This window comes from Phaseolus vulgaris, chromosome 9, assembly GCF_000499845.2.
Source record: "Phaseolus vulgaris cultivar G19833 chromosome 9, P. vulgaris v2.0, whole genome shotgun sequence".
Taxonomy (NCBI): Eukaryota; Viridiplantae; Streptophyta; class Magnoliopsida; order Fabales; family Fabaceae; genus Phaseolus; species Phaseolus vulgaris.
The window spans coordinates 35,859,995-35,914,345 of NC_023751.2; the positions used below are offsets into that span (position 1 = coordinate 35,859,995).

At 31.2% G+C, this 54,351-nt stretch overlaps 5 protein-coding genes, 1 long non-coding RNA gene and 1 pseudogene across 8 annotated transcripts; 1 reads left to right on the forward strand and 6 right to left on the reverse strand.

Annotated features, from left to right (window-relative positions):
• Positions 1–2,388: 2,388 nt before the first annotated feature.
• On the forward strand, positions 2,389–4,928 carry LOC137821134 (LEAF RUST 10 DISEASE-RESISTANCE LOCUS RECEPTOR-LIKE PROTEIN KINASE-like 2.2). Its single transcript, XM_068625582.1, has 2 exons — positions 2,389–2,679; positions 3,445–4,928. Exons 1-2 carry the CDS (start codon positions 2,583–2,585, stop codon positions 4,737–4,739), a joined length of 1,392 nt encoding a protein of 463 aa, XP_068481683.1. The 5' UTR covers positions 2,389–2,582; the 3' UTR covers positions 4,740–4,928.
• Positions 4,929–5,923: 995 nt separating this feature from the next.
• On the reverse strand, positions 5,924–7,523 carry LOC137821136 (G-type lectin S-receptor-like serine/threonine-protein kinase At1g34300). Its single transcript, XM_068625583.1, has 2 exons — positions 7,243–7,523; positions 5,924–7,128 (listed from the first exon to the last, which is right to left on the reverse strand). The coding sequence occupies exons 1-2, from the start codon at positions 7,277–7,279 to the stop codon at positions 6,023–6,025; spliced, it is 1,143 nt and encodes a 380-aa protein (XP_068481684.1). The 5' UTR covers positions 7,280–7,523; the 3' UTR covers positions 5,924–6,022.
• A 2,438-nt stretch (positions 7,524–9,961) lies between these two features.
• On the reverse strand, positions 9,962–11,605 carry LOC137821137 (rust resistance kinase Lr10-like; annotated as a pseudogene).
• A 7,520-nt stretch (positions 11,606–19,125) lies between these two features.
• Positions 19,126–19,809, reverse strand: LOC137821674 (uncharacterized). The gene is made up of 2 exons (XR_011082860.1): positions 19,685–19,809; positions 19,126–19,576 (listed from the first exon to the last, which is right to left on the reverse strand). It is a non-coding gene; the product is annotated as an uncharacterized lncRNA (long non-coding RNA).
• Positions 19,810–24,214: 4,405 nt separating this feature from the next.
• On the reverse strand, positions 24,215–30,116 carry LOC137821441 (putative inactive cadmium/zinc-transporting ATPase HMA3). The gene is made up of 9 exons (XM_068626035.1): positions 29,798–30,116; positions 28,748–29,005; positions 28,469–28,566; positions 27,308–27,563; positions 27,084–27,221; positions 26,642–26,966; positions 26,338–26,540; positions 25,517–25,719; positions 24,215–25,372 (listed from the first exon to the last, which is right to left on the reverse strand). Exons 1-9 carry the CDS (start codon positions 29,976–29,978, stop codon positions 24,356–24,358), a joined length of 2,679 nt encoding a protein of 892 aa, XP_068482136.1. The 5' UTR covers positions 29,979–30,116; the 3' UTR covers positions 24,215–24,355.
• Positions 30,117–38,766: 8,650 nt separating this feature from the next.
• On the reverse strand, positions 38,767–42,564 carry LOC137821442 (probable receptor-like serine/threonine-protein kinase At5g57670). 2 transcript variants are annotated; one of them, XM_068626037.1, is made up of 7 exons: positions 42,131–42,564; positions 41,536–41,790; positions 41,293–41,450; positions 41,117–41,196; positions 40,865–41,000; positions 40,512–40,665; positions 38,767–39,043 (listed from the first exon to the last, which is right to left on the reverse strand). In XM_068626037.1, the coding sequence occupies exons 1-7, from the start codon at positions 42,306–42,308 to the stop codon at positions 38,889–38,891; spliced, it is 1,116 nt and encodes a 371-aa protein (XP_068482138.1). In that variant the 5' UTR covers positions 42,309–42,564; the 3' UTR covers positions 38,767–38,888. The 2 variants fall into 2 exon arrangements, with proteins under 2 accessions (XP_068482138.1, XP_068482137.1); XM_068626036.1 differs by having other exon boundaries at positions 38,767–39,047; positions 40,516–40,665; positions 42,131–42,551.
• Positions 42,565–51,149: 8,585 nt separating this feature from the next.
• LOC137820851 (UPF0047 protein C4A8.02c-like) lies at positions 51,150–54,086 on the reverse strand. Of its 2 annotated transcripts, XM_068625137.1 has the most exons (7): positions 53,777–54,086; positions 53,194–53,254; positions 52,534–52,628; positions 52,400–52,433; positions 51,718–51,772; positions 51,558–51,600; positions 51,150–51,483 (listed from the first exon to the last, which is right to left on the reverse strand). In XM_068625137.1, the coding sequence occupies exons 1-7, from the start codon at positions 54,035–54,037 to the stop codon at positions 51,412–51,414; spliced, it is 621 nt and encodes a 206-aa protein (XP_068481238.1). In that variant the 5' UTR covers positions 54,038–54,086; the 3' UTR covers positions 51,150–51,411. The 2 variants fall into 2 exon arrangements, with proteins under 2 accessions (XP_068481238.1, XP_068481236.1); XM_068625135.1 differs by lacking the exon at positions 51,558–51,600.
• Positions 54,087–54,351: the final 265 nt, after the last annotated feature.

A 54,351-nucleotide genomic window follows, 5' to 3' on the forward strand; every position in this document is an offset into this window, starting at 1 on the left:
GCAGACAATATTAATAACAAGGTATATGCCGGAGAAATTTTGAATATATAATACTATTTTAGAAAAAAAAAATTTCTAAATTAGTTTCTATTATTATTAAATGATTTTTAAATTGGTATATAATTAGTAACCTAGGTTTTAACTACCAGTTATCTAGTTTCTAAATTTGTTAGCAAAAACTTTGGTTATAATTAGATACCAATTTAGAAATCATTTAACAATAATAGAAACTAATTTAAAAACCAATTTTTTTAGTCTCTAATTTAGTTACTATAATAATTAATTATTTTTTGTCACTAAAGATTAGTTTTTATTTCATGATTTTCTTTTTAGTGTTAAGTTATATGTATGTATTAAATTAAGTTATATGTATATGTATGTAAGTGTTTCCTAAACATAAAATAAACAATCATTTATATAAATGTGATTTAATGATTACTAAAGACTATATATATAAAATTATTGATTATTTATACAACATTTTTAAAGTATTGTTAGGATGTGTTATAGAATTAAAATCTAAAAGTAGTTATAGACATATAAATGTGTTTTAAAAATATAAAAAATCACAGTTTTATAAATATAACTTATAAATCACGTTTTTGGATAATTGATGTTTAAACTGGCTCAATTCCCTATCTAGCACCATTTACATCTTTATTTTCCTATCTAGCACCCTTTTGTTTTTATTTCCCTATATAGCACCCTTTTGTTTTTATTTCCCTATCTAGCACTCTTTTATTTTTTATTTCCCTATCTAGCACCATTTTAAAAATAAATAAATAAATAATAAATTATTATTTTTTAATAATTTTAATTTTGAATGCATTAAAAATAAATATTTTTAATGTTTAAAATAATTAGAAATATAATTAATGAATAAATAAATGAGTTTTTACAAAATAAAAACAAAAAAGTAATAAATTAAAAATGTTTAGTTTAAAATTATTATTTTTAAAAATGAAGAAAATAAAAAATTAAACTCTACAAAGTCAATATGTCCTGTATTTTTTACTTGAAATTAACATGATTACATCATCAATAATAATAAAAATAAATACTAATGTATGTTTATAAATTCAACTGTTGTTGTAGAGTTTAATTTTTTATTTTCTTCATTTTTAAAAATAATAATTTTAAACTAAACATTTTTAATTTATTACTTTTTTGTTTTTATTTTGTAAAAACTCATTTATTTATTCATTAATTATATTTCTAATTATTTTAAACATTAAAAATATTTATTTTTAATGCATTCAAAATTAAAATTATTAAAAAATAATAATTTATTATTTATTTATTTATTTTTAAAATGGTGCTAGATAGGGAAATAAAAAATAAAAGAGTGCTAGATAGGGAAATAAAAACAAAAGGGTGCTATATAGGGAAATAAAAACAAAAGGGTGCTAGATAGGAAAATAAAGATGTAAATGGTGCTAGATAGGGAATTGAGCCAGTTTAAACATCAATTATCCAAAAACGTGATTTATAAGTTATATTTATAAAACTGTGATTTTTTATATTTTTAAAACACATTTATATGTCTATAACTACTTTTAGATTTTAATTCTATAACACATCCTAACAATACTTTAAAAATGTTGTATAAATAATCAATAATTTTATATATATAGTCTTTAGTAATCATTAAATCACATTTATATAAATGATTGTTTATTTTATGTTTAGGAAACACTTACATACATATACATATAACTTAATTTAATACATACATATAACTTAACACTAAAAAGAAAATCATGAAATAAAAACTAATCTTTAGTGACAAAAAATAATTAATTATTATAGTAACTAAATTAGAGACTAAAAAAATTGGTTTTTAAATTAGTTTCTATTATTGTTAAATGATTTCTAAATTGGTATCTAATTATAACCAAAGTTTTTGCTAACAAATTTAAAAACTAGATAACTGGTAGTTAAAACCTAGGTTACTAATTATATACCAATTTAAAAATCATTTAATAATAATAGAAACTAATTTAGAAATTTTTTTTTTCTAAAATAGTATTATATATTCAAAATTTCTCCGGCATATACCTTGTTATTAATATTGTCTGCCATGCATCCAATTAATAGTGTTAGTTGCGTGTCATTAAAATTGTGTCCCAAGCATCCAATTATTAGTGTTAGTTGGAAAATGCATGGTTTTACGAATCACACAAGTAAGTCAATTCAAACACACCAATACTTTCTATCAAAATTAAGACTTTTTCAATATTTCTTTTTAACTTCTATCCAATAAAATGTGACCAATCTGATTGTTATATGTTGCCTTGTTCTCACAGTGAAAGTCCCCGAAATTAATTATATAGAAGAAAAAAAAACGCGTTTTGTGGCATATAAGGTGAATTACTAGGGACATAACGTGTCGTAAACGAAATATGTACTGTGGTATTAGAAATGTCTTATGTACATTAGACTTGGTCTGAGAAACACTGTTTCTTCTTCTTTCTCTCTTTCTATCCTTCTTTTGTATTAAATTTGCATGGTGTTGGAGGCTTCTGCTGATCCAAATTTCATTGTTAAGTTTTGTCTCCAGGGTCATTACATAGAGAATAAACATGAGTTTTCGATTTTCTTCTCCTCCTGACGATTTTCAGACTCAGGCGCAGAACCAGTTTGACCATTTTATGGAATGGACAGTAATAGCCTCCATTGGTAAGCAAATCACATCACAATATCATCCAACTTGGTATATATGCATCTATCTCTTATCATCAGTCTTAAATTTACTTCTCTCCCAATTTGAAGTATAAGTTTAATTTTAGATTTAGCTAAAAGGCTTAAGCTTTAACAGGAATATGTATTTGGTAAAGTAGTAACAGTTTGAGTTTGGATTCTGTACAAAGGTTGGAGTATCTGAAATGATCCATTTTATTTATATAATTCTTTACTGATAAAATAAAAAGTGTCTGAAATCTAAATCAAGATATCAGTTTATGTTAATTGAAAAAGAACTGGTTTTGTTGTGCTTTTACAGATTTGGATTATGCACTCTAGGAATTATAAGTGCTTCACATGCATCCTTATTATCTTCAAATATCCTATCACATTTGTTCTACTCTCAAAGTACTCATTTTAATAACTAGAGATGTTGAAACGGATCATGATGGGTTGAGAAATTATTCTCTTTTGTTTTTGGCTGTGAAATGAGATTCAACCCACTAATAATTCTGTTCAAGTTCATCTCCATTAAATTCTTAGTGTGATATCTTCAATTTTTCTACTTTCAATCTTTAATTCTTGATAATGGAGTTTTAATTTCTGTATATAAAAAGAATCTAAAAAGTCAAATACTGTGGCAAATTGTGCAGGTAAAATGAAAAGTAGATAGCTTATACAGAAAGCATGTTATATATACCACTGAATCCACCTGTGGTTGATTAGAAGAGTAAACTTTTTGTGTTCTGTTTCAATTTTCAGCTTCTGGAGTGGTGGGACTGGTAGCTATTCTAGCAATAGTATATGCCATTGTTGAATGCTTAAAGAAGGCAGGAGAAGCAATTCCTGCATATGCCCAGCTTCCGAGCACAGAGAAGGGTCCTAATAAAGCATCAAATTCGTTTCCTTCAACTGGAGAAGTTGAAGTAGTAATAACACCAGCTTCCACAGTTCAAGGTTCCAAAACTGAGTTTGAAACAATGGAAAGATTCATAAGCAATATCAACAAGGAGAAACCCATCAGATTCTCTCCTGAGGAACTGGATATGATCACATGGAACTACTCAACCATATTGGGTTCAGGTGCTTTTGGGGTTGTCTACAAAGGAGAATTGTCCAATGGAGATGATGTGGCTGTCAAAGTTATCAACAGTTTAGACATGGGAATGGAAGAGCAACTAAAAGCAGAAGTTGGCACCCTTGGAAGAACTTACCATGTCAATCTAGTCAAATTATATGGCTTCTGCTTCCACCGTGAGAAGCGAGCTCTTGTTTATGAGTATGTGGAAAATGGGTCTTTGGACAAGCACTTGTTTGGCAGCCAGAACCAAGACATAGAGTTGGGGAAGCTTCTTGAGATTGCAATTGGAACAGCAAAAGGAATTGCTTATTTGCATGAAGGGTGTCAAAAGAGAATAATTCATTATGATATTAAACCAGAGAATGTTCTTCTTGACATGAACTTGGAACCCAAGGTGGCAGATTTTGGCCTTGCTAAGCTTTGCAGCAGAGAAAGTAACGTTTCAGTGAACACACACTTTAGAGGAACAAGGGGATATGCTGCACCTGAGATGTGGAAGCCTTTTCCAGTGACTCACAAGTGTGATGTTTATAGTTTTGGTATTCTCCTCTTTGAAATGGTTGGGAGGAGAAGGCATTTTGATGATAAGTACAGAGAATCTCAACAATGGCTTCCACAGTGGACATGGGATATGTATGAGAATAATGAGTTGTTGTTAATGCTTTCACTTTGTGGAATTGAAGAGAAAGACAAGGAGAAAGGTGAGAGAATGTCAAAGGTGGCTCTGTGGTGTGTTCAGTATTCACCTGATGATAGACCTCTTATGAGTACTGTGGTGAAGATGCTTGAGGGTGAGATTCAAATTTCTCCACCTCCATTTCCCTTCCAAAACCTGCACTCTGTTAAGCCAAACTTGACTCAGAAAGGAAGCAGTGCTGCAGATTCAGATGCTTCTGAGTCATGGGAAACAACATCAAACTCCAAATCTGGCTCCAAAATCAAGCGCAATGTATTTGAGATCGAAGAACGAACTTAGTTGTATCATATAACACTACAGATATTGTTGTGCATTCAATGAGTCGTTTTGAGCTTTGTTGAATCTACAATTACAGTGCACATTCTGCGGTACACCTTGGCAACAATTCTGCAACAAGAATTTTGTTTATTAAAGGATATATATAAGAGAGTTATAGAATGATGCTAATATTAATTGTATCTTTTTTAATTCTTAATTGTTTCTCTTTATAGAGGTGGATAATCTTTATTTTGTTTTTTTTATCTGTTATAATTCTAGTATTGATTGATTCTTTTTCTCTTTACCTAGATCTAGAATGAGTGTACTGATTGTATCATAACACTATAGATATTGTTTTGAGCTTTGTTGAATCTACAATTACAGGGCACATTCAGTGGTTTCTGCAACAAGAACTTTGTGAGTTCACTAAACCAGAGGAGGAAGGGAGTGAAAGCTTTCTACGTTTTTGGTAATCATAGGAATGACTATATTCTAATCATTACTAACCAGGAATTCATGTACCAAACAAAAATAGAAACATGAGTATAGCACTTTGATTTATACTCTTTCCATTTTAAATTATTTATGTGTCTTTTTTAAATTCAATTCTTCATGATATTATATTCTGTTTAATTTATATATTTTTAGAAGATGCAAATTTTATTCTTACCAAAAATTAAAAATAGAAATTATATGTTCTCCAATACCATCTTCATTATCAATAACCTTCTTACCTTTATTTTAATTATTACTAGAATATTTTTCCACTATACATCAAGTAAATGATCCACGTACACTCCACTCATAAGCTCCTTTCACATCTTCTACAAAAACGAGTACATCTTTAATACAATTTAGTCTCTTTCTAGACTGAGTTTAGATGCCTACCATAACATTCTCATGTGGACATCCAATACTATTATAACTTTTGTGATTTGAATATAGAACATCTCTTTCACATCCCACTCCTAATCCATCACACTTACTTCCCCTGTTATATGGATGCAAGAAAAAAAACACCATGTCATTCTATCATGGATGCAAGAAAACATTTCAAAACGACGTCGTTTTCTATGTTTCAAACAACAAAATTTGTCACCTAACCCACAAACACATAACCACTAACTCAAACACATAAACACATAATTATGCTTTTGATGCATGATGCTAACTCAGGAACAGAAAAGTAAAATTACTTGGTGGTGTTACAGAAATATATGAATGCTTTGTTATCATTCACAGAGGAAATAAGTACAGTTATGAACAGCTTGTAGTGATTGATCTTTGGTGTCATTGAATAAAATTTAGGTAGAAGGTTCAAGGCTGGATTCTGTTACCATCTCTGAAGTGTTGCCAGGTGATGGTGGCAGTGGAAGAATCTCATAAACAAGGTGCGGAAAAGGGTTTAGAGGTTTTGGAATTTCAACTGAACCTTCTAACATCTTCACCACAACACTCATTATAGGTCTTGATTCTTGCTTATACTGAACACATGACAGAGCTACCTTCACCATTCTTTCTGCACTCTCTTTTTCATCCTCTATCCCACATGCTACCATCAATTCTTCTGCTTCTTCACCCTCAAACTTTTTCCAAATCCACATTGGAAACCACTCCTGGCTTTCACCAAGCTCAATGTTAAAGTTTCTTCTCCTTCCAAGGATTTCAAATAACAGCATTCCAAAGCTGTAAACATCACACTTCTGAGTTACGGGAAAATTTGGCAACCAAAGCTCAGGTGCAGCATAACCAGGAGTTCCTCTACCCCTAGTCAAGGTAATATGAGTATTCTCTCTATTGCATAGTTTGGCTAAACCAAAATCAGCAACTTTAGCATTCAAGTTTCTGTCCAAGAGAATATTTCCTGGTTTTATGTCGTAGTGGATAATTCTTTGTTGACACTCTTCATGCAAGTAAGAAATGCCTTTGGCTGTTCCAACTGCAATCTCATAAAGCTTTTCAAAACCTATGGCCTTGTCTGAATTAAACAAAAACTTGTCAAGAGAACCATTCACCATGTACTCATAAACCAGTGCTGTGAAGTTTCTTTCCAAACAAAAACCATAGAGTCGAACCAGATTGAAATGATGAATTTTTCCAATTGTTCCCACTTCGGCCATAAACTGCTCCTCAATTCTCTCTTCAGAAAGGGCATGCAGAACTTTCACAGCTACAATGGTTCCATCACTAAAAATTCCCTTATAGACTTTTCCAAAACCTCCTGACCCCATCAAGTAAGAATAGTTATCAGTTGCAATTCTTAGGTGCTGTTCAGTGAACCTGATCACCTTCTCCTTTTCAATCTCGTTCAGAAATTTATCCATGGTGAGTGTCATAAATTGTGAGTCTTTACCATAATTAAATTTGGGTTGTAGCCATATAAAAGTACAAAATATCACAAAAAATACACCTGCAATACATTAGCATATGTCAGTCAAACTCAAATCTTGATCACTAAACCATAAAAACAACAAAATCATGACGGAAGATGAATTCAAACCAAAAGGGTTGGTTAAAATCATACCTGCGAAGATGATGATAATTATAGTAGTTTCTGACATTAGGCAATAGATAAGAATTGAATGTTATAGTAAGTGAAAAAGTGGAACAAAAGATAAACTTAGTAGACTACTGCAATTCCCAGTTTATTTGCTTAGTGAAACTGAGTACCTTCTAATATATATTAGTGATGCATCATATAGGTCAAAAGAAACACCGTTTTAGTGAATTTCGAAGAAATTTCGACAGAAAACTCCCATGCCAATTAACACTCTGAATAATGTGAATGCATTACATGGAAGAGTCAGTGAAGTGTTCTCTTTTGTCGTTTAATATGTAGAAGTTAATGTCTGGAATGGTGTGGGACTATATTAATTAATCATAAAATGATAATGATGTTGAAGATTTTGAAGTTGTGGTAGTACTCAACTCTTCCTTTTATGTGCCTTCACACTGCCGACAACGTAAACCTTTCTAGCTCTAACTCTCCCTTTTTTGTTTCTTAGTGTGTTGACTTCATAAACCAAACCTGCTCTTTCTGAATCTAACAGTATATAAAAGTAACAATTATGTCTCATCATTTTACTCAACAATTTTTTATATACTATTTTCCCTTAACCTCCATGTATTTCTGAAAAAAAAAAATATTAAATAAAAACTAATTTTAAAGATAAAAAATAATTAGTTACTATATTGACTAAATTAAAGGTGGCAGAGATATGGAGGCACATGAATCACTGTTTATTTAAAGATAGAGTGGTTGATCATACTGAAGTTTTCTCTCTGACACACATTGAGGTTTGGTCCTGGATCTCATCAAATATACTGTCAGGTAATTTCTCATTCTCTGATTGGTGTCTTCAACCCTTGGTATGTATACATGCAGTTTAGTTTTATGTAAAAGGTTGATTCTTAGGTTTCTTTTATTATTGGTAGAGATGAGATAGACAGTAAGAGGTCTTTTGGTTGATATGTAGATGGAAAAGTTCTTTGGGAGAATCATTTTGCTGTATAAGGGTTGGACCACTCCTGAAGTGGTCTCATTTAATTTCATTGCTATTTGCTGAAAAAAAAAAGACTAAATTAAAGACATTTTAGAGACTAAAACAAATTTTGGTTTCTAAATTAGTTTATTATTTTTAAGCGGTTTATAAATTTGTATCTAATTAGCTACGAAAATTTTTGCTACCAAATTTAGAATCTAAATAATCGGTAGGTAAAACTTTGGTATCTAATTAGATACCAATTTAGAAACTATTTAAAATTAATAAAAACTAATTTAAAAATCAAACATTTTTTTAGTCTCTAAAATAAAATGGTCTCTAATTTAGTCACTACACTAACTAATTATCTTTGTCTCTAGAATTAGTTTCTATTTCATAATTTTTCTTGTAGTGATTTAAAAAAATAAAAAATGAAGGATAAATTGTCAACCGACCTCCACACTACACTATTGTAAAATTTGAATGTCTTTCGACACATATAATTATCTAATTCCATTCATATTGAATATTTGAGGTTGAAGTTTGATGCTATTGTTGGTGATTCTTCCTATGTTCGTGTAATTTGTTTTGTATTATCAATTACTTGTTTACATATATCAGGTTTAAGTATTAAGGATCATAAAACATTCATATTTGAAGAAGATACATCATATGAACAATTTTAATCGAGGAGTTTGAAACACATTTTTATTCTTATCAACGTTAATATTTTGACCTTAAGTTCATAAGTTCATTGAGATAATATTTCTAGGATCAATCACCACATCTGAATTATTATTCTCTTTTGAGTTTGAAACTCCATCACGATTTTATTATTAAAAAACGTCTGATTGGATTAACGGAGGAAAGTGAATAGGATTTCCCCACTTCATTAGAAAAAGTGAATGACATCAATGTGTTTCCGAAAAATGAAAAGAGGAACTATGATAGACATATAGAAAAAGAAATCCATATTTTTTTTCATATTAGTCAATGTTACATGTGAAATACTATTTTAGATGCAATACAAATGGAGTAAAATATATGTGATCACTTGATCGGAACACTTCTAAATACCAAAGGAAAAATGAAGGATGGTGTGAATGTTTACTTTTAAAAGGAAGTAAATGAAGAGTTGGCACCAGGGGAAGTAGGCACATATTTGCCCATGTTACACTTTTTCAAAAATAAAATGAGATAACAAATTTCTGTCAATATATGTCTTGGAGGTGTGAAAATAATACAAGTTTACTTTGAAACTAGCTATCCTAAAGTCTCATGATTGATATATAAGAATTACTGTCATTGGCTATTCTTAAAGTTTTTAACAAAAAACTTACACATACTATAACTCAATTGTGTGATAGTAAAGTCATTGAGACTTTGAAAGTGGGATGAACTCGAAAAATGTATTATTATTATTTTCTGTCAATTGAAGATGTTTTTCCATTTTTTTTTACGTCAGGTTGTGCTTGTTAATTAATTTGTTAAGAGAAATTAGATTGTACGGGTCAGTTTATCAAAGATAAGATACATACAAGATATCAAATTTCTTCCTCACCTTCATAACAACAAATCTAATGGTCACCTTGCCATGACCCTTATGAACACCATCCAAGTTACAGGTGGCTACCACCACAACCACCGCAAGAACAATGGTCACTGCTGCAGTGTCATCATTACCAAGTTATCCTTTGTACCCTCGTAGATTCTGCCCCCCTTTTCATATGTTCATCTTTGGGTTCAATATATTAACACTAATTCTAAAAGTAAAATAATTATTCAGTTACTTATTTGAAATACAGAGATACAATTCACTTGGTAGATACATTTGATGAACTCAAAAATGTAAAATGAACAAAAATAAATTTGTCACATATTAGGAGTACAGAAGGATTAACAAAACAAATTTTACGCAGACGCTAATTCAATCTCGTAGGTCGTATCATGAATGGGAAGTACAGGGACAGATTTGGTTACCAATGCTGAAGAGTCAGAACTGATACTTGTGGCAGTGTCAGGAGTGGGTGGAACCCAACCAATCAGGTATTGAAATGGGTTTGGAGGCTTTGGAACATCAAAAGAACCTTCCAACATTTTCACCACAACACTCATTATAGGTCTTGCTTCTGGCCTGTGTTGAACACATAACAAAGCTATATTAACAATTCTTTCTGCAATCTCCCTATCTTTGTCCTCTATTCCACAGCAAGTTATCAACTCCCCCACTTCTCCAGCACCAAATTTTTCCCAAGCCCACATTGGAAACCAAACCTGACTTTCTGGAACGTTAAGGTTATGGTTTTTTCTCCTGCCAATGATTTCAAATAACAGCATGCCAAAGCTGTAAACATCACACTTGTGAGTAACAGGAAATGGCATCCAAAGTTCAGGTGCAGCATAACCAGGAGTCCCCCTACCCCCAGTCATGCTTATGTGAGTATGATCCCTGTTGCAAAGCTTGGCCAAACCAAAATCAGCAACTTTAGGACAAAAGTTCCTATCCAACAGAATATTTCCTGGTTTAATATCATAGTGGATTATTCTCTGCTGACACTCTTCATGCAAGTAAGCAATGCCTCTTGCTGTACCAATTGCAATCTCATGGAGCTTTTCAAATGATAAGATTGTGCTTTCATGAAAAAGGTACTTTTCAAGCGACCCATTCACCATGTACTCATAAACCAGTGCTCTCAGGTTTCTTTCAAAGCAAAACCCATATAGACGAACTAGATTGAAATGATGTACTTTACCAATGGTACCCACTTCTGCCATAAACTGTTGATCAATTATTTTGTCAGAACTCCCAAGTAGAACTTTCACAGCTATAATGGTTCCATTACTAAAACTTCCTTTGTAAACAGACCCAAAACCTCCTGATCCCAAGTGGTAAGATTAATTATCAGTTGCAATCCTTAGCTGCTGATCAGTGAACCTAATTGGCTTCTCCCTTTCCATATCGTTCAGAAATTTATCCATAGTGAGTGTCATAAATTGTTTATCTGGTCTTCCTTTTTGTTTAAAGTATCCAATACCACCATTAACACCATTAACCTGATTTCTTCTTATGCATATTCGCAATATGCAAAAGAAAATACCAAGCTTCACAAGAATGACAACTGCATTAAGATCATCAGAGCATTATTCAGTCAGAACAAAGGTCTTGCAAATAAATCAACATAAAAACAGAAAATGAAAACAACAAATATGACAGTTTAAATCCTACCTATGACAGTGGCAATTACAATTCCCGAATTGTCAGAATCGTTGCTGTTATCTGTGGTTGTAGAGCCGGTGTAGGACATTGGAAAAAATATAATAATAATTCAAATCACTGCAGTTGATTGCAAAGAACACCATACAAGGTTGCAGTTGACCTGTTATGCTACTCACTTATAAAGTGCCTCAAAACGCGTTTTTTGTTTCTTGAATTTCTTAGTTATTTCACAGTAAATTTGTGGTACAAAAGATTTGAAAATTATGGAATGGTGTGGGACAGTGAAGTTTGGAACTATATTAAATGCATTTTATTGGAAGACTCTTATTAAATGATAATGTAGTTGAAGATTTTGAAGTTGTGGTAGTAGTGAAATCTTTAGAAATTAAAAAAATTATTGATATTTATTTTTATTATTAATAAAATTTATAATCTAATTTTTAAATTTGTATTTAATTAATTATAATAATTTTACACTAATATAAAGCTTTCTAACTCAACTCCTTTCTAGCTCTCTAACTCTGGATCCTTTTCGTTTTATAGTGTGGGGATTTATTTCATAAACCAAATCTGTCGTTTTTGAATCTAATTATAATATATAAATTTTGAAACATGAACTTTGACTTATTTTTTGAATCGATAATAAATAAATTGAGATGTTCCAATCTATATATAAAAAAAGTCAACACAGCTTTTAACTAAAGTGGAAGAAAGTCAATTGTATAAGAACTCTAAAGAGAAGTTATAAATAATGTATATACCCTAAGAATTAGTTGGGTTGTAAAAAGAGACTTGACTAAGAATCCAAACTAAAATATAAGTGGAACACCATATGAAAACAAACAAAACCTTTACATAGTAATAGAGATTTGAATTGAATCCCACACAACACCAGAGCCAGGCATTGCTTAAGTGCTTTCCACTTTCCATTACACGACAACAGTATCCCTTCCAACCTTTACTATGCTTTGCTAATTTTTTTTATCAAGTGATATAACCCTTATATAATTGTACTTTAACCTCCTCCACCCCTTAAGAAATACCTACCAAACAAACAAAATAAAAAAAACTAAGATAAACAAAATCTTCGAGAAACATCAACAAATCAATCCATACAAACCAAATGATTCAAACACCAATTAAAATAAGAGAAAGAAGATTTAGAGTAAATCCTTTTTGTCTCTACTGTAAAATTTTTATCCGAAGATAAATCTCCTATTTCCTCTCCCTCTGTATTTATTGTTGAACTGCATACTCATGAACACACCAAACCCTGTAAAATAGATACCCAAATACCTTTTCCAGTACAGTGCAGATTTGTATAAACTTATTGAGTTCAATAACAGAATTTTTTTTCATTTCTTCATATCTAATTTGGTAATTCATATCTTTGATATTTTATACCTACCAAAAACTTTTCAAAAAAAACTAGCTCCTACTAAAACCATTTCTTTTTTATTTGTTTTTGTCTTAACATAGGTTCATACACAATTGAAAGAGTATGTAAATTAGCTAATCTCTTTATTTGTAATCCAATATCAAACTTTTAATTGAGTTATCATGAAAATTTTTAAAAGTCCACTTTCGTTCCTTAAAAATAATATTATTTATATATTTCCACAATTCACCTATTATTACCATCTACATGCTTGTCCACACTAAGTTTATATATTTTAGTAATCTTATTAGTGAAAAGGTCTAGAGGTTTGATATTTTATTATAGTGACTCACAGACACCTCTCCTATCCCCTATAGCACTGTGTCCACACCATCCAAGTCACTCTATAAGTGAAAACATATGAGATTTTGTGTCTATCCACATATAATATAAACCTTTGTTTCCAAAAACATCACTCTCCTAGTCATTTTTTCTCTGGTTGCAACTCTAATAAGCAACACTCTCCCATGCTATTACTTACATAGGTAAAGCCTTAATTTTTCAGAAAAAAAACATAAACATCCCTATGTTCTACACTCAAAAAATTTCTAGGAATTTTATAAGCAAATTTAATTGAATATTCCATAGACTCCCCTTTCCATAACCACTTATCCTCACCCTTAGTCAGTCCTATATTCACTAACTGGTCCATCTGCTGAGATAGAAGGTTCAATTCTCACTCAAACAACCTTCTCCTCCATTTTAAACTCCATTTCCATTCATTATTGGACCATCTACCCTGTTGATTTAGTTTGACATCTTTGACATTAGTTAAAAGGAATAATCTTGGGTACTTTATACTAAGTGTCATATCATTTAACCATACTTATCTTTCGAGAAGGAAATGTTTTTTCCTTTCCTAACATCCCACCTAATATTATCTTCAAACTCATTCCCCCATTCTTCCAACATCTAGATCCTCTTCAAATCCCTCCACCACATAGATTTCTTGTTTTTTGTTTGATCTTTAGATCCACCCCATGTTTAGACTTGTTGGTTTTTTTAGAATAAACCAGAGGAAGATATTTTATTATCTTTGCTAACAATTACATTTATAGTACTTGCAGTAACTGACTCTTAAATGATTTTATGAGCAGTTACCTAGAAATATTAAATCAGCAATTAAAACATAAGCATAAAATATCATGTGCACTTATGTGCATTTATATGCAGTTAAAAAACATAATATCCAACGCTCCTTGATTTTTTGAATTGCAAATCACAATCTTCAGTCTTGAGAACTCAAACTTGTTGGCTAGAAGTAGCTTGGTAAACAAATCTGCAATTTTTATTTTTTTCATCCTCGCTTTGCTTAATCTCCATTCAAAACCTTTTGATTTGACATAAGGTGCAGATTTCAAAAGACTTTTGTCAAAGCCTAAGCTGATAAGATAATCATCAATTCGGTTATACCATGTTCTGGGAACATCTTTTAAGCCATAAATAGCTTTAGACAACTTATAAACTTCGTCTTCTTTTCCTTCCACAAGAAACCTTTAGGTTGCTCAACAGAAATTTCTTCTTCAAGAAATCCATTTAGGACTGTTAACTTGACATCCATTTGATATACCTTTCTATCTCGAGGTATGTCAACAAGCTCCCGAGTTTTGTTCTTCTCAATCATATACACCTCCTCCTCCATTTCCTTTTTCGACTTTGGGTCATTGATAACTTCTTTGTGATCAGCAGGTTCACATATTGCAACGCTACATCTATGATATATGTCAAAGAGTAATTGATTGCCTTTAATTGGTGGATCATCTTCCATTTCAGATTTTTGAATCTTGAGAAGCCCTTGACTAGTCAGCTCCTCCTGAAATAGATCTAATGAGAAACTTTTGCCTCTCATTTGTACCTTGAACAAATCTTGTCATGTAGTATCCTTGATCAAACAATGGTTATCTTCAAAAAAACACCTTGAAGCCTTTTTGCAGCAACTGACCAACACTCAATAAATTTTTGGTCTATATAACACATCAGTAATAGTTTTAGTACCTGAATGTGTTGCTACAACAATGGTTCCTATTCCTTTTACTGAAATGTGACCCCCATGGCCTATCTTGACCTTTGAAAATTTTGAAGGCTTCAACTCCTTGAAAAGGTTTTTGTCATAAGTCATGTGATTTGTGCATCCACTATCAATTAGCCAAGATGCACTTGAAATATTGCTGGAGAAACCAGTTGCAACGAAAAGTACATCTTCCTCCTCATTTGCAATTGAGCATTTACATCTTGTTGCTCACTTTGGTTTCTACAAATGACTGCTTCATGCCCAAATTGATTGCACTTGGTTCACTTAGCATCAGGTCTTCTCCAGCACTTAAACGGTGGATGACCTAACTTGTTGCAATGCTTACAAGGAGGGTAATTTCTCCTTTTGTCGTTATTGTGTGCAGCAACTTCTCCATTTTCTTGCTGGTTCTGCTTGATCTTGCTACCTTTGTTTCTCCAGCCACCTTCATGTTTGGCTGTTAAGGCTCCTTCTATTGCTCCATCTTGTCTCATGGCTCTTCTTTGTTCTTATGCTTGTAAAGCATTTAAGAGCTCTGCAAGAGAAATTTTTTATAGGTTCTTTGTGTTCTCTAGGGTTGTTAAGGTGGCTTCAAACCTCTCTGGAACTGTTACAAGCAATTCTTCCACAATTCTTGAATCTTTTAACACAAATCCAAGCAACCTCACTTTGTTGGCAATGCTTAGAAGTTTGTAAGAGTACTCTTTTACGGATCCTGACTGCTGTTGAATCAAGTGTGTTCAAGCTTTGAAGAATCCAAATCCTTTGAAGGTTGATGGAAGGATGAATGTGCTTGATGTTGCTGAGTTGTCTTTAGATAGGATCTGGGGTATATTTTATGTGTTAAATCCACTCTTGATTGAATCCAAAGCTAAAGCATTCTTAAATCTTTTAAAAGAAAAGTGTTTTTCAAACTAAGTGAAAAACAACCTGTTGTTTTGTCGAAACAACTGATTGTTTTATACTTAGGTGTTTTTAGAAAGGTTGAAAACTGTTTTTGATGGTTGACTTGCTGTCAAACCAAAATAACCAATTGATTTGAGCATTCAACCGATTGTTTGTTTTGGGACCATAACAGAAAACTGTTTTGTGCTTTGACTGAGCATTAAATGATTTTATAACTGAATACACTCCAATTTTAAATGCTTTGACCAGTCTTTGAATGCAATAAATAGTTTGTTCAGATTATGCAACAAACAACAACTTAGATTTAATCAAAGAAAAACATATTTGAGTTTTTCACTGATTTTGCTTTTGAAGAGTTGAAGATTGCTTTTGAGATTGCTTGGATCAAAGAGAGTGTGATATAGGATTTTCATCTTGTATTTCTGTAACAAGTGTAATCCTTTGTACCTTTGAAGAAACTCTGTGTGTGAAGCTAAGAAGTGTTGTGTGTTCTTGAGGTTGTCAAGATCAGCATTCTTAGTGGTGTTGTGCTGAGCCAAAGGAATTGTGTGTCTTGGGGGGATCAAGGTCACTTCTTTGGTGGTGTTGTAAGTAATCTAGGGTTGATTGCTTAGTGGATTCCCCAGTGGTTTCTGGGAAGACTAGATGTAGCTCTTGGTTAAGAGTGAACCAGTATAAACCTATGTGTTCAATCTCTCTATCCCTTGAACTCTTTAAATTCAGTTTTATCTTTGTGAACTGCTATAAACAACCGATTGTTTATGTGAAACAACCGATTGTTTTTGTTTTTCTGGTGTTGTGCTTATTTGCTTTGTGTTTTTGGCAAACTGAATTCTGATTCAAGTTTTCTTGAAATAATTTCATTCTAGACTTAAAAGTTTGTGAAAACCCTCTTTAAACCATTCACCCCCCTCTAGTTTAAAGGCACTCATTCTAACACTGACTCCTTCATTCTCTGCAGTTCAAACTCCCTGATTAGATTCAACACTTGCATTCCACGAATCCTCTCATCACCTTCATATTCTGCCTTGAGGTAATCCCAGATTGCTTTTGCTAACTTCAAGGACATTATCCTTGTGAATACCATAGGAAATACAACTGCAAATAGACATGCTTTTGCCTTTGATCTTTTCATCTTCTTTTCCTTCCGTGATTTTATTTGTGCCATAGTAGGGTTTTTTGGAAGGGACTGAATTTCATAGTCTACAGCTTCCCATAAATCTAATGCTTCTAGGTAGGTCTCCATACGAACAACCCACATTTGATAATTGTCTCCATCAAAGACAGGTGGTGCCATTGCTGAAAAATTGGAACCTCCTTCCATTGATGCACTTTACTAACCTCACAGATCCCTCAAGAAGATAGCTCTGATACCAATTGTTGGTTTTTCTAGAATAAATCAAATGAAGCTATTTTATTTTCTTTACTAACAATAATTACATTTATAGTACTTGCAGTAATTGACTCTTAAATGATTTTATGAGCAGTTACCTGTAAATATTAAATGAGCAATTAAAACAGAAGAATAAAATATCACGTGCACTTATGTGCATTTATATGCAGTTAAAAAATACAATATACATCCAACAAGACTCTAAAACATCTTCCCACAAACCATTAACACTTAGAAAGTTGGATGAACACAGAATATATTGTTATTATTTTGTGTCAATTAAATACGTTTTTCCTTTGAAATTAGATGGTATGGATTAATTTATCAAAGATAAGTGTATCTAATTGAGCATTATACGAATATTATACGAATATTTTGAAAGTATATGTGAATAATTAGTATCACTTCTTATTGTTCAAAGATACATATAAGATACTATGTAAGTTTTGCTTGAAGCACATGAGGAAAGCAAATCCTATAAAACTTCCTACCAAATCTGGGCACACTCGAAAATCCACTAGAAAGTGCTCAAGATGTGAATGGTACAAACACTAGTATTGTGAATATTATTAAGTTTTATTTTGCAGTTAGTTATTTATAATTATATGTTTGTTGTGTTAATTCTTGTTTGAGTTGTCTATGATATATGTTACTAAGAGAACAAATATTTAGAGATGAATTGTAGTTCGAATTTAAAAATAATACTCTTACAAGTTCGTGTTCCATTACTAAAACTTCCTTTGTAAATAGACCCAAAACCTCCTGACCCGAAGTGATAACAGTAATTATCAGTTGCAATCCTTAGTTGTTAATCAGTGAACCTTATTACACTACAAGAAAATTATAAAATGGAAATTAATTTTAGATACAAAAAAAATAATTAGTTACTATGTGACTAAATTGGAAATTATTTTAGAGACTTTTTTTAATTTCTAAATTAGTTTCTATTATTGTTAGATGATTTCTAAATTGGTATCTAATTAGCAACCAAGGCTTTTGCTACCAAATTTAGAATATTTGATGATTTTGTTGTAGTGTTGGCTTCTCCCTTCCCATATCATTCGGAAATTTATCCATAGTGAGTGTCTTATAAGTGTCAAATTTAAATAATATTTCATATTGAAATATAGACATTTATGAGTATTAATTGTTAAAATAAGTATAAAATAACCTCTAATTTATGAATTTACACTTTTTTAGATATTTTATGATTTTAATTTAAATAAAAATGATTTATTCCCAAATTTGTGTAAATTTCAAGTTTATAGGAAAAAATGGAGATAATTGGGCAAAAGGAAAATATACAAAACTAAAAAGAGAAAGTTATAATGCATCAACACTCACCAAATTTGCCCAAAACGTGCAAAAGAACCATGTCACCACTAGGGGAGCTCGCTCAAGCGAGATAGCACCAGTGAAGTTGGGTTGGATGACGTTTTGTTCACTCAAGTCACTTAAGCCCAAAAAAATTAGGTTAAATAGGGGGCTTGAGGCACAACCCTAGTGTGCAAGATCAAGAGAAAACACCATTAAGTGACTTGTAACCCAATTGGGAGAATAGGAAGTGTGAGAAACATTAGAGAAGGCAGTCGTCAAGGAGAAATATCATGGATCTTCTTTTCATGCTCTCCTTGCGTGTAACAATCATTATGTATGATTAATTCTATCCTTTGAAATTGGGAGTAATTTGTTCAAACTCTTATGTATAAAGGTGATATATAAACATAATATTTTATTCTTGATTGATGATTGGTATTATCATTTTGTTAATAATGTTTATCTCAAAATTTAGATTTGACTGGAAAGTACTTTTAAGTTTCTAACCCAAATGATAATGCTTAACATATTTGAAGTGTTAATTGCTATCAACATATAGTCTTAATGATAAGTTGTTTTTATAAATATGCGTAAATCAATATTTAGGAAACATCTTAATAATTTTATATGCGAGAAATCGTTATAAATATTTTTTATACAAGCATCAATATCAATCAAATGACACAATATTATCATGTTTATCAAAATACAAGAGAGTGGGAGAGATGAAACTCAATCCCTATTTTTCCAACTAAAGCAACAAATTATTTGACTTGTTTTCTTATTAATCATTGTTATCTCAACAACTTTCAATACAGTTTTATTATTCTATTTTATATTTAGTGAATATTTTACTTGATTATACAACTGTTTCTTGTGGGTTCGATATCTGTTCTTAGACACACATTGTTACTTCTGACTACGCGGTGCACTTTCCGTAAAAGTCATCATGATTGCATGGGGTTCTTCTTCCTCTGTGTTTGAAGTATCCAATACCGCAATACCACCATTAACACCATCACCCTTAACCTTATTTCTTCTTTGGCATCTACGCCATATGAAACAGATTATAGCAACCTTCACAATAACGGCACCTGCATTAAGATCATTAGAGCATTATTCAGTCATAGCAAAAAGGTCTTGCAAATAAATCAATAGAAAACAGAAAATGAAAACAACAAATATGACAGTTTAAATCCTACCTATGACAATGGGAGGAATTACAGTTCCCGAATTGTTGCTGTTAGAGCTGGTGTAGGACATTGGAAAAAATATAATAATAATTCAAGTCACTGCAGTTGATTGTAAAGAACACTGTGCAAGGTTGCAGTTTACTTGTTATGCTACTCACTTATAAAGTGCCTCAAAACGCGTTTTTTTTATTTAATTTCTGAATTATTTCACAGGAAATTTCCCGTTCAAAAGGTTAGAAAATTATGGAGTCGTGTGGGGCAGTGAAGTTTGGAACTATATATTAAACTCATTTTCCTAAGTCTTCTCTTTCGTCGTTTTATATCTAGAAATTAATTTTGGAGTTCATTAAATGATAATGTGACTGAAGAAGTTGTGGCTGTAGTGAAGTCTTCCTTCTATGTCATTTTTATCTGTTTTTCAGAATCAAATATAATTTATAATTTTGAGACACCAACTTTTACTTGTTATTCGTAAGAGAGATTTTTTAATACATAAGAATAATTGTTTATTCAACGGAGGAGTGGTAGACTATTCTGAAGTCTTCTCTTTACCACAAATTAAGGTTTGGTCTTAGATTTCGTCAAATGTATCTTCAACGAGTTTCTTATTCTCTAATTGGTGTCTAAAACTCCTGATATGTATGTATTAAATTAATAGTTGCTGATAAGACGTGATTAGTATTTGAATTTTAAGTCGTTTTTTAGTTAGAGTGGTAACAGAATAGGCAATCAGAATTGTCTTGAAGTGTACTGTCTCTTTTGTTTTGTAAGAGAGTTGAACCACCCTAAAATAAATCACATTTATTATATCTTTTATTTATGATAAAAAAACTTTACTTGTCATTAAGCAACAATATTTCATCATTCTACTAACTTGAGAGTGTTTTATACACTTTTTTTTTCTTTAACCTTCGTATTAACTTTAATTATCATTAATCTTAACAACACTATCAAATATAATGCTCGCATTTCTCCCAAAAAGTTATTCATTAAAAGAATATCAGTAGATCATAAATGTTGTACCATTCTTCACTGCTGTACCATTCTCTTTACAAGTCCAAATATTACACAATTGAATGATAAAAAAAAAATATTGTCATAAAAAGGAATGGTTAAAGGTTAAATTCTTAAGAGAAAGAAATTTATTTATTTACAACTTCAAGATATACCATGCAGTGAAGCATATAAATGATTATTTACTAAGTTTTTATACTCATTTTATTTAATTATTTAATTTTGAACAATTTAACCTTTAAAAAGTTTTAATCTTCCAATAAATTTCAGTTTATACTTTTATATTAGCCAGTGATATAAATCAGGAAAAATTGAATATTTTCATAAAACTTTAAGGGAAATGAAACCGAAATCATTTATTATTATTATCACTATACTGGTACAATACTAGTTCAAGTTAATTCTTTATCTTGGCTTGTTGCTATAAAAATATCTTTATAAGACTTAGTTAAGTTTCTATTTTCTTATAAATTTAACTATTTTTAATTAAATATTATTAACACGTTTATTAACAGCAGATAGGACAACATGTGTTTTTCTTTTTGATTTACACATGTTGTGACGTGCTATCCTTGTTCCTTCTTTCTACGTAGACTGGTTCTACATTTGCAATCGTTTGTTTCTTCCTTCAATCCTTTTCGTTTAAATGTTTTTCTAATGTGGTTTGGACAAGTAGGACAAAAATAGCATCATGAAATGCCAGATCTACCCTTGTACTTACTACAGCAATGAGTAGTTTGAATCTATATTTTATTGAAATGGTATTATTGAAACACACTCAGTGTCATTCTTTCATCCACTTTTATTTAATATATATATGTAGGTTTTTTTTTATCATGATGGAGTTATTTTTTTGGTTTTTACCAAAATGGACTCCGTTTAAAAAAATTTACAAATTTAGGTAAGTCGTGCCAATTCGGCACGACTTCATATGCAGAAATCGTTCCAATTAGGCACGATTTTTGTCATGTCATATTGAAGTCGTGCCAACTTGGCACGACTTCTGCCCTGTCATACAGAAGTTGTGCCAACTTGGTATGACTTCTGCCACATCATATTTTTATTTTTTTTAATTTATTGTTTATATATTGGGTAGTAAGTTATGTAATTTTAAAAATTAATTTGATACATAATTTTCTAAGAGTGTTAGTTTTAAGGAACAAAAAATTGGATAATCGTGTATGGATCATGTTTGACGGTAATGTAATACAATAACTTGATTATTTGATTAATTAAAAAATGAAAAAAATTGTTATTGAATTTGGAAATAAATAGATAAATGAAAAATTATTGTATTTGAAAAATAAATAGAAAATTATTGTTGTAAATTTGCAAAATAAATAGCTTGAGAAGTAATGATTTTACAGAACACGTAATAATGAGAAGAAATTAATTTTAAACATTACATAACTTAATACCCAATATATAAACAATAAAATTAAAAATAAAATAAAAAATTATGACGTGGCAGAAGTCGTGCCAGCCAAGTTGGCACGACTTCAGTATGACAGAACAAAAGTCGTGTCAAGTTGGCACGACTTCAATATGACAGAGTAGAAGTCATGCCAAGTTGGCACGACTTCAGTATGACAGGACAGAAGTCGTACCAAGTTGGCACGACTTTAGTATGACATAGCAGAAGTCGTGCCTAATTAGGACGACTTCTGCATATGAAGTCGTCCCAATTAAGCACGACTTGCCTAAATTTATAATTTTTTTTAAACGGACTCCATTTTAGTAAAATTAAAAAAAAAAATAACCCCATGGTCAAAAAACCTATATATGTATTGTAACACAAAAGTCAAAATCATAAAATAGGAAACCTATTATTTTATTAAGATTAAGGTAATTTATCGTACTTTTTTTTTATTTCTACATGCTTAAAGACTTAAAAAGAATCTCGAGTTGTAGTTGATGACAGTACTACTATGACAGCATCAGTTACAGCACTTGGGAACGCCAATTGTCTCAAAAAACTCTGAAATATCAATAGACTCATCTTCTGCCATAAATTCAGTGGCATCTTGTGTCACACAATAGAACCACTGCCACATTTTTCAACCTGAAATTGAACTTGGCAAGAATTTGCTCTGCTTGAGGAGTCTTAGCATATTTTTTGGAGTATTTAAGAATGTTCCAATCATATACACACAATATACGATGAAAGAGAGCATAATCATCTCTAATCAAATATCATGCATCTGCCTTCTAAAAGGATAAAGTGACTATTAAAAGTAATGTCATACCTAAAATAACAACATAAAACATAAAAAATCTTCCAAATTAATAAACTATCTTCCGTTTATCAGAACCAAATGTATTTAATTCTACAAACTAGTAAATTCAGATTCGTGGAACAGCTGCAGCAACAGTATTACAACAGTTATAGATCTACAGTTTTAGAGTAGATCCATAGGAGTCTTAACACTTATTCATTTTACAGTCAGGGTTATACGAGTATTGTCCCTGTTGCAAAGCTTGGCCAAACCAAAATCAGCAACTTTATGGCAGAAGTTCCTGTTAAAGAGAATATTTCCTCGTTTGATGTCATAGTGGATTATGATACTCTTCATGCGGATAAGATATGTCGATAAGATATGCTAGAAATCAATTTTTAGAGACCAAGATAATTAGTTGCAATAGTAACTAAATTAGAGACCATTTTAGAAACTAAAAAAATTTGGTTTCTAAATTTTTATTTTTATTTTTTTAGCAATGACATGAATATATAAATATGAATCACTTCGGGGGTAGATCAACCCTTATACATACAAAGTCCAACATCTACCAGTAACCACCATACCAACGAACAAATACACTGCACATACTAACAACTCAAAAAACATCAAACAATCATACGTATACATTTCATAGGTTCCAAACACCAGCTGGAAATGGGGACCGGAATAGATTGGGATTTTGCAGAAATCCAAGATCAAACCTTTGCTTGCATTAGGGTACACACTTCAGACGCGTCGACCACATTCCTATTGAAAATAATAGAGTTTCTGTGAAGTCATATTTGGTTTCTAAATTAGTTTCTATTATTGTTAAATAGTTTCTAAATTGGTATCTAATTAGCAACCAAGGTTTTAACTACCAATTATTTAGTTTCTAAATTTGGTAGCATAAACTTTAGTTGCAAATTAGATATCAATTTATAAATTATTTAACAATAATAAAAATTAGTTTAGAAACCAATTTTTTCTTTTAGTTTATAAGATGATCTCTAATTTAATTACTATTGTAACTAATTATTTTAGTTTTTAAAAATTATTTTATATTTCATGATTTTCTTGCATTGAGTTGTGCCAACTTCAATCTACTCTCGCATCCACTTCTATGTTGAGAACAAATATTAATTATTTTTTTAGTTTGAATTTATTATTTTACTCCATTCTTAAAACGTATTCAACTTTTTTAAATTAGATCAGTCAAAATCTTGGCTCCGCTTATGCATTCTTAGGATTTTGTTGATAACGTTCTAAATGTGATATACATAAAGAGTCTCTTGAATACTACTAATTACTCTTAAAAGACATTCAGTAAGTATTCAATCTCCACTAAGCACTTATACAACACATTATTCAACAGTTTTAAGTCTAATGTCTTCCTAGTTTAAATAAATCAAATAGAGAAAACGTTTTTCTATCACTACCATTTACATCACTCTATAATAATTTCTGGATGGCTAAGGCTAGTCATATTGTTAAAACTATCATTACAGCATGTCTTTTTGCAGCACTTCGGAATACCTTCTGTCCCAGAAACCTCTGGAATATCCACAGACTTGTCCTTAAGGCAATCAGACTCCAAGGAAACAATGCTGGCAGCTTCTCTAGCAACAGAACCAATGACACATTTTTCAGTCTTAGATTGTTCTTGGCAACAACCAGAATCAATGGCACATTTTTCAGTCTTAGATTGTTCTTGGCAACAACCAGAACCATTATTTGTTCTGCATGCAGAGTCCTCATACATTTTTACTTTGCTTAGACACCAACCATTGCATGGTTTCACTATATGCACTTCAATAGCGACTGAGTTTCCACTGTGGTTTCCCTTGAGTGAGCTCAACTTCAAAAGTCCAGAAGATTCATTCCTTCTTGTAGTTTCTATGTGGCCGTCTTTACAACAATCTTTACCACATTTTTCAGACCCTTGGTTCTTAATGTTGTTACTTTCATTGTCAAGTAGATTCGTGGTCAAATCTTCCAAGAAGGTGCCATATTTAGAACTTGCAGATTTTCTTGCAGATTTTGGTGTCTCTTGTAAAATTAACATGCTATTGAAAATCACAAGTAAACAGGTCCCAACATCAGTCAACACAGCAAGCCAAACAATAGGGTATCCAGCAATTGCCAATGCAAGTATAGCACTCTTGAAGCCAACTGAAATAATGACATTCTCAATGAGCTTTCTAGTAGTTTTCCTTGCAAGCCGAATGGCTTCAGGTATCTTTTGGATGTCATTCGACATAAGAATTGCATTGCCTGTCTCATTTGCAAGAGCTGAACCAGATATTCCCATTGAGATACCAATGTCAGCTGTGGCTAATGCAGGAGCATCATTTATGCCATCTCCAATCATGGCTATTAGCCCATCTTTCTTCAAATTCTCAATGATCACTGCCTTTTCCGCAGGTAGAAGCTCTGCGTGTACAAGGTCTAGACCATGGTTCAACTGCAGAGAATAAGCTAATTTTTGTAAATTTTAATATGGATCATAAGAAGCAGCATTAATGGCCAAAACTGAAGCCCCTTTTTCGTTTTTTCATAACATTGTTGGTTAAATAGAGTGCATATTATTATATTGCTATGAGCATACCTGACTTTGAACATACATAGCAGCTTGACTGCTATCTCCTGTTAGCATGACAGATCTCACGCCTAACAACTTTAGCTCTTCTATTGCCTCCAAAGCACCTGATCTGCAAGTATCAACTAAGCTGAAGACTCCAACCAGAGTCGGTCCACAGTGTTCTTTCGGGGTAGAAATTTCATGGCTTTGCAATTGCAAGTGGCAATCAACTAAAAAGACGATACAATACTTCAGTGCATAAAACTATCACAAGAGATAAATATGAATAATGAAGCACAAATAGAATTGAAATAATCCTAAATTGTTACCCAAAGAGTACTTCAAGTTACAGTGTGCTTTTGAGTTTTTGAGTCTCTATTGAAGTGATAAACCAATGAATAAAGGATGCGAACTAAAGGCTAATGGCTACTGTTTAAGTGCCAGATTTTGAAGAACTGTAAGAAAATGTTGGAAATATTTGGAAAATTATTGGAGTGGTTGTGTTGTATCTAGTAAGAGGTGGCAAAATAGCAAAGAAACAACATTAGTAAAATAGGCTTTCATCTAGTATGTTCTTAGAATTATTTATAAATATGTATAGTCTATCTATGTATATAGGTTTTGATCTAGTCTCTCATATTTTTTTGTATTTTTTTCTTAATAATAATTTTTCATGTGATAGCAGATGATTGTTGTCACTTGAAGTGTTAACCTAATTAAAATATCAAGTTGCATAGTGATGCATAACATGAAAATTAATAAAAAGTCACACAACCACATTCAGATATTCAAGATTAGAAAGACTACAAGAACTACTTCTGAAACCAAACACATGGTTTTATAATCACCTCTTGCGGAGTCAGCTCTAGCACCAATTCTTCTATTGCCAATATAGATATCCTTCCCATCTATAGTACCGAAAACTCCTTCCCCAGCAAAGTTTTCAAAATTCTCCACATTTTCAGGGATTGGCCTGACAGAATGAGACATTCCGTATTCCACTAGTGAAGCTGCCATAGGATGACTTGATTTACTCTCAATACTTGAAACCCTGAAAAGTTTTCATTAAACAAATCAATTTATTCATAAAACAATTATGAACCCTCCAAACAGAGTGTATTGACATTCTTTTGTTTAATTAATAAAAGTTACCAATAGAGTAAAGTTTCAATGCTAATGTCATCAACAAATGAAAAATCTGTCACTGTGAACTCTCCTCTTGTTATTGTGCCAGTTTTATCAAAAGCCACTGTCTTAATTCCAGAAAGTGTTTCAACATAATCTCCACCTTTCAGTAGTAACCCACTTGTTGCAGCTTTTGTGAGAGCACAAAAGATTGCAACGGGAGTGGAGAGGATGAGAGCACAGGGGCATGCACTTAACAAAACCACAATTGCAAGATGGAGCCAAGGTTTTATATCAGGAACTTCTATTGCAGCTGGAACCACAGCAATGCTAGCTGAAATCAAAACAACAGCTGCAAGATAATAAAAATATCAGTATTTGCTTTCAGAATGTCGGTCTAAAGCATATTCATCCATCAAAATCTTCAAACAAAGGAAAAAGGTTTCTGAAGTATGTACTTAATACTTACCAGGAATATAGTACTTAGCAAAATTATCTATGAATCTTTGTGTTCGAGATTTTCTGCTAGAGGCCTCTTCAACAAGTTTTGACATTCTAGCCACCACTGTGTCTTTTGCCAGCACAGTAGTTTTTACACTTATATATCCTGGAATGATATACAACCGGAATTATTGAAAAAGCATTGTTTTGGTAAAAAAAAGTTGAGAGACAAAGAATAGCAAGATACTTAACCATTCACATTAATAGTTCCAGCCCATACTACTGAATCAAACTCTTTGATAACAGGTAATGATTCTCCTGTTAACATCTTTTCATCAACTTCACACTTTCCTTCCACCACGATTCCATCAAGAGGAATAGCGTCACCCGGCCTCACTGCAAGTATGGTGTCTATCTTAACATCATTGACGTCAACACGTTCCCCAGTTTCAGCAATAACAGCCTTTTGAGGAGCCATGCTAGTCAAAGAGGACATTGCAACCTTTGCCTAAAGTACAGGTTTAAAATGTCACACGTTAATATAAAATAGGTCTTATAGTGTCTGTTCAATACTTGCATAGTTATAGCACTAAGCAATAATCAGTTTTTATGAGTGTGAAGAAATAATAATTAGTTTTAAATATAATAAGATAATATACAAATAGAATAAGCTTTGAGTTAACTATCATTTTTTTTATCAGCAAGAAAAAATAAATAAATATGAACCACTTCAGGAGTGATCCAACTCTTATACACCTTGACAATTAGTTCGCAATATTCCAAGCAAAAACAATAGTCCTTTCCAAACAGCAGAAAAAATCACCTACCCAATTTAAGATAAATCACTTGTTTTTAATTGAAAACATACCAATCAAAGGATGAAGAAGACATCAATATGAAAAGGATAATTATAATCATGTACCTTGTTTCTCTATCACTTTGTAGATATAAGCTTAAACTTATAAAGCACATCATAACATATTGAATAGCAATTTTTCTTGAAGTACTAGGTGTGTGTTATACAACTTAACAGTGATTAATGCGTTTGAGAGAGAAGAAAACAGAAATTTGTCACTATCTCATAATAAGAGTATAGACAGACAAGAATCCAGATGTAGTCACCTTCGATTAAGAGCAAAGCAAGATGATAAACTTGGAATTTGGTTATGCCTCTAACAAATCCGTACAATGTTTTAAGAAATTACTCCTACTTTGCATGTAACCTGGTACTGCACGTTTGTTGGGGGAATACTCAACCATGATTAGTCATTGCCAAAGTTGTAAGAACATTAAAAAATCAAATCTACATTTAAGCCTCATAGAAGGAAGCTAGAAAGTATACAGATAAGCACATTAAAGGCACACAATTTGGCATTAATCAAGTAGGAAGAGTTACTTAATGATGTCCCAAACCTTGTGAGTTGCTCTTGTCTCAAGCCATTGAGCAATGGAGAATAAGAAGATGATGACACCAGCCTCCCAAAAATCTCTTAAAGCAGCAGTACCACACACTGCAAGGTATAAAAAGGAAACAAACATAACAAACAGGACATTCTGTCTTATGTCACACGTGTACATTTTTTCCATATAAACTATCAAGTGTTGTTATTTTCTTTGGAAAGTAAACTACAGTAGTAAAGCCTACCATTTTTGAGTGAGGAATCAGAAAAATTACAATTCAAACCAAAGTACCTGCCAATAGGACCAGAATGTTGATATTAAGAGTCAGAGCCTTAATGGATGCAATGGCCCTGAGTAGAACCTTAGGGAAGCCAATGACAACAGAACCAAGTGCCAACCATTCCAAAGGTTGATATACATATTTCAAGAAAGAAAGTGCCAGAAGCAAGCCACACACCATTGTAGTTAAATCTGGCCATTTCTTTTCATTATCAGTCTCTCCCTGTAGTCTCAAACTAGCTTCAAGCCTTGCAGCATTTAGTGCATCAGCTGACACAATCAAACAACAAAGATAGGTAAATTCTTGTGTCTATTTGAGGAAAATAAAGTAATGACTTTCTGTTCTATAAGATTTTTCCCTCATTTCGGATATTTAGGAACAGAAAATAGACTGAAGCAAAAACGTATTTTAGTGAATGCCAATGCCAATCATACATAACCTCAGCTAAAAAGTAGTTGAAGTTACAAGTAAAACGCCATGCATTTGAATAATAACCAATGAAAGTTTTATTTGATAAGTTGTAATACAAGTATTTACAATCATTATAAATACTAGGAAGATAGAAAGCTTCTCCAATTAAAATGGTTCAGTTCATGTTCATATGGTTCCCACCAATACAGGTTCTGAGAATCCTGGGAGGTTCTGACCATATCTACCAGGACTCGTTCAACTTTAAACTTCAAACCCAATTCACCATAACAAAAGATTTGTCATATAATTGCAAACAATAACTGATTGAAACCCCCCCAAATCACGTGTTCCTGTGAACTGAATTTCTGGTAACTGCGATCAAGTTTGAACAAAGCAATAAAGCGTTGTCCATATATGATACATCAACAGTAGTAATTCCCTTTGATCAGATTATGGCAGCATTAGCATATAGTAACACACCCCATGAATCCAAGCAATAAAGGAAGCTATGAACTATATCACATAAAGATTAAAGAAGCAGTCAACTTCACTCACGATCATCATAAATATCTAAATCGGTGATCCACCTCTGATACACCAATTTTTGTTAGAACCAAAGAAAAGTGAAGAGAAAAGGGTACAAAAATCACCTATTTGTGACTCAGAAATGAAGAGAACATCATGGACCACAGTGACTGTTCGTGTAGGGACTATCACTGAAACATGTTTGACTCCATGAAGAGGCTTCAGAATTCTTTCAACCAGTGTTGCTTCTGTAGCACAGCACAATCCCAACACTTCGAAGCTGCTTCTCTTCATATTTTCTGCCATCTTCTTCTTCACTAAGCGTTTCAAAATGAAGAGAGTAAAACACAAAAGTAGTTCGTGCCTTCCCAAGTAGTTGAGTCTCTCTAGTTTATTTCACAGAACGAGTAAACTCTTACTTCTAAAATATATAAGTACGTAACTTCTTGACCAAGTACATGGATATTGATATTATAACACCTTTAAAAGTTTAATCTGAATTTAAAATTTATTTAACAACATGCTTTCTGATCAAATTGTTTAATAGGATAATATATAGGTCTATTTAAAGTTTTGAATAAATTAAGTAGCGTATGAATTTAAGACATGTGAATAAAAAATTTGATTATACCCTATACTTTGTTTTAGATGGAGATGCAACCTTCAACTTTCTTGTGTGTTTAAATTTCTAGTTATTACACTAATAGAAAATAATAAAATAGAAATTAATTTAAAGAAAAAAATTATTAATTTTTATAATGACCAAATTAGATATTATTTTAATTTTAAAGACTAAAAAATAAATTATTAATATCTAAATTATTTACTAAATTGTTATTTAATTAGTTACCTAAGTTTTAGCTACCAATTATTTAAATTCTAAAGTTAGTATCTAAAAACTTTGGTATCTAATTAGATATCAATTTAAAAATTATTTATTAATAATAAAAACTAATTTAAATACTAATAATATTTTAATCTATAAAATAATATCTAATTTTATCAATATAGTAATTAATTATTTTTAGTTTATAAAAAATTTATATATAATAATTTTCTTGTTATTTAACTAGACTTTCACATAATTACCCAACTCAATATCCAACTTATGTGCATGTTAATGGCCTAACAGTTACTAAACATACATTTAGGTCTATTTATGGTTGTGCATTAGAACTTAAGAAAATAAGGGTTGACTTTGCGGGTTACAAAAATATTGGATGACCTTTTGTAACTAATAAATTATTATAAGTCTTTTATGGACCAATAAAAAAGTTGTACTTATCATCATTCTTATACAGTATGAAGATACCAATATCTTCATAAATAATGTTCAACTTTTTAAATCAGGTGCTGCAGGGATGGATATTGTCTCTATCTCCTATTCAACTTTGTTTTGAATTATTAAGATACATTCAGTTTATTTGATTCAATATTCTAAATTTATATAATTATAATTTATTCATTATTGCAGTTTTCTTAGTGGAAGAATTCAATTTTATTCAAAAACCTCAAAGTTATTACACTAAAAGAAAATCCTAAATAGTAATCAAATTTAGAACAAAAAATAATATCATTATATTAACTAAATTAGATATTAATTTAAATATTATAAAATTATTTATATCTAAAGTGGTTTGTATTATTAATAAAAAATATAAAATAGTTTATAAATTTGTATCTAAATTAACTACTTAATTTTTAGCGACTAATATTCTATATTCTAAATTAATCTCTAAAAGACAGATTTAGAATATATATAGTAGTAAGTAGCTAAAACTGTTGGAGATCTCACATCAACTAGAGATGAGAATATTTCATTGTATATAAGTGGTGCAAACCTCACCTCATAAGCCGATTTTATGAGGTTGAGTTAGGCTTATAGTTCATTTTTTTAATATGGTATCAGAGTCATTTAAAATCTATCCTAACGAATGTTTGTTGGACTTATCGTGTCACCCAAAACATTGGTAGCTAATATTTTAAAATTATTTTATAAATTTTTATTAATAATAAAAACTACTTTAAATATCAATTTAGTGTTTATAAAATAATCTATAATTTAATCAAATAATAATTAATTATTTTAGTATCTAAAATTAATTTTTATTTAATAATTTTTTTAATTATACTGTTAATTAGTACACCATATTCCAAATCACATAGAAACATCAGTGAAAGAGGCTTTGAAATTTGAGCCAAGCAGAAGGTTTCCTTCTCTTACTAGTTGGAGGTTCCATTGAATAGAATCACTGACTAACTTAGGAGTAGACACTACAAGAAAATGATCAAATAGAAACCAATTTTTAGAAACCAAAATAATTAGTTGCAATAGTAACTAAATTAGAAACCATTTTAGAAACTAAAACAAAAATTGATTTCTAAATTAGTTTCTATTATTTTCTATTATTGTTAAATAGTTTCTAAATTGGTATCTAATTAGCAACCAAGGTTTTATCTACCAATTATTTAGTTTATAAATTTAGTCTCTAAAACCTTGGTTGCTAATTAGAGACCAATTTAGAAACTATTTAACAATAATAGAAACTAATTTAGAAACCAATTTTTGTTTTAGTTTCCAAAATGGTCTCTAATTTAGTTACTATTGCAACTAATTATTTTGGTATCTAAAAAATGGTTTCTATTTCATGATTTTCTTGTAGTGAGATGTAGTGTGTTTTATAACTATAGAGAGTGAAAACTGAAAATATATTCAAAACAATGTAAACACTGCACCTCCCATTAGAGCATGGATCTAATCCTTCAACTGAAGAATGACCATATTCTTCAAAGTTTTGTTGTTGTTTTGATTCTAGATGAGTATCCAAAACAATCAATTAAATTATATCCCATCCCCAAAACGAAAATGCCTATTTCTGAAAGAGTGAATTCAAGATCAGTTAGTGACGTGGATGCCTCCATTTTGTGGTAGAGCATTTAATACATATACTTGGACATTCTCTGTCTTCGAGGTTTATTACAAGATAATAGATGTGGTCCTAGTTCTGTTTTATTGTAAATAAATAAACTATAGTACACAGTAACTGCGACTAAGGGTGGAAAAAAATTTAAATTATATAATTTAATACATAATTATCTAAATTCATATTAATTTTGACCCATTTAAATGGATTTATTTCAAATTTAAATTCATATTTTTGAATTTTAAATTCAATCCATTTAATTGGATATGGATTAGATATGAATTGGATACATTTTTGGATTATCCAAATTGTATTTTGGGTTAGATTTTGACTTGGTCTGATCGAGTTTAAGCCAAGACAATTCAGGCGCAGGTTGAGCAAAGTTGACCCAAGTCCACGTCGAGCCGAGCGGGCCCAGGCCGATGTCAAGCCGAGCGGGTCCGGAATGATGTCGAGCCAAGCGGGTCCAAGCCGATGTCGAGCCGAGGGGGCCAGGGCCGATATCTAGTCATTCGAGCTTGGGCCAATGTTGACTCGTGCGGGCCGGGACCGATGTCGAGTCGTGCGGGCCCGGGTCGATGTCTAGTCGTGCGGGCTCAGGCCGATTTTGAGTCGTTCAAGCCCGGGCCGGTGTCGAGTCGAGCGAATCCAAATCGATGTCGAAACGAGCGGGCTGAGGCCGTTGTCAAGTCGATCAGGCCCGGGCCGGTGTCGAGCAGACTGGGCTCGACCGATGTCGAGCCGTTCGGCCCAGGTTGATGTCTAGTCGTTTGGGCCCAGGCCGATGTTGAGCTGAGCAAACCCAAATCGATGTCGAAGCGAGTGGGCCCGGTCGATGTCGAGACGATCGCCGGACCAATGTCGAGACGATCGCCGGACCGATGTCGAGGCGAGCGGGCCCAGGCCGATGTCAAGGCGAGCGGGGCCCGGACCACTGTCGAGTCGACCGAGCCCGAGTCGATTTTGAGTCGACCGGTCCCGGGCCGATTTTGAGCCGACCGGGCCCAGGCCAATGTCGAGCCGAGCGGGCTCAAGCTGATGTCGAGCCAAACGGGCTCGAGTCGATGTCAACGGGCCCGAGTCGATGTCAACGGGCCCGAGCCGATGTTGAGTCGTTCGGGCCCAAGCCGATGTATAGTCGTTCGGACCCGGGCCGATGTCGGACCTGGGCCGATGTCGAGTCGTCCGGGCCCGGACCGATGTCGAGTCGTCTGGGCCGGGGTCAATGTAGAGTCGAGTTGGTATGCGTCCAGGTTGAGTCGGCTTAGGCCCAGTTCGAGCCAAGTTAGTCTCTATCCATATCAAAATAGATTTAATGTAATTGACAAAGTGAATTTAATATAATTAACAAAGTGGATTTAATATGTATTCAATCCACTTTAAATAGATTTTTAAAAAATCCAAATATATTTGATCTAGTTAAAGTGAATATGAATTTTAAATCCAATTCATCAAATCCATGCCCATCCCAGCGACAATGGACAACCAAAGTAAATTGAATTAGCCCAACAACAATGTTTTTTTTTTTGGCTGTAGTGGATTGGAGATGATGATTGTGATTGCAAGAAAGAAGGAAGAGAGAAGAATGATGGGAATAATAAAGAGTGTGATGTCATATTTAAAGTTGGAGGACACCCTTTTGGATTTGTTCGAGTCTGCACGGTCATGAAAGCTGGTACTTACTGATTTTACTAAATGGGTCTGCATCAGCAAGAAATCCCCCACCAGAGTCATTAGAGTTGTTCTTCTTCACCAATAATTTACATTCTTGGCTTCTTTTTTATGTTTTCATGCATCACTTTAGCAGGTACGAGATAACATTAGTGGTTATTATTACAAAGTAGCTTATTCTTTCATTAAATTCAATTGTTGTTCCAAATTGAAACTCTCACTAAGTTATGATGTGATCATATAAGTCAATAAAAGAAGAAGAAAGTTCTCATAAAATTTCTCAGATATCAGGGAAAAAGAGGGAAATTTATTTTTCTCAAGTTTGGATGCTTCTGTACACGCGAAGATCAATTGGCATCACTGACACCTTACCACCTTTTTTCTATGGCATCAAAACAAGGATTAGTTACTTCAATAATAATTTAACTTATATTTAGGTGAAATAAAACGGAATCCATAGTTGAAATAATTTTAAATTACAGCATCATTAATCTCCCTAATATATATCCTATTCATTATGAATGTTATGATTGTGGAAATTCTATTATGGAATAAGGACATTGTTGCATAAATTTTGTTTTACTAGCTTGTAGAACTTATCAGAGTAAATGAACTTGGCAGCAAGTTCAACAAGCAAATGAAAAAATAGATGTACTAACTGAAAGAGTTAACTTAGTTGGTGAAAGGGCTGCAAAGTTGAAGGACAGAGTAAAGTTAATGCAGCATCATGATGAATGGAATGATAAATTAGTAACACTTCTGCTTGTACAAGTCAGGTTCATTCACATTATGTACAAAAAAATTTCTCATCTACTTTTAACTCATCATTCACTCTGACGATAAATTGTTTATGTCTATGGTACATTTTACTATTTAGGATTTTTTTAAAACGTCAACTAGACCCATGCAATCATATTTCATTTTTTTTTTTGAAAAATGTTCTCTTTATGGAGATGAACCTAGAAAGCTATTGAAAGTCTTTGTCTTCTTCCTTTCTATCGGACGGTTGATGATTTGTGCTTCAGCTTCCTTTCTTGTACTTCTCACTGCTCCTTCCAATCTCAGTTGCTTAGTCACTCGGTCTCCTTGTAAATTCTGAATGTGAGTATCTGCAGAAGACACTTCGACGCTCAAGTCAACAAAGAGGGTTCGACACTCAGTTCTCAAAGCACAGTAACAAATGACGTACCTGATTCTTGAATTGTGTGCTATTTCTATTATTTTAATGGGCCTACTTGTTGGGCCGGATTAGTAAGGTGTATCGCACTTGTATTGCCAAACTTTTAATGACGGATTAGCTTCAGTGACCTTGATTAAACGTAATTGGACCAAAGCGGCGTGGATCCTTCGGTCGGCCTAATTATGGAAGTCGGGACATGATTTTTACCTTTCGACTCTTACCACTAAAAAAAAAACTTAAATAAAAAATAAATTTAAAGGATACTTCAATCCAATTGATGAATTTTCTGGATTCACCAGCCAGTTATCCTGATATTTTTTTCAATGTTGAAGATCTACGCTATAGTAAAATGATGCAGAGTCTATGTTATTTTTTTATTTTTTTTATCAGCAATGAATAAATAAAATTAAAGGGGATACTTCAGGGGTATCCCAACCCATATACAGTAACCAGAAGTGGACTTCCTATATCATCCACAAGCGAAACTCACCTTTATGGTTGGAGCAGAACAACCTTAAAGTGAGAAAACCCTACCCAAAAAAATAACCAACATCGGCGACCACCGATTACACATATGGTGGACGCCGCTTCATCGATCGACGATCATGTTGACCTATGGAGATCACCGCTTCATCAACCGGCGATCATGTTGATCTTTGCATACCTACAGCGACCACCGACTACGCACATGGAGATCGTCGTTTCATCGATCGGCGATCATGTTGACCTTGTATAACTTCAGCAACCTCCGACTACACACATATGGAGAACGCCGCTTCTTCGATCGGCGATCATGTTGACAGAACGCCGCTTCATCAACCGGCGATCATGTTGACCTTTGCATACCTTAGGCGACCACCGACTACACACGCATGGAGATCGCCTTTTTCGACGACCACCGACTATGCACACATGGAGATCGCCGTTTCATGTTGACCCTTGCATACCTTCGACGACCACCGACTACGCCCGCGTGGAGATCGTCGGTTCATCGAACGGCGATCATGTTGACCTTGTATAACTTCGGCGATCATGACGGAATTTGCCTCATACAAACCTTGTTGGATTTGGATCTGCTCACATCAGTAAATACCTAGAGCATATCATGGCCCTTCTTGCAAGACTCTATGTTATATCTTCACATCTTATATAGCAGTAGGAGGAAATTAAATAAGGATATCATTATGTATTTTCTGTTAATTCTTTTTAATTCTGATCTGGAGGTAGTCTTAGCTGGGATGGTATGCTTTGTAGTTTTTTAAGGTTCTATATCCTCATTTTTTTTTTTTATTGGAGTATCTCTTGAATGTTTTAATTTTTTTTTTTGACAAAATAAAAATCAAATCAATTTAATACAATTATTTTAAACAAAACTTGAAAGGTTTACGTTGTGATATTTTTGTTTAAAATTCTCTTACTTTCTAAACAAATTAAAGGCATGTTTGGGGACAAGTTAAACAATAAACAAATTAGAGGCATGTTTGGGGCAAGTTAAACAACCACATAATAGAGGCATGTTTGGGGGCAAGTTAAACAACCACATATTATTATGCATGCAATATTTTATTAAGCAACTCCACTTTCAACCTATATTATATTTGCTGTTCAAATGTAAAGTGGAAGATATAATAATTTTTTTGGTAAAAAATATTAAATAGTTTTAATATATAAGCTTTTGGAAATTATTGATGCTTAAATAGTTTTTTTGTGATGATTAGTACTTATATAAATATACCAGCCAATATAATTTTTGAACAGAATCTTTGTTCCTGACTGTCATAATTTATTCCTTGGATGCATATGTCTGTACCAGATTCATTTATTGGATAATATTTATTATAAATTATATTATTTATTATAGTATTATAAATTTATTGTACATGTTGTTTGGTTTTCACTGGGATGTGATGTTGCTAGACCACACTACCTAACCTTTTTATGAACCTCCAGCTGTGAGCAAAGAAATATGTATGAAAAAACATTATTACAAACCTGAATTTATTTTTCATATATTTTATTTATTAATAAAAAAATTATATTTTATGAATTTTTTATGAAAATTGGAAAGAAAATAAATTTTCTACTAATTTTAATGTGAATTATAAAAGTTTCATAAAATATTTAGAAAGAAGTTTCACCAAATACTTTAGAAGTAATTTACGTCCACAATTTCTTTTATATTTTTTCCCTTTTTTTAAGCTGTGAGAAAATTATGTGTATCCAAGTAATTAGATAGTGTGAAATAGTGTTTTTTTTATCTTAATGATATTTCTTTATAAACCTCTCAAAATAACAACCAATACTGAAAAAATATACAAAAAAAGTTATTAAAAAAGTCTTATTATTTGCAATTATTATTTTATTTTCAATCATCATCCATTTTTTATTATTTATAAATAACATCTGAGTGATTGTTGCAACTCCAATATAAAATAAAAGATCATCTTCTTCCTCCCACTCCATTATAAACTTGTTTCTTACTTAAGAACAAACATAAATAGGTTAGGAATTGCAGGTGGCTGGGCCATTCACCATATGAATCACTGCCCATGCACTATTATATCAAACTTCCAGGTTGAGTTGTATATTTGTTGGCATATAGTACATGTTGGATCCACTCAAATTATGTTCTATCTCTTTATATATCTTTATATATATAGAGAGTTTTTGGTATAAAATGTTTATATATATATATATAATTTTATTTTTTATCAAGAAAAAAAAAAAAAAAAATGTGACATTCTTAAAATGTGGTCTAACTTTTATACAGAATATAAAGAAAAACACTTCATTCTCCGAACACATCAAACCATACATAAAACCTCGGTATTATTATTGACAAAACCAAATAGCAAAGTCCTACTTCATCCAACTGCTTCAAAAGCTCCCTAAAAAATAAAATAGACACCATTCCGCCGTTTTAAAAATATTTTTTAATGGAAAACATACATAAATGTGATTCTAAGATAAAAAAAAACACATAAATCAGCTTTAAATAAATTATGAAATTTGTGTGTGACATGTTATATTAAAAAAAAATATCACTTTTTCAATGTATTCAATGTAAGGACTTGTTGATAATACTTGAATATTTTCTTTAATAACAATTGTTATCTTTTGGTTAAATGCTTCGTTGTTATTTCTTTTTTAATGACCATGCAATGACATGTTTCTGCATCTGACATTCATATTGTATTTATTATTTTATTTACAAGGAAGAAGGTGCAGGGTCAAAATTAAGCCAAGTAATTAAGTTGGATAATGATAAATATTTGACATCCACAACAGAAAAGAAAGAAAGACTAAGAAGTTATATAGATTGATTAAAAAAGAACAGAAGAGGCCCAAGAGAGGGTTATCTGCACCTTTATATTTATGTAACAGTATATGCATATATCTACAGATAGTTCAAAGTTGTACCTATAATATAACTCGTTAACCCTAAGTACTTCCAACTGAGTCAGGTAGTGACATTGAAAAGGAACTGTCATATGCATATTCCAGATCCTCAAGACCCCATAGCTCCACCTCTTCTTCTTTCTCCTCTGCCATTTCCCACTTCTCTTTATCCATCTCCCACTCCTCCATTACCTCCAGTACCTGTCACACACCCAACAATCAAAATAGTTATATCATCACATAAACATATCCTAACATATCCTGGTGGGTGGCATCAGAATTTAAATGAATTTTAAATCTAACTCAACGAGATTTGTGTTTATTTATATAGTATTATGAAATGTTTTGATTTTTTAGTGGAGTTCAGATATTATGAAATGTTTTAATTTTTAGTGGAAGAAGGATATCCAACTTAATAAATCATATATCTAAATGTTAAAAGCTACCTAATGGAACTTCTTCTGTGTTCTTCATCTTACTGTCTTAAGAATCAATCATCACAACACGAGTGGACTCATGAAATCGATCTCTATCTTTTGGGTTAAATAGTGATCTATCTGAGTTTGAACTCTTTAGAGCTATTGTAGAATGAGATCATTGCTAACATGTCCGAAAATTCATTCTAGCTCCAGACAACTTACACTGAGGCCTTCAAATATTCAAGAGAATAACTACAATTTTGGGAATCACGCGAACAAAGAAAAGGTGCAGTTGCAGACTTGCAGTACCACTACATGAGATTTGTAATGGGATAGCAGTTGTATTAATTTGAGTAGTAACAAAATTAATTTCTGGAAATTAATGCATGAAAGTAAGCTGCTATGGAGCAGTTATTTGTTCAAAGTTTTAATTGCAGAAAGAGACTTAGATAAATTTTGTTGTAAAAAGGAGGGGGGGACCAGTCACAGTCACAGACACAGACTATTCTACCTATAAAGCATTACATAATACATAACAATTATATAGTTTTATAAACATTTAATAGTGTTACTTATACAATGCCGTGGTGGTTACACCAGTTGCAGTTATTATCCTAGTCTGAACTAAACAAAGTTATTGATTAGTTTCCATAGAAAAAAAATAATGGTGATTACCTGTTAAACAACAAGTTAGTCTCATGAATAAGAGTGACTAAGAAAAGAAATCAATATTAAAATGTTATCAGCCCCAGACACCAGTAATTGTCACATTATAACGTTGAAATTGAGAATCAGAGCCAAATCTTTCCATTGACTTGAACACTCTATGCCAAAAGACAAAGATAATCCAACTCTAACCAGATAAATAAAAAAATATAATTAGAATACACTGATATTCATTTTTAGTCTGCATTTATAAAACAAAGAACATATACTTATTTTCATAAAAATGGAAGCAAAACAGCATACATCTAATAGTGTATTTATTTTTAAGTTGAAACTAGCATTCATTCTACTTGAATCCTCTAATATTTTTTCTAGTTACATTCAACTTCATAGAAAGTTGTAAAAGCCTGAATGCATGCAAACAACCTTTAACAAATTTTCAATGATGAGAAACAAAAGGGAATTTAGTTTTAGGATTAAAATGACCTTTACAAAGACTAAACCATATGCAACCTATTAAAATTTGTTTGGCTTCATAATCATAAAGTGATACCAAAGTTGAGCAACAAATGTGTTTGAGGTACCTCACTCATGGTAGGTCTGCAAGTTGCAGATGCCCGAATGCACAGGGAGGCTGCAAAGGCAACTCTATTAAACTGTGTCACATCATAAGCCCCTCCAAGCCTTGGATCTACCACCTTTTCTATCTCCCCTTTGTTTAGTATTGGTTTAGCCTACATATCAAGTCATAATAGCACATACTTATTTGCTCCCAAAATGTTTAAACATTGTAACACTAAACAAGGTCGCCATTGGTCTAGCCTAAATCTAGACCAACCAAACCAAATGTGGGGTTTTGCATAAAACACAGCAGTTAGAATTAAGTGCTTAAATAGAAAGAGTTTCAACATCAAAGGTCAATAGGGATGATACCCAGCTGTGCACACTTTGGTGAGACCCATCCACTGGTTTCCTTCCAGAGAGGATTTCAAGCAAGAACACACCAAAGGCAAATACATCTGTCTTCTCATCCACAACTCCATGCATATAGTACTCTGGTGCCAAATGCCTACAAAACATAATAACAAATTCCCATTTAAAAACCAACTACATACATAGATATAATACTATATTTATATGATGGGAAATTGGCAATCACAGAAGGGAAATAGAAAAGAAGGGTACCCAAATGTCCCTTCTATTGGGGCTATTGAATGGTGAGTCCACTGAGATGGAAGCCACCTTGCTAGTCCAAAATCAGATATCTACCACAATTAAATTTAAAAGGAAGAGTAAAGCTATCAAAATTGGTGAGACACAGATTGAAGTAATGAACACAAGTAGAGTACAAATTGAAGAACCTTTGGTTCAAAATCTGCTGTTAACAAAACGTTTGAGGACTTGATGTCCCTGTGAATTATCCTCCTCTTGCAGCCTTTGTGCAAATAATGAAGACCACGTGCAGTCCCAAGAGCTATCTTATACCTTGTTTTCCAATCTAAAGGAGGCAAGTTCTCATCTACATGGAAAATCCACACACTAATTAATAAGATCCTTTCTTTTTTTCTTTTCTGCAGCCCAAAACACAGATGTTAGTAATGTACCGTGAATAACAGAAGCAACAGAGCCAACGGTGGATAGCTCAAAAACGAGGTAAAGTCCATTGTCAATACAACACCCCAGAAGAGGCAACACGTTGGCATGGCGCACGTGACCAATTGTTCCAATCTCTATCAGAAACTCCTTCTCCTTCCTCTCGTCAGTTGAAGTTCTGGTGAGCCTCTTCACCGCAACTTCCTCACCACCACGCAACGTGCCCTTATAAACCTCTGCATACCCTCCTCTCCCAACCAAATTCCCTACAAAACAAGAAAAAAAAAGTCAAAACAAAGAAGCTTAGTATATCAAACAAAAAAGATAGACTGAGATCAAAGCTTTAAACAAAGGTCTTCATTTAGCCAACTTCAAGGCTTTTAGATTTTAGAGTTTCTAAGATTGCAACATGTCTGCAATTTTTCATAATACTTTTTTTCCAATGGACATAGTCCACACAATATCGTAAGGCCACAAGACATCAAGGCTTTCAGAGTTACTTTACCCCAACATGTTTACAATTTCCATGATATCAGTGATGAAAATGTAACCGTAGCTTAACTGCACCTGCAACTTGAAACCTTGAGGGAGACTAACTGAAAGTACCTGAGCTAAAACCATTGGTGGCATCAAACAACTCTTTAAAGGAGAAGCATTTCCAAGAGGGTCTTGGAGGGTGCTCTTCACATGAAGGAACCACCAACCCCACATCGTTTTCTTCCCCAAACCCGCGTTTTCCAAACGAGAAAAGCCTCTTCAAGCTGTGGCTCCCAATATACTTCATTGCAATAAGCACCAAACAGGGGACTCTGTTTTCACGCAGAGCAGAAACAGGGAGCACAAGTTTTTGTTGTTGTGACGTGAAAGAGAAGAACAACGTAGGGTTCTGAGAGTGAAGAGAGAATGAAAAATTGCTTGGAAGAGAGAATAAGTGCAGTGCATGTGTAATATGGAGTTCGTTAGCTACTACTAAATGCGCTGTCTCGGATAAACAGGGAATGACAGAGCTTTTTTTTTCTTTTTCATGACGTATATGGCAGCAGAAACTAACAGATCTGACACATTAGAACAAAACAAACAATATTGCTACACCCAACAAAAACAACTGCTACTAGGTATTCTTAAAAAATCAAAAATTATAAAAATATGTTCTTAAATATTTTAGGCAATCTAAGTCAAGATTACTATTTATTATATCAATAAATTTTATTTTCAATTTTCAAAACTATGTTTATGTAATTTCTATTTGATTATTTATAAATTAAAAATACCCAAAAGTAAATACTAAATTTATCAGTATAAAATGTATACACTTTGATCATATTTGACTTATTAATTATTATTATTACTCGACCCATTACTTCAAACTTATTTTAACTGTAATTTTTAATAAAATATTTGATATTTATTAATTTGTCTATGAGTATTTTAAGAAATTAATTATTAAGAAATAAAACTAACCAAATAATAATAATTTCTTTGCCACTTGCCAATTTCTTTTTATGATTCTTCTTTTATTTCTCAAATTGAAAAAAAAAATTATGGGATTAACAAAAATAACAAGTAAGAAAATAAATAAAATATTTTTATTAATAGTGATAGGTTCTACATGTTCTCATAATGGACTAATCTTTCACTCTATCCTTCAATAAAAAAATACAAAAATAAGATTGAAAGAAAAAAGTTTATTAATTTTGAAAAGTTTTATACATTACAAAGAAAAACTACATTTATTCAAAATAAATATCTCTCACAAATAATTAATATAATTCTCCCTTAATTTTTTTCTTAAATATCCTTTTATGATGGAAGGAATAAGGGTTTACAAGGAAAGCAATAAGACATTTAGTTTATTTGATTGTAATAGTATCATTGTTTTTTATTAACTAGTGTTATCATTAATACAATTTAAAAAAATATATTTATAACTCAGCTTATTTACTTAAGCAAAAAGTATTAGATATTTTGAATTTTTTACTATATGAAATACGTATCATGTTAAGTAACTTTATTATAACAAAAACACGTTTTATGTAAACATTTTTACATATTTCTAAATAACATATTCATGTTATATCCGTTTAACTGTGCTATGGCACTTTCTTCAGAGTTCAGATTCCATTAGGGAATAATGACGAGCCCAGTTTCGTGTTTCTCTCTATTTGAGGAGAAAGATTCATTTATTGCTTAATTATTAAAAATTTAATCTAACATTGAGAACTGAAATTGTTGTCTTTTAATTTATGATTACGTACTTATATATGGCTAAGCATAATGATTTAAGAATATAAATAAATTTCTCCAACTTAAGAAGGTAAATTTTCTGATAGTAGAGCCATGTTGCTGCAAATATGGTAATAAAGTTGTGATTTGTAAAAAAAGTGAGAGATTCTTATTCCATTAATTAGTTCATCAATTAGTGATGTAATTTTCTTACCTTTAAACTCAGTTCTTTATGCTTTTCTTTTTCTTCTTCTCTTTTTTGAGCATTAACTTCAAATTTCAAAATCTCAATTCATATTCATGGTTTTTTAGAAAGAAAATGGAAGGATAATTTGGAGGGAAACTTCATTTTCGTATCAAATTTTCATTTTCGTATCAAATTTTCATTTTCATTAGTGAACTGTGTCATATTTATTAGAGATGTAAATGCGAGTCTCTCTGTATTCTGTCTAGGAAAAAGTGACAATGAGTTAATTTTCTTCTACATGTATTATTTCATATGTTTTTTTTCACTAGTTTTTATTTTATTTTATTAAGACATATTTCACAATTTTTCATAAAAAATGATAGGAAACAAATAAATAAATAAATAAAATTGATTCAACCTCCTCATAGATTTACATGCATAAATTAATTTGAAAAGCTTCTCGTATATTTTTTAAATTTTTAGATTATATTTAAACTAACTTTAATATAAAAGTGTGTTTTATTGTTTCTTATTTTTTAACAGAAGTTGTTCTTGAGGAAGATTAGTCTTAAAAGTAGTTTGTTTTATCTACAATAAATATTCACAGTGCTTTTATTCAGCATTATTTGGTTAGGTTTTGTCATATGTTCTTAAAGTTTCAACTGAATCTGGACTGAAGCACATGGAACAGTTTCATGCTGAATCTACACAAAACCCAAATTAATTATCTACACTTGTAAGCTTTTGAAAAACACCATATTAATATTTATAATTAAAAAATTCAATGCATAATTATCTAAATACAATTTTATATATTTAGAATAACACACACTACTTGTATTAAATATTTTAATATTATTTTATTGACTAGTGCCTAAGAAGAGTGGTAATTATTAGAAAAAAGCTTTAGCCCTCTCAATTTTTTTTTATTTATGAGTTTGTAAAAGAGAAGTGTATCATATTAAAAATGTAATTTAGATGGTTGATAGTGGTATTATATATTGACTAATAATAGAGCAGTGTGGGAAAACACTAAAGGAGAAAAAAATATTAAAAATGTCCATGCAAAAGAAAAACTTGCAAAAGTGCATAATCATGGAATAAATTATGTAATCAATGATTTGTTATATATATATTTGTACAGTCTATGATCTATAAATAATTTATTTCTTCAGTGCAAGCATGCACATAGAAAGGTGTTATCATAGTTTATCATTGGCACTAAGAAAAGTCTTGTGATATTAAAACAAAATAGTTTATCTCATCTGTGGGGATAATCTCTCTCTTTAACTTATATGAATATTTTATGTTATTGAATAATTATTATAAACTAGAAATTAATTAATTGTTTGAACTTTGAACTTCTCACAGATAAATTTCTTGATGTATAACAGATGTAGGAATAATGAACGATTACTTTGGATAATGATTTGGTGGTTTTGGTAAACTGTGTATTTATTATAAACACATCCTTTTTAGATAATATTTTTTTATAAAACCACACCAAAATATTTTGTCTGGATGCAGTAGTAAGCATGGCATACAGAGACAAGTGGATGCACCAAAAGACATGAACATGCTCAAAGGCTAAAAGTTCTCACATCATTAACCCTAATATAATACATTAATTAAACCCCCACCTCTTGACCTTTGAATAAATTATTCACTTGCTTAATGATAGCCCTTTCTCTAATTTCTCATTTTAAGGCAAAGAAGTTGAGTTATACCTTTCCAATATGGTGTAATACTTTTTTCCATATATCTAAAATATTATTGTTGTTATTTTTTATTTTTTTGGATATTATTATGATTATTAATAAAGTTTTGAGCTTCTTTAAAATTTTATGTTAGGAATACATCCACTATCAATAATACAAAATATAACATTCATGGCACTTATTAAGAATAGTTGTTGAATATGATGGGATGACAATTATATTTTTTTACAGCTACTTTAAAATTATTGTTGTTGTTTTTTATTTTGATGAGGGGTCTTTTTCGAATTATTATTATTTTTACCAACATATTATTTATTTAGTGGAAATGTAGAGTTGAATTTAAAATTAATATCTATCAATATTATTTTATATTTTGATGATTTTTTTTTTTTAAAATAAAAGTTTTCATGTTAGGTATCACTATGCAACTTAAGATCTCAGTTAGGCTGACACCTCAAATAACAACAAACATTTGTTATCCATGAAAAAGTATTATTAAAAAAAAGAAAATACAAAAATACGGAAAATTAGACCAAAATCTATATGTTAACAAAAACGATACATAAGTAAACTATACATATTCATAAAGAATTCTAAGATCAGACAAGATGGAAGCCTTATATTTTGATGAATTGAGTATGAGAGAATATAGTAAAATTATTCACTTTAAGGATTTGGGTTTGCATATATATTATTTTGTTCATATACAAGTGGTAAATTATAATTTTTATTAATTATACCATTGTTATATAATGTGAGAGATTATAAGAATGTGAATTTTCATCACTAATAAAACGAGTGTCTGATATTATTTTAATTATAAAACCCTAAAAAATTCAATTGTTTAAATTTTTCAAAGTTCATATTTTAAATGTTATTATACAGAAATTTTGGTAGAGTTTTGTGTTATATATGTATCCCTTTGAGTGATCATAAAAATGTCTTCACCTTTGAATTTCCTTCAAAAAAAAAATCTCTTGTTTAATAGTTTCACAACATTTTCAATACCCTACATAACAACACTGCCACCCTTCAATAGATGTAATCTTCATACTCTATTGGTTGGTCTAAAACATCCAAAAAAGGCTAACAAAATCTTCATTATTTAACGTTTAAATATCATAATTTTCTAATTCAAATAAAGAACTCAAAACACTTTTATAAGTTATGTAATTTATTTTGCTACAAGAATTTTCAATTTTGATACAACTTTATTACTAGTATTCCACAAACAATGTTGGTATCTAATACTCAAGAAACTAAGCTTGTGATAAACAATTGCCATAACAAATTGTATAAAAAAAGTTTAGAATAAAATAAAGATAATTTGAGGTCGAATTGCTCTTTATTTATTTTGTTTTTCTTTTACTTTCTGAAATACATTTGTAGACTTTTATAGAGTGAAAAATAGAATGTTATAACAATTTAAAGGTCACAGAACAACACATTAGTGAACACTTCTAATAAAATGCTTCTCTTTTTCTTGTTTTTTATTTATTTATGAATGTTCAATGGTATTCACAATTTTTCAAGAAGTTATTCACATTCTCATAGTTTCATTTTACATCTTGGTGCTTGATAGACATGGTAACTAATAGAATAAAACATTTGAAATCAAATTATAGAAAATGATTTGTATATCAAATTATCAATGAGTCATATATGGTTGAATTCATTGTGTAGTCACGAGCTGAAACATATTACTACATTTCTAAATACAGCAATACCTAGCAACACCCGTGAGGCATATTAGATCATATAGTCTTGGAAATTGGGAAAAAAAGTCACTTTCAAGCCAACTAATAAGAGTTCCTTAATTAGCTCGCGGGAACATATGAAATTGAAATTGTTCACACACCATGTTATTTTAGTTTTCTTAATTTCTCCCCCCTTTTTTAACCTTCACAATTCACTTGGACTGAGGTACCATTCCTTAATTATTTCAAACTGAAGGAACTAAAATTACTTTAGAAATCCTGAAAATTGGCAATATAAACAATCAATGATGTTTTTCATTTTTTTATCAACCATAATAAATAAATAAATAAATAAGAACCACTTTCAAACCATGTACAAAATCGCATAGAAACGAACAACCACTCCTCTCACAAGTTTGTCACTAACTTCCTACTAGAACAAATACCGTCTGGTCAATCTAAATAAATCACTTATATTTAATCGAATACATACAGATCAGGAGATTCAGACACCCGTCAGAAAAGGGAAAACAAGTAAAATGGACTTTAGATATTACCCAAGACCAGACCTTTAGTTGAGTCATGGAGAAATTTCAGAATAATCAATCACTCTATTTTTAAAGATGTGTTTATTCTTATGTTTCCAAATCTCACTTTTTTTTAAGCGAAAAATAAATGAATAAATAAGAGGTATTTCAGGGATACCTCAACCCTTATACAAATATGAGAATCTAATCTTCTAACCTCTTAACAAAAACTTATCTCCTTAAGAACTTTAACTGACCTCATACAAAACAAAGGCTCAATACACCAATCTGAGTATGAAAAACTTACATCGTGCGCTTTAGACATAATCCAAGACCAAGTCTTCATTTGAGCCATAGTGAAAAATTCAATGTGATCTACCCTGCCTCCTCTGAATAACCTCTTATTCCTATAGCAATTAGCTTCCAAATTTTTGCGTGGGCCACTTACGGACACTACTATTGTCGGCCAAAATGGCGAAAAACCCACGTAACCATGACATTCGACGCAAAACGGACGCACTTATGAATTTTTTTTTTTTAAAAGTCCAGTCTGCATCGGTCGCAGCCCACACATATGCGTCGGCTTGCATCGGCCACGACCCACGAATATGCGTCCGCCACGGCCCACGCATGTTTATATTTTAGGATTTTAAAATTATTTATTTAAATTTATTTAATGTATAACAAATATTTTAATATTTAATTCTTTATTGTATTTATTTTAAAATTATTTCTTTAATATTATAATAAATTATTTAATTTATCAATTTTTAATATAAATTAGTTAAATTAAATTTATTAAATTAATTAAGTGTTTGATTTAAAATTAATTGAGTAAAAGAAAAGATGTATTTAAATTATTTAAATGTTATATAAAATATTTTATTATTTTAAATATTATTTATTTTAAATTTATTTTATTTATATATTATCATATATAAATTAAACAATATAGATTATTATTTGTTATATATTTTAAAATAACTTTTTGTTGTATAAATGAAATGAATTATTTTTGTTGTATAATTGAATTTAATTGTTTTTGTATAAATTAAAGAATTTTTTTTTATAAATTATATACAGGTTTTTATACATTAAATTTATTTATTTGTTATATAAATTTAAAATAAAATGAATTAAATTTTTGAAAGTCTTAATATAATTTTTATTAAATTATATTTAAGCTACATATTTAAAAAAAATTTCACGTGTCCCATATTAATAATAAGTATAATAAAAATCATAATATAACAAAAGAATTTGTTTGGTATAGTGGTTAAAACTTCTTCGTCACCGGGTAAATTTGTGTTTAAGTCTTGCCTATTGTGTGTCTAACATTAATAGTGTGTAGATAATAATAAGACAGTTTGGTGCACTTCCTTCCATTACTTCTAAATGTATGTGTAATGTCATTCTTTGAAACATGGTCAATTATAATTTATATAGACAATCCCATAAAGTTAATATTAACTCAACATATCTTAATAACTCTTTTAAGTTTTTGTATGGAGAATTGAATGTCCAACTTATCTAACAGAACAAGTAATCAGCATGTTTAATGTCTTTCTAAAAATGTGTGTATCTGCAAGACACATGAAGGTTTTTTTAGTGCATACATTACAAACAGAATATGACAACAATAGATTATTTTTTTTATTGAGAACAAAAAATAGAATAAACAGGAATATTAGAGATACTTCAGCCATTAAAAAAAAAAATTAAAACACATAGGAAAAAAAAGAGAAATTTGACGTCCTAGTCTTCCTCTAGTTATACCTAAAACCAAACTTCCCTATTTCAACCCACTTTTATATATTCAGTAAAAATCTTAAACCACTCTTAACACATCCAAAACTAAAAATTTCAAAGAAAACATAAAATTATTATAGTAACAACTTTTATATATATATATATATATTCCTTTATCGCTGATAAAAAAAAATATAACTTATATATAAATAAGTGATTGTAATTCATCAAATCACCAAAACTACTAAATAGATAACTAACATTCAAACATCGTCCAAAGAAAACTAATTGTTATTACAACATAACATGTTGATATCCTCTTTAATTGAAAACAAGGATGTTTGTAATGCGTAAGGTTATTCGATTGTCACATACAATTTGTTATTACATATTTATTGTTTTATTTTTATTTTAATTGATTTGAACATCATAATATTTTTTAGATACCCTCATGTCCGGTCCAAGACATTTCGATCCTTTGAAAAGAGGAAAAGCATCTTGATGGTAGAAGAAATATACTTGAATTTGTTGTGAAGGTGGATCATATCATCCATACTTAGAATGTTTGATGCCAAGGAAGGTTGGATAAAATAAAATACATTTGACTTCATAAGTTTTAAAACTACCATACGACAGTACAAGAGGATTTCAGCTATACGTCTAAATTAAAGTTTGGAAACTACTTCACACATTTTCAAACAAACGAATTCTAATGCATTGAAGGAAGATGGAACAAAAATGTTGCTTTCAAAGTAAAATATTTTTACTTTTTCAATTTTAATTGAATGCAATCATACACTTTGAACTACTTTTTAATCTTTGGAAGAAATACAAGAGCTACCAAAGAACAGCAACCACCCATTTTTAAAGATGGTCTGGTAAAAGGAAAAGAAAGTGAATGTAGATCACACCAACCAGAACGCTGGTAGTTACTGGTTGCTATCTGAGTATGGTAAGATCCCTTTTCTGGGATTCAACTCTTAAGCCTCTCAATCATTCTTTCTCCTTTGTGTTGTGTCATCAATAGTGGATGTGGAAGAGTACCAATACAACATAATTTAGCCTACTGAAATCAGGTACAAATGTCTGCATTATTTAAGTTTGTTCACCCAAAAAAATCAAGCAAGTTCTTCTACTGCAAAAGGCACACTATTGTAGGAAGATGCAAGTACAATTCCTTTTTTTTCAACAATAAATAAATTAACCAAATCAAATATACAGTTTTAGACTATTATCTACATAAATTTCTCCATGTATATAAGAGTTAGAACGCTTCTGAAGTGTTTTTTTAATTATTTATTTATTGTAGATTGAAAAAAATAGTTACAGCTACAGGAACTACTAAAACAGTATATTCTTTGCTTGCATACAACTTAAATCATATCCAATATAACCAAAACTACTCAAATAAGCTCCCAGTCCTATGTCAGTACAATTCTTAACTACTTCAAAACCTAAGTCTTTCATATACATACTCAATGAACAGCTAGTTACAGCATCATTCTTCAGATAACTAAGGTCTTATTCAGAGAAACTTCTTGAATAGAATTTATGAGATGAGAATATAATGATAAGGTACAATAAATTGAGTTTATTCTCTGAACTAACTTTGGACAGTTTATCAGATTAAAGGAACAATGAATAAAAGATTTTACAGTTGCATTCATAGCAATGTACTCACACTTCACCTAAGAAAAAGATACAATAATATACAGATTATTCATACATTTTGAAACAAAAGTGTTGTTCATAATTTGATGAAGTGGAGCAAATAGAGTTGAGCAGCTCATATTCCATTAAGAGTGACGACAACCGTTCGCGATGTAGGATAATCTCGATGCTCACAAAGCCATATACCCTTTAAGAATAATGAAAAAATGATGAGTACTATAGTCTTAACCAGGATATGATTAGAGAAGGTAATTTTGTTACCTGCCATGTTCCCATATTAAGCTTTCCATTTGTAATCGGTATCCTAAAACCACAATATATATATATATATATATATATATATATATATATATATATATCAGTGATCTGCCACTGCTGATAGCATAATGAATCAATTTGAAGAATATATAAAATATCTTACGTGAGTGCACAACCAAACATAGATGATTTTATATGTGCTGGCATGTCATCTGCTCCTGCAAAAATATATATGTGCTAATTGTTGAAGTTAACAGATGTTTAACAATCGATCCTTCATTTTATATATATATATATATATATATATATATATACTCACTTTTCATGCCATGTTTTTCCATTAATTAGGGATAGAACTAACAATTTGAACATTCCAAGTTCTCCATCATACCATTACTAAATCACCATATATATATACAAATTCAATAAATGAATTAATAAATCACATAAAAAATAGTTGAGAAAGTTATTATGTTGGAGAGATAATATATAGTATTCAAAATAACCTAAGTGCTATACTATTAAATTAAAGTTATAAAGAGAATAAAATAAACATTTGTAATTTTTTTATTGAGGATAAAAACCTAACCTAACAGTGTCAAACAATCAAATAATAACTCTACCAATATATATTACCATCTTACTTTAGAAAATTAAGGTAGATATCAAATAACATTAAAATAATATCATAATATTCTAATCTTTTTAACTACATCTACTAAAAATAGTTTAGCCTTTCAGGTTTTGAGATATTTTTTAGTCTTACTAGGTCATCCTAACACATTACATATATATCATAGAGTTAGATTATCCCTTAGTTTGGTAAAAGGAAAAAAAATACTAACCCTCTAGAGTGTGCTTCCATGGTGCAGATGGCCCCTGCAAAATATATACATTTGAAAAATTCATTTGAAGGTTTTTTTGTACATTAAAATAAATTGCTATAGATATTAATGTGAGAAATAAATAGAAAACTAACCTCTGGAACTATCTGATTGAGGAATGTTTCTGTATCATCACGAACATCATAGTCATAATTTTCATTGATGGTGAGAGAAGCACTTGTGTGATGCACTATATTTGCAGGTAGCAGTTCATTCTATGAAGCCCAATTGAACATAATAACAATATGATGCTTTTTTTCCTACACTTCCATAATTTCTAACTGCACTCCCATAATCTTCAAAATATTCTTCCTGAAGAGGTGACTTTCGAATTATCCGTGTTCTACAAATCAATCCTCTAAAACAAACTTTCTAGAATTTTAAAAACATAATTTTTACAATAAATTTTTTGAAACAAGATTTCCTCGAACAAGATTTCTGAAGATGTTTGAAAATTGTTTTCTACAATAAATTTTTCAAAACATATGAGATTAAAATAGAATTTTCAAAACATATATAACACTTTCTGAAACAAGCTTTTCACAACAATCCTCTCTCTATTTTTCCTTCTTCCTCTCTAAAGAGTAAATTGACTATGGAGAACGAAGGTAAGTTGGAGGTCTATAAGCACTGTGGTGTGGCAAAGAAGGGTATTTTAATATTTTTATTTTAGTATGGGGTTGCATTTAGTAATTATGGTGATGCAGGAAGCAAAAGCCCAATATAAAAGTACCCATTTACATGAACTTACGTACAGAAGAGATGGGCCAGGCCACACTTGAATCCAGACAATTCTTGCCCAACTTCTTTCACAATCTGAACCAATGGTTTCTCTTGGTTTAAAAAAATAAACGATTTGAAAGCATTTATATGTAATAAACAACAGACTATTCACGCGATAAATAAGAATTAAAAAGAAATTTTTTTTTTTTTTCCTCCCAACTAATGATTTTAATTTTTTTTCACCATTTTAGTCTCTTAATTTTAGAAATTTTCATAATTGTATTCAAGATTTATAAATTTTTAAGGATTGTCTCAGTCCTAACAAAAACACTTAAAAAATATTAAAACTTTTATACAGAAAGTAGTCAAAATTAACTTGGAAATACTTAACCTATAAAACATAGTTGAGATTCTACGAACTACCAAATCAATTCTCAAAAGAGTTAACAAGCTCATAAGATAAATATCTGATCACCAAAGAACTCCTCTTGAATGCTCTAACTTGAAAACTTGACATGATACTTAAGGTTTTTTGCTGGAACAAAAACATACACAGGATCTACAAAGAAGGAGGCACAAAAAGATGATGATGTACAAGTTAAAGAATTGACAGACCTTAGAAGTTACTAGATGACACCCACGTTTAAGGGGAGGCAATACTATTGTCTTTTGAGACCACTTAGGAGCAGCTACCATGGGCATGGAAGTAGGGTCGTTTATGGTTGCTGGGTTTTTGTGCTGTGACTTCACGCGTACAGGAACCTTAGCTGCTAAACAGATTGAAGAGACTTGCATGCTTAATTGTAGTTGAAAGGGAAAATAAGTGCTTCCACCGAATGAGTAATGAATGGGTTTATGGCTTAAATATAGTCTCATTATTGAGCCATGAAATCAGCATTTTATTATATGGTGGAATCTGTGATATAAGACAGACATTGTTTATGGTTGTGTGCTGCCAAATAATGCTGCACTTTTGACCACAAATTTATTTATAGATTTGCTGCCAGAAACCAATGGTTACGATTGGTTGGCTGGTATTAGACTGAACTATACTATTGAAAATGTTTTGAAGAGTTATTTTCACTCAAATTAAGTTAGATGTTTTATGACATTTAACATTGATTTTATTATTCTTCTAATTCTTAATTTTAAATTTAATTTAATCTAAATATTAAATCTTTTTGGTTGGT

Bases quoted from the DNA above. Each gene is read 5' to 3' on its own strand.
- LOC137821134 (XM_068625582.1), top strand. From the start codon at position 2,583: ATGAGTTTTCGATTTTCTTCTCCTCCTGACGATTTTCAGACTCAGGCG. The intron at 2,680-3,444 runs GTAAGCAAATCA...TTCAATTTTCAG, and splicing joins GACAGTAATAGCCTCCATTG to CTTCTGGAGTGGTGGGACTG.
- LOC137821136 (XM_068625583.1), bottom strand. From the start codon at position 7,279: ATGTCAGAAACTACTATAATTATCATCATCTTCGCAG. The intron at 7,129-7,242 runs GTATGATTTTAA...AATGTATTGCAG, and splicing joins AATTATCATCATCTTCGCAG to GTGTATTTTTTGTGATATTT.
- LOC137821441 (XM_068626035.1), bottom strand. From the start codon at position 29,978: ATGGCAGAAAATATGAAGAGAAGCAGCTTCGAAGTGTTGGGATTGTGC. The intron at 29,006-29,797 runs GTGATTTTTGTA...TGATTGTGTCAG, and splicing joins CATTTCTGAGTCACAAATAG to CTGATGCACTAAATGCTGCA. The intron at 26,541-26,641 runs GTAACTTTTATT...AAAACTTTTCAG, and splicing joins ATTGAAACTTTACTCTATTG to GGTTTCAAGTATTGAGAGTA.
- LOC137821442 (XM_068626037.1), bottom strand. From the start codon at position 42,308: ATGAAGTATATTGGGAGCCACAGCTTGAAGAGGCTTTTCTCGTTTGGA. The intron at 41,791-42,130 runs GTACTTTCAGTT...CTTGTTTTGTAG, and splicing joins CACCAATGGTTTTAGCTCAG to GGAATTTGGTTGGGAGAGGA. The intron at 39,044-40,511 runs CTCAAACACATT...TGTGACAGGTAC, and splicing joins ACCTACCATGAGTGAGGTAC to TGGAGGTAATGGAGGAGTGG.
- LOC137820851 (XM_068625135.1), bottom strand. From the start codon at position 54,037: ATGAGACTATATTTAAGCCATAAACCCATTCATTACTCATTCGGTGGA. The intron at 51,773-52,399 runs GTTAGTATTTTT...ATATTTTTGCAG, and splicing joins ATGGAAGCACACTCTAGAGG to GAGCAGATGACATGCCAGCA. The intron at 51,484-51,717 runs GTAAGATATTTT...TTATTCTTAAAG, and splicing joins ATGTTTGGTTGTGCACTCAC to GGTATATGGCTTTGTGAGCA.